Source organism: Schistocerca nitens, chromosome 10 (assembly GCF_023898315.1).
Source record: "Schistocerca nitens isolate TAMUIC-IGC-003100 chromosome 10, iqSchNite1.1, whole genome shotgun sequence".
In the NCBI taxonomy this organism is placed as follows: domain Eukaryota; kingdom Metazoa; phylum Arthropoda; class Insecta; order Orthoptera; family Acrididae; genus Schistocerca; species Schistocerca nitens.
The window spans coordinates 131259784-131331872 of record NC_064623.1 but is presented as its reverse complement, the minus strand read 5'-3'; the positions used below and the strand labels follow the sequence as shown (position 1 = coordinate 131331872).

Here is a 72089-nt window from a genome sequence, read left to right as displayed (position 1 = left end):
CTTCAATAAAAATAGTTAATGCTGTTATGAAGTCTTGTCTCATTCCGAATCAGACAATACAATCTTACTTCGAGCAACGCATTGAAGCAATCCTGCATACGAGGGAGTGAAACAAAAAATAGTCCATGCTTTCTGTCATAATCGCTGTTTCATTTTTTTGTTCTTTAATAAATTCTAACTTTACCACATCCCAGAGGTCTTTCACGATGTACCTACACATTGTTATCCTGACAAACTTTTGAAGGCATGAGCTCAACTCATTAAAGCTTATGAGCTACACTGCAATCAGTTGAATGGTGTAGGAACAAACAGAAGAAAAACAAAGATGTATTCATCTTTATAGTAGTTGTATTTATGTATGAATGAATAAAGTCAAAACTAGAAAATTATTCACAACACAGTACTATAAGACAACCAATCATGCAAACTGATCCTTTCCACAATCTGCTCTCTTCACGTAGCAGTTCGCTGCACTGATACTGAAAGTGTTTCAGTTCTGTAGCAGTGCTACTGGAATAGGCATATTAAGAAGGACTGTCACTTTTTAAAGTTTCCAACTTTCTCTTCTTGCTAGCATTTGATTGAATGCATGGTGTGTATTTTTTACTACACCAGTAACAAATTTGTTGGAACACAGTATAATGTTCAGAATGTGTTCAGTCATTTGACTGTCACACAAATTAGGCTGCTCAAAATTTGATGACAAATTACACAATATCAATCCTTCAGTGCTTGTGTCTGGTTATACTCCTGCAATATGGGCTTTTCAGATTAAAAATGAAAAAGTTTGAAAAAGTGATATAGCTGTAGCCTACATTACAACCTTAATGACAAATGGCCTTATGTAAAGTAGTCTACTTCTGAGTACCTTATATGCGTGACACACTCCTCGTAATTAATGACTTTGTGAAAAACTAGACTATTCTAGCACACATAGCATTTCAGTTTTCTTGCAGCCACTGAGGTACATGATCAATGGTAGGTAGCTCTTAACACCATTGATGTCATAATCTGATACACAGGGAGAGGTAGAACTGTGAGAAAATAGTGTGTGTCCCTTCTATGGTTATGAAACATAGAAATAATTTACTTTGATTAGTCTATCACAGATTTCTTAATGATCTTCAAAAATGTAGAAAGTCACTTTTTTCTCTGCTATCCAAATTGGTCTTCAAGAAGATCAGTGTGAAATTTTTCAGACTAAGTAGTCGGTTGGTTGCTTTTGGGGTTTGATGGGGACTAAGCATCGAGGTCATCAGTCCCCTTTTCGAAACAGACGTACTTGTAAATGGCCTATACAGTAAAAGCGTAACCTCTGCACCCAGAGGGAGGGAAGACCAAGGGGTACAGAGCTAAAATGAACACCGCAATAATACAAAACAGAGAACACTTAAAAGCAACAGGGCAAATAGTTGAATAGAGTAAAACAGACTATAGTGGTTGTTAGATCAGGTAAAAGGTCAACCACTCGACGACAAATGAAGAACCTCCAGATGGAAAGTGTGGATAGAGGTACCAAAACAACTTGTTACCATGAAAGACACTATTTTGGTATCCATGTCACAATTAAGTCGCTGGAGTGGGTGTAGCCTGAAAAATCATGCGAGAGCGCCCACACTAGAGTGAGTGATAAAACCCAGCTGCACGGATAAAATGTAAAACTGAGTCTACTATAGAGGCATCGTCACCTAGAATTAAAGGAAGTGCAGCTGGTAAATTAAAGGACTGCCACAAGGGGGCTAAAAGGGGGCAGTCCATCAGAAGAGGGACCACTGTCAGCCCTGCATCACAGCGACACTTGGGCAGGTTCTCGCGGTGAAGGAGATAGCTGTGGTTCAACCGTGTATGTCCACATACGGCAGAGACCAACTGAGTCTCTACGCGTGCCCCTCAAGGATGAGTTCCATGCAGCCGTGGACAACTTGACCATGTGGAGCTCATTTGGCATGTTCAAGACACACCATTCAGAGCTACAGACATCGCAGACCTTGAGATGTAGGGCTGACCGGAGATACCTTTCCACGAGACCAAGCTCCAGGGGTGGCGAAGTGGTGGCCTGCTTGGCCAATTGATCGACACATTTGTTTCCTGGCCTGGGGTCCACAAAAAACGTCGCTGAACGACCACACTCGGCGAGAGCAAAAACACCATCTTGAATACTGGGCACCAAAGGGTTCTGGGAAAAACACTGGTCGAGTGCTTCCAATCCACTCAGGGAGTCACTGCATATGACAAATGATTCCTCACAGCAGGAGAAAAGGTGAGTGAGTGAACGATAAGAAGCCACCAGCTCCGCAGTGAAAACACTGCTACCACAAGGCAGGGAATGCTGCTCAACGTAGTCGCCGTGGATGAAAGCAAACCCAGTGCATCCATCAGCCACAGAACCATCGGTGTAGACTACATCTGCATCGCAAAATGAGGCAAGAAGAGCCATGACTTGTTGACAAAGACTGGCAGGTGGAACGGAGGACTTGGAGTCGCAGGACAAATCCAAGCAAAGCCGCAAGCGAGGGAGGGACCAAGGAGGGGTAGAAGAAGAGGGCCGGAAGGGTGGAGGAATGAAAAGGGACTCAAGTGACTAGAGAAGGGAACGAACAAGGACCGCGATCGTGACACCCGACCTAGGCCACTGTCGTGGGGCGGGGAATCGAGGTTTCGGTGGTTAGGCGAGGCATGGACGCGGGCGATGTATGACGCAAGCAACAATCGTAGGGGAGGGATTCCAGCTTCTACAAGAAGGCTAATCACCAGACTAGTGTGTAAGGCACCTGTCACCAATCTGATGCCACAATGGAGAATCAGGTCGAGGATCTGCAACATTGAATGTGCTGCTGAGTCGTACACCATGCTCCTGTAGTCGAGACAGGACTGTACTAAGGCCTTATAGAGGTGTAGGAGGGTTGTTTGTGTAGCCCCCCAAACGGTGTGGCTGAGGCAGCAAAGGATGTTGAGGTGCTGCCAGCACCATTGTTTAAGCTCGCGAAGATGAGGTGTCCAAGTGAGCTGAGCATCAAACAGCATGTCAAGAAAGCGATGCGTCTCCTCAATATGAAGGAGTGCATTGGCAAGGTAAAACTATGGATGGAGGTGAACCGTTCGCCGCCGACAAATGCATCACTCGGGTCTTAGAGGCTGAGAACTGAAAACCATGTTTGGATGCCCAAAAATGTGCCTTATGGATAGCTCCCTCAGCCGCCATTCAGCGACACAGATGCTTGGGGAACTGTAATATAGACAAAAGTCATCGGCATATAGAGAGGAACAGACCGATGAGCCCACAACAGCTGCAAGACCATTAATTGCCACCAAAAAGAGGGGAACACTGAGAACCGAGCCCTGCGGGCCACCGTTCTCCTGAATATGAGCAGAGCTAAAGCAAGTGACAACTAACCCGTCAGGAGCGATTGGAGAGAAAATTCCGTAGAAAAATCAGAAGTGGACCCCATAAGCCCCATTCGTGCAGCGTAGCAAGGATATGATGGTGCCAGGTGGTATCGTACGCCTTCTGAAGAGCAAAGAAAACAGCAACTAGATGTTGTCGCCGAGTAAAAGCTTTACGAATAGCCAACTCTAGCGAGACTAAATATTCGATCGCTGAGCAGCCCTGATGGAAGCCCCCCTGTTGCTGGGCCAGGAGGCCCCGAGCTTCAAGGATCCATATGAGCTGCCGACTCACCATCCGTTCCAGGAATTTTGCACATAACGTTGGTAAGGCTGATAGTGCGATAGCGTTCAACCACCAGTGGATCTGCACCAGGTTTCAGCACCGGGACGGTAATGCTATCCTGCCAACGAGATGGGAAAACGCCCTCCATCCAGAAGCAGTTAAACAGGGTGAGTAATTCACCCTGACAGTACGCCGAGAGATGGCAAAGAAACTGGTTGTGAATTCGGTCTGGTTTTTTTTTTTTAGGCCGCGCAACTACAGTGGTCATTAGCGCCGACTAAATTATGAATGCACTGTGAGGCACAATGTTAAAACAGCAACTAAAAAGGGCAACACTATAAAAGACACATTAACAGGCAAGGGATTAAAGGAAAACAGCATAATCAAAACAGCATAATCAAATGCCCATAGGCAGGTTTGTCAAGTGGATAAAACGAAGAATGCGAGCAGCTGCTCCTGGGTCATCCTTTAAAGTGGAATCCAGAGTACATGGCAGACCAAGATCACTGCACAGTGTATTAAAATCCGGACAGGACGTTAAAATGTGGCGTACCGTCAGCAATTTCCCACATGGGCAGAACGGCGCCGGTGCAGCCGTCAGGAGATGGCGATGGTTGAACCGGCAGTGTCAAATTCGTAACCGGCCAAAACGACCTCCTCCCTGAGAAGGGCGTGAAGGGGTCTTCCAAGCCGTGGGAAGAGGTTTCAAGGCGCGAAGCTTGTTGTCCGTAAGTGTAGCCCAATCGGCATGCCACAGCGATAAAATGCGCTGAAGAATGACCTTGCTACAATCGCATGAAGGGACACAACAAGAAGCTGTCCGAGGCTGGAGGACTGCAGCCTTAGACGTGGCATCTGCAGCTTCGGTCCCAGGGATACCGACGTGGCCAGCCAGGAACCCACATAAAGGTAACCGGAGAACCATGGTCCGCCAGCTGCTGAAGAGAGTGTTGGATCTGGTGCACGAAAGGGTGAACCGGATACGGATCACTGAGGCTCTGAATGGCGCTCAGGGAATCAGAGCAAATGACATAAGCAGAATGTCTGTGGCAGCAGATGTAAAGAACAGCCTGGTAGAGGGCAAACAGCTCAGCTGTTAAGACCGAACAATGGCCATGGAGCCGGTATTTGAAACTGTGTGCCCCGACAATAAAAGAACACCCGATACTGTCATTGGTCTTAGAGCTATCTGTATAAATGAAGATCGTATTAATGAACTTCGAACAAAGTTTGACAAACCGGGAGCAGCATACCGAAGCAGGGGTGTCCTTTGGGAGCGAGCTGAGGTCAAGGTGAACATTAACCTGAGCCTGTAGCCAAGGTGGCGTTTGGCTCTCGACCAATCTAAAGGTTGCAGGGAGTGGAAAATCAAGTTGCCGAAGGAGGCAACAAAAGCGAACTCCAGGGGGTAGCAGAGCAGATACATACAGCCCATATTGACGGTCGAGAGTCGTCAAAAAAGGAACGATAAGACGGGTGGTCGCGCATTGATAATAGCCAACAGGCATACTGACAAGGCTGTATATTGTGCCGGTAGGTTAGTGGCAATTCACCAGCTTCATCACGTAGACTCTGGACGGGACTAGTATAGAATGTTCCGATCACATGACGTAACCCCCAATGTTGTATAGAGTTAAGGCGGCATAAGATGGATGGCCATGCAGAGGAGTATACAAAGCTCCCATAATCCATCTTTGATCAGACAATCGACCGATATAGGCATGCTAGGACGGTTCGATCCACTCCCCGACATACCGCTGAGAACACGAAGGACATTTAGGGGTACAGACCGTCTTCTCGGCAGAAAAACGGAAGCCATTGGCGATACTCAAGGAATAAAGATGGTCATGACAACGCTGAAAACAGCACTCCAGGAAACGCATGCTGCGCGCTGTAGTAGATGGTAAAATTGTCCACGAAAAGGGAGCCTCATACATCAGCTAGAAGGCAATCCATTATTGGATTGATTGCCATGGCGATGAGAGCGACGCTCAAAACTGAGCCCTGTGGCAGCCCATTCTCCTGGCGAAAGGCATCAGACAGGGCAGAACCCACACGTACCCTGAACTTTCAATCCATTAAAAATGCACGAATAAAAAGAGGGAGGCGACCGCGAAGACCCCATGTATGCATGGTGCGGAGAATGCCCGCCCTCCAACAGGTGTCGTAAGCCTTCTCCAAATCAAAGAACACAGCCACTATCTGGCACTTCTGCAAGAAGTTATTCATAATGAAGGTCGACAAGGTAACCAGATAGTCAACAGCAGAGTGTCACCTACGAAATCCACATTGTACATTGGTAAGTAGGCGTCGTGATTTGAGCAGCCAAACCAAACAAGAGTGAACCATTCGTTCCATCACCTTACAGACACAGCTGTGAGGGAAATGGGTCGATAACTGGAAGGCAAGTGCTTGTCCTTCCCCGGCTTAGGAATTGGGACAACAATAGATTCGCATCAGCACGTGGGAACATGACCCCTCAATCCAGATGTAATTATAAGTACGAAAAAGAAAACCTTTACCCGCAGGAGAAAGATTCTTCAGCATCTGAATATGAACAGAATCTGGCCCCGGAGTGGAGGACCATGACCAGGAAAGAGAACTTTCGAGTTCCCGTACGGTCAGTCAGGCATAATAACTTTCATGATTCGAGGAGCGGAAATTATGTGGCCTTGCCTCCTCTGCCTGTTTTCAGGGGAAGGAGGCAGGGTGGTAATGAGCGGAGCTCCAAACATCAGCGAAAAATCGGCCGAAGACATTGGAGATATCCTCAGGGGCCACAAGGACATCATTCGTGACCATCAAGCCAGAAACTGGTGAGTGGACCTTGGTGCCAGATAGCCAGCGTGGGCTACCCCAGACAACACAAGGAGTAAAACTGTTGGAGCTTGTGAAAGCAGCCCAGCTGGCTTTCTTGCTTAACACGACGACACTGTGCACGTATTAGATTATAATTAATACAATTCGCCATCATAGGGTGGCGTTTATAGGTCTGTTAAGCACATCGACGAGCACGTATAGCATCTCTACATGCTGCGCTCCACCAAGGGACTGGTACGTGACGTGGAGAAGAGGTAGTATGAGGGGTGGAATACTCAGCATCAGTGAGAATGACTTCAGTGAGGTGTGGAACCTGACTTTCGCAGCTGTAAGAGAAGAGCTGCCAGTCTGCTTTGGAGATGTTCCATCTAGTTGAGCATGGAGATGGGGTATGATGCAGGAGATGGATAACATAAGGGAAGTGGTCGCTAAAATACATATCAGAAAGAGCGTACCACTCAAACCGATGTGCAAGTTGGGTAGTACATATAGAGAGGTCTAAATGGGAATAGGTGTTAGTTGTGTCCGAAAGAAAAGTAGGGGCGCCAGTACTGAGGCAGACAAGGTTGAGGTGGTTGAAAAGGTCTGCGAACAGGGAGCCTCTCGGATAGGATGCTGGAGAGCCCCAAAGGGGATGGTGGGCATTGATGTCTCCAGTCAACAGAAATGGTGCAGGTAGCTGAGCAATAATTTGCATCATGTCTGGCCTAGTAGTGGCAGACGATGATGGAGTGTAAACAATACAAATGGAAAATGTGAAAGTGGGGAGAGTAATTCGGACAGCAACTGCCTGCAGATCTGTGTGCAATGTGATGGGATCGTAGTAGGTATCATCCCAGATGAGCAACATAACCCCCCCATGAGCCGGAATACCTGCCACAGGGGGTAGGTCAAAATGCACAGAGGTGTAGTGTGCCAAGTCAATACAATCCCATGGGCATAGCTTCATTTCCTGGAGAGCTACTATCAGCTGACAGTGCAAGCATAGCAGCAACTTCAAGTCCTCTCAGTTGGAATGAATGCCTCGAATATTACAACAAAGAACTGCCATTGTGAGAAGAAAAAGAAAAAGGAGAAACAAGAAGGGGTCACTTCGAAGGCCGCTGAGGGCCTGGCTTCGAGCAAGCATTGCTGGCGCCATCAATATGCGAAGAGTCATCGGCCATTTTTTCAATAGGTTCATCAGCCACCATGTTAACGTGGTCTGGATGGGGAACTTCCTCCACCGGTGAACGGCCAGATGTTCGGCCACCAGTGGTGCGGCCAGGCGAAACGGATGACGGCCTGGGGCGACAACCGCTGGGTAGCGCAGGAGCAGAAACGCACCGTGGCGGAGAAGGAGAACTTTTCTTCTTATGAGCCTTCTTGGAAGGTCGTTTATTCGAAGTACTGGTTGATGGCTGGGAGTTCAGGGTACGTAAGAAGTTTTCACAGGACGGTTCCTTCTTGAAGGCCTGTGCATCTGACTTCTGGGTCTTAATCTTGGCAAAAGCTGACGAAGGTGCTTGTGTCTTACGGGTGACGGAAGGAAGAGGAGACTTTGACCAGGCAATCTTAGCACTGGCCAAATGGACGACTGTGGCGTTAAAGATCAGATCACATGTCTGCGTCGATAGGCAGAGGAGAGGCGAGGACGGTACTGTATATCCCTTGCTGGGAGCAGCGCGGGCTTCCTACTAGCAAAAACCTTGCGAGCAGCTGAGGTGGACACTTTCTCTTTGACCCAAATTTCCTGTATACAGTGTTCATCCTTGTGGATGGGACAGTTGCGACAGGAAGCTGCATGGTCACCCTGACAGTTCACTCAACGAGGAGACGGAGGCGGACAGTCACCCTCGTGGGTGTCCCTGCCACAAGTGACGCATTTAGTCGCATTAGAACAAGATTGGCCAGTGTGGTTAAAATGCTGACACTGGTAGCAGCGCATAGGTGTTGGGACATAGGGGCGAACAGAAATAACCTCATAGCCCGCTTTGATGCGCGACGGCAGCTGAACACTATCAAAGGTCAAGAAAAGTATCCGGGTCAGTACAAGGTCGTTGTCGAAATTTTTCATGACCCTATGGACAGCCATCACGCCCTGTTCAGCAAGGAAAGACTCAATCTCCTCGTCAGTCAATCAGTAGAGTGATCTAGTAGATACCACATCACGCGACAAATTCCAAGTGTGGTGAGCCTCCGCCCGACAGGGAACTTGTACAGGTGTGTGGCCTGAAGGAGTTTTTCTGCCTGAAAGGCGCTCTCAGTTTCCAATAACAAGGTACCGTTACGCATCCTGGTACAAGACTTGACAGGTCCAGCTATGCATCTACGCCCTTCTGAATAACGAAAGGGCTGACAGATGAAAAATCCTTTCCGTCCTCAGATGTAGAAACTATGAGGAACTTTGGGGCAGACGGTAGTACTTTTGTCACTGGTGGCTGGTCAAGTTTCCGTTTTTGGCCAGAAGGCGAGAGAGAAGAAGAGAAATCCATTGCGGATGAATCCCCCATGATTGCCAGCATCTCCAATGGCGCGCTCATTCCTTGTGGGGACACTCTCAGAGGGCGCTCCCACCTTAGGTGAATGTTTACACCTCAGGTCACACTTCCCAAGAAACGGACGGAGGGACCAATTGGCATGGTCGGAAGGTGTCAGCTCGGGCAATCACCCCTCCCCGGGCCTGTCCTTTACCAGGGGGTATGCCCAGGCCCTACTTGTCTACCCAGGGTGGGGAATTACACTTCACCCCATCACTGGCTACACGTGCGAGTGCATGGGTTGGCCTTCAGGAATGCACACAGAGGAAAGAAGAACAGGAAAAAAAGGGAGAGAGGGAGAGAAAGGACATACTGTCTCAAACGCCGAGGCAGATACCTTAGGGTGGATAAGAAGGCAAGGAGAGGAAGGCAAGGTAAAAAGTATGGAAGACAGTGAGAGAGGGAGAAGGAAAAGAAAGGAAGAAACCAGAATAAGCAAAAAACCATAATGACCACAAATGTAAGTTGTTGAACCGTCTGTCTCCAGACACAGGTGTAAACTTCCCCCTTGAGGGGAGAAACTCCTTTTAGTCGCCTCTTATGACAGGCAGGAATACCTCGGGCCTATTCGTACCCCGGATGCGCAGGGGGGAAATTCAGTCTGCAACTGGAGGGGTATCGGGGCGAGCTGTAAGGGCACTTTGGAATTCCCATTCACTGAACGGGCGTTGTATCGTTCACAACAGTGTGCCGAAATGACAACTGCATACGCTCAGCCTGCTCTTTAATGGCACGGAATTCTGCGCTGTAGCCTGCTGTCGCGGGACTATGAGCGAAGTACTCTGCCAGATGTTCGGCGATGGCGATTGGGTCAGTACAAAGTGTACCCCGACGAGAAAGGCAAGGGACAGATGCATGAGGGCAAAAGCCAAAAATGTGCCCAACCCGCGACCCCACCTGAGAGATGGGGAGGTGCAAGAACCTATGGTGGCAACATATCGTTCCCAGCTGTCCTGTTTGCACTGCTGGATTATCCACCAAGCCTGGGCCCACATCCATTTAAAGGCAACCAGATTCTCTAGGTAAGGATGATGCCGGTGTCTTTGTAGGGCTCGCCGGCGGTCCCGGATAGCTTCTGCAACCTCTGGTATCCACCAAGGGACTGACTTACGACTTAGGGTACTTTAAGAACAGAGGACAGTTGCCTCGGCAGCAGAAACAATGACCATATTGAACTCGTCCACTGCCAAATCAATGTCACCAGGAAGCGGAGCAATGGCCATAGTAGCTGAGGTGTAGGCTGCCCAATCAGCTCCACGAAGAGACCATCGTGGCAGCTGGTCAGGGGATTGTGATTGAAGAAGAGAAAACAGGATAGGAAAGTGGTCGCTACCACAGAGGTCATCGTGGACCCTCCAACTGAGATATGGATGAAGACCTGGGCTACTAAGACAGAGGTCAATGGCCAAGTATGTGCCATGAGCCAAGCTAAAATATGTGGGAGCACCAGTGTTAAGGAGGCAAATGTCCTGCTGTGCCAAGAGAGCCTCAACGTTCCTACCCTGGCCCGAGATCTGGGCCTCACCCCATAACGGGTGGTGGGCATTAAAGTCCCCCAACAGGAGGAATGGCGGGGGGAGCTGGGCGAACAAGGCAGCTACGTCAGCAAGAGGGACAACCTCATCCAGGGGAAGGTAGAGGGAACAGTTGGTAAGCTCCATTCCAGCCCAGATTCTAACAGCCACAGCCTCAAGAGCCGTGTGAAGTGGCACCGGGGCACTAGGAACAGTGGCAAGAACATAAACACAGACACCGCAAGACACCCTGTCGTATTCTACATGGTTCTTATAGTAACCCCGGTAGCCACAGAGGGAGGGGGTCCACCGAACAGGAAACCAGGTTTGCTGTAGGGCCAGACAAGTGGCAGGGAAGCGGCACAAAAACTATTTCAACTCAGCAAGGTGGTGGTAAGAATCACACAATTCCATTGAAGGATAATGGTGTCCGACTGTGAGACATGAAAGAACCTGGGGGGGGGGGGGGGGGGGGGGGGACGACAGGTCACGCCTTAGAAGTGCTCTCTGCCACCAATTGCGAAGTAGCCTGATCAACTTCCATAGGAGCTAGGAGCCGCGGGTCGAGCAACATCGAGCTCCTGAGTGGATGCTAGATGCTGCAAATCATCTTCAGGTGCAATGGTGAATTCTTTTTATGTCGCTATGTCCTTCTCCTTTTGCTCCTTTTTCTTCTTCTTCTTGGTAGGGTCCCATTTGTCCTTTGGGTCATCAGGCTGGGTGGGCTTTTCCGGCCCACCGACCGAGGAAGACCTGGAAGCCCTAGGGCCCTCAGGTGGTGGCTTTTTCAGCCACTGGCTGACATCCAGAGGGACAGTAACCGTGGAAGGGAGGGCACCAAGCGATCCCTTCCACGCGAGGGGAGCCGGAGGAGCCAGGCACTTCTCCGGCTCAGTGGTGGGGTTGAAGTCCCCAAAGAAGGAGGGGTTGTTACTCCCAATGTTGAAAACGGGAGCAACAGAAGAGGGTGTTCCCCAACTACCAGGGGGGTAGGAATAGATGGCCGGACTGGAGAGCCCACAAAAAGCACTGAGCTTGGGGGCTCATCGCCAGGGATGACGACATCGAAGCTGCTACAGCATATGTCAATGAAATGCGTACAGGGTGAAGTCTGTCGTACTTGCGTTTAGCCTCTGTGTAAGTGAGCCTGTCCAAGGTCTTATACTCCATAACCTTCCGTTCTTTTTGATAAACCTCACAGTCTGACGAGCAAGGTGAATGTCTGCAGTTGACACAAATAGGGGGCGACGAACATGGGTCGTTGTGGTGGGAGGCACGTCCACAATCCCGACAGGTAGGGTTGGCGTCACATCTCGATGACGTATGCCCAAACCTCCAGCACTTGAAGCAGCGCATGGGAGGAGACACATAAGGCTTAACATCACATCGATAGATCATATCACCTTGACATTCTCGGGCAAGGTGTCACCCTCGAAAGCCAAGATGAAGGCGACGGTGGCGACCCTACTATCTTTAGGTCCCCTGAAGACACGTCATACAAAGTGGACACCGCGGCTTTCCAGATTTGCATGGAGCTCATCATCAGACTGCAACATCACCGAGCTTGTCACAAGCAAACATTGCCAGTGACGGTGCTGGGGATGCTGTCTGTATGAGGACTGCTCCTGACCTCATTTTAGACACGCCCTCAACTTCTCCAAATTTGTCCTCTAAATTTTCCACAAAAAACTGAGGCTTTGTGGTCAGAAATGAGCCCCTATCTGTTTGGCTGCAAACCAGAAATCGAGGAGAATAGTCTCACCAGGTAATTTAGACCGCCGTTTCCCCCTGGTGCGGGCAGGGAATGGAACGATTGGGGGTCATACTTTAAAGCATTGAACTTTCCTTTCTTAGAGACTCGTGCTTGCGCACTATTTGTATTTCTTTTCATGGCTGTCCCACGAGCAGCTAGGGAAAGGGATGTCCACCCAGACAGAGCCCCACTTGCCTGGGTAAGCCTAATACAACCGGGGGGCGGCACATTCCCCAGGGGTCACCCACTAGCAGCCATGTGTCTCCTCGGTGCGCAGCACACTTTGAGATTGAGGTTTTTTTTTTATTGAGGTTTATACCATCCTCGCAACCCAGGCAGTTAAGCCAAGATCACCGGGCTCTGTACCGTACAACGTTCCACCGTCGCGCCTTACGGTGGTCATTGAAGCACGCTCAGAGCTTAAGGTATTGAGGACTGGTGGCGCTTCCCAGCCCCAGCTCAGGGACCCCAGGGCCGCCAAGCCCGTACCCAGCAACTAAATGCTGAGCCCCCTGAGGGCCAGGCTAAGTGGATTTCACACACACAATATTTGAAATCTCAAGACTGGAACATGTAGACAACATCAGAGCAGATAATGTTTCTTTTGCAAAGACTGACACGCCTCTTGCCAACCCCTATCATTTATCGAGATGAGCCAGAAAGTATTTTTAAGGTAATGAGCTGCTTATCTGTATTTAACAACGCAAAATCCAGGATGGTATATTGACAGTTTTATGGAAAGGATTTTGCTACTCACCTTATAGAAGAGATGAGTCACAGATAGACACAAGAAAAAGAAACAAGTAAGGTCTTCATTGGGACTGAACAACCAGAATGAGGTGGGGAAAAGGCAGGGCAACTAGGTGCGGTCAGGAGGTTAGATGAGGAGCAGGGCAGGGTGGGGCAGGGGCGGGGGCAGCAGGAAAGGAGAAGAAAGAAGACTGTGCACACTTGTGGAAGATTGCTGTAGTAGGAACAGGAAAGGGGATAGGAGGGTAAGGATATTCTATGATGACACGACGAGCAATAAGCTGTCTGCATGAATGCTCACCAACAAACTATGGCCAAGAAACAGCTGGACCACCCAGTTGTGAGCATGCTGCCAACACAACCTCCTTCATTTCAAGGACTGCTTCACAGTCTCTGCTGAGTGGATTCTACCCACCAATACCAGCTTTTCTGAATTGCATGGCTGGGAACTCTTCCTGTAACATCTCCTGTATCTTTGAAACCCTCCTACCCTCAACCTGGGTCAGTCACCTAAAATGTTAAAATCTGTCTTGGTGAAAATTCTTTTAGTATTCACCACAATAACATTTTTGTTTATGAAGTTCATGCTTGCTAATCATTTGATCAGCGTGTAATCATCATCAGTTTCAGTTTTGAAAGACTCGATATTTATTGGTCACAGCAATAATGAGCCATCCACATTGGCTACATTGTCTCCTATCACAAGGAGTGTGTACTTACAGCTGCACCTAGCTTCTTGATTGCAATAGAACTGGATCCTGTCAGCAAAATTATTTACTCAGACAGAGAAAGATACCAATGCTGCTTTCAGGAGAATTTCTTCTCATGGTAGACACAGTAGCTTATTTGCTTTATTTATTTTCATTAGATCCATACACAACATACATTTTATGGATCAAGTCATATTTGTATCGCAAGAATTGAAGTAGTATAATATGCTTAATAACTAGCATTTAGCAAATTATGACTGTGTACATGAATATTTGAGTACTATACCATACCTTTTAATTACAATTTGCTTACATAATCCAAAAGTTCTTTCAAACTGTTTCTTGGTACCTATCTTTGCAACCTGTTATAAATGTAATGTATTCATACCTTAGTATCACTTGCCTCCGAAATTTGACCATCTCCCTTTTCATGAAGGCATTTGTGCATTAGCCAGAAATGTACAGTTTTGGCCAAAAATACGATTTTAATACCACTAAATCGTTGAAAATCGCTCCATCACATGACGCAAAATTGAGACCTCTGCATTTAAAATTCAGAGTAGCACAGGCAATGGAGTTTTTGACACTGGATCTTTGGGGCAAGAACCAGACATTTCAATAGCTTGCACTGTCACTGCAACAAACAGTAGCCATTCTGGAACGTGAAATACATCCAAGGAGTTCTCTGTGGTTGATGTTACACAAGATGTAGTTTTACACTTCTCGTCTCCCTCAAAACTGCTGTATCAGCTTAACACTAAGAAGTTTACTTTTCCAAAATAAAAGGTCTGTAAGTACTCCATTGCAAATAAGCTTCTAGTTTGCTGTAGTGCTTCATTATGACAATCTGTCAATCACGATTTCATCATTCAGGATGGCTCAGCTGCATTGCCTGAGAAGGGCATTTAGGAAGTGCCTCTGCTAGTTAAATCAAACAGAAACAGATCATGAGGCTGAATAAGAACTTTCCTGCATCAGACATGGATTATATGACAAGGTCATCTGCGACAACAGTTACAGATGCCACTTACAGTTTGTCAGAAAGAGAAGCATAATGAACTTGTGTATCATACATACTTATGATTCCACTAGGGTACCAATTCTTTTCAAGCCACATACTGCTCACAATATTCAGTAAACTTTCAAGTGCCAATAGTTGTTTCAGTTACTTTAATTTTTGAACATTAAACAGAACTTTTTGGTGTAAAAACGATACTAGTCCAATTTCTTCAATTCAATAAATATGATAAATCTTTGGTTATATGGTAGGCTATTATAATTGTGTTGGTAGTCTAAATAAGGTTGGATGAAGACAACACCAGTTAATGAAGTTCTTCTATTTCAGAGATTAGTGCTTTACTTGGAAGTATGAAAAATGTAACTTATATGGTTATTGCACCAATGCATTCATCTGTCCGTGCATTTGTAGCAGAAACAGCAAAAGTGAAAGAAATGGACCTAGTATTACAATACCAGAGGGTATGAACAGTGTTATACTAAATTTCATGTTGTTAACAAATTGCCCTTAAATAAATTGCAATTTCTTCCTACAAGGGGTTGAAAGTGATTGCCAACCCCTCCTTGAGTTTATGCATGACCTATGTACATCCACCAAAATACTTCTCGGGAACTCTTCTTCTACTCCATACAGGTTTTCTCAATTCACCTGACAGTTTCAGTTTTCATAATGAACAGTGCATTGGATATGGCATAAATGTAGACATCAAGCTATGTTACAAACCAATTTGCAATTTGTAAACACAATCATTACTTCCATATCAGAATTGTTGGCTGTGCAACAATTTTTTCACCTTTCAACCTTCTCTATACCTGGGTCTGCACTATGGATTGGTCTGTCACCACAACCATGAAAAAGGAGAAATTAGTAAGCTTGCACAGTACTATTACACACTGAATCCCACATATAGTTTCTGATAACCAAGTTAATTTGGCTCTGGCATTTCAATGAACAGAGCTGATGAGGAACACGACATACTGATAATCTTAATGATTATTGATGCAAATGACTAATCATGAGTATCATTACTGCTAGAAGAGCAAGTTCAAAGTGAATCCAGACATTTGGTTCAATTAATAGCCCTTCTCAAGTTCAGCAGTCAGTGACTTTCAGGAGTGGCTCTAAACTGGCAGAGGCTGGTAGCACCACTTCTGAAGGTTCTACAGAATAAGATAACCATAATATACTGATCACTGATACGTAATGGTATGGGAAAACTGAACCAAAACGTAAGGTAAGCAGGCAACAGTTAATTTACTTCGTCCAAAGGAGCAGTAAAGACTAACAGACAAATTCATATACCAAAGGGTTTTTTTTTTAATGAAACAAGCTAACAAGATAAAATTAATAACCAAAACGGGGTAGTGATGTCGCCATTCAGCCTGAAGGGCCTGAATATCAGTAGTAATAAATATTTGAGAATGGTTGAAGTTAGTGAGTTAGCACTTCAAAAACCAGCCCGTGCTCCTCACCACTAGGAAACATTTACTATCAGCTGTGCTAGGACCGCCTGTTTTAGCAATATGGCACAGACCAGCATAACAATTAGAAACTTCACCAACATGGTGAATCGTCCACACAGGGCATGACAGCAACTCTCTATAACACATAAAATAAAAATTACTTAACATTGAAACACATGGTTCAAAATATAACGCCTCTCTAGGCAGGAACTGTTAATAATGCCCACTGGCCTTCGTAAATCTTTGACTTAGTAAATGTGACAGCCAGTACTAAATAATGCCACTCAAGAAATTGTAAAATACAAGATCGTTATTGCACTTGGGTCAGAATAAAATTTCAACCACAGATAATATTTTAAGTTCAGTTATTAAGGCACAGAGAGTAAACACACTTTTCTAGTGATAGTTACACTTGACTATATAACATCAGATCATTGAATCGGGATTTTGGGCATGCCTGAGCCTACTAAAATTGTGAAACACCATGGCACACGACCTTAGAGCAAAACACACACTTTGACACGGTCATAAACTGAGTGAGACATCAAGTCAAGAAATTCTCACCGTTAGTCCAGAAGGCAGACAAGCATTTGGTGACAGGTTGCCACCAGCACCAACTTGAGTTAAGTCAATCGCCCCAGTTCTGCCATAGCAACGCAGACACGCCACGTCAACAGTTGCCACGCCGGGCTTACTTATCACACAGCCCGTCCAGAACGACTGCCGCCGTCCCGAGTGCACACGCTCGTAGCAATCAAGTGCGTTCACAGGAAGTTATACCACCTTTCCTGCAACATTGCGCTGCCACACAACTGGAAACTAAACTTCACATCTCACTCCGGCAGCAGCACTATACTCTCATTGTCAGCAGGTCTCTCCACAGAACGCAGCACCCTCAGAAATTTAAAAGCAAATGGACCAATCGCAGCAAGGCTCCGGAAGACGACACACCACACCTAGTCAAACATGAAGATGATACGGTTCAGTCACTTTATACAGAAACTTTCAAAAAGATTACTTCAACTGTTTCACTTTATTATTGCAGGTGGCAGAATGAAAGCACCAACAGATGATCCATCACCTCCAGAAAGCTACTGGCAGCATCCATGCAGTACTGTAAATACATATTCCATCTTGTTATGCAAGTATTCACTTAGGCAGATGAAAAACCATTTACACAGGCTGAAATCTCATTAACTTTATCAGTGTGTAAGAAATAGCTTTTGGACCAAGTTACTGGAGAAAGGTGAAAGTTTTATGAATAAATTTAACAGCTTGTGAGGTGGTACTGAATCTAGTTACGGAAAATGGCATCATCTGACTAAAAGATGAGATCAATTTATAGAACAATGTTGCAGTACAGTGTATAGACCTGCAATAATGACGAACAATGTATTACAGTGTTCTCAATACACCTTTTTGTGGGACTTCAGTGGATACTGACACGTGTGAACAGCAGTGAAGCCACTGTCACAAGAAAATACTCAGTCCAGTTAATAATGAAAATTAGGTATGTATTTCAGTTGAGGCTTGTTAGTTACACATAATAGGATAAAGATGTGAACAATGAAAGTGAGGAGAAAGAGTTACACAAATTATTTACCTTATTAACACCACTTGGATTTCCACATCACCACAGAGGTACCAAGAAAGATACGTTACTCTATATTTTACGTGGTGAGTTCCCCAGTAGGCCTATGAACCATGATAAGCACACAATCAAGAAAATATGTGTTTTGAAGATACAAGAAAATACCATGTATCTGCAAAATGCATCATCAAATATGAATAAGAAGGGACAAAATTAAATATTTTCAGATATCTATGTAAGAAGCTCTGCAAATATTATGGCTACATTGAAAATCAAATACAAAGTAACTGGCATTAACAAGCTTGGTGTCCCTCTACAGGAAGCACTATGCCATGTGAGGCAGGGATGAAAAGGATTCAATGATCATTAATGGTGGGGAAAAAAGGTGTCTATAAAAATCCAAACAACAATGCAAACACGGTTCTAAAAGGAACTTCAGAAGGAATTCCACATGCAGCAAGTGTTTCTTCTTGTAAGCATTCCGCATGGGCATGGTCTAAATGAAGCCTGGCGTGTAAATAAGACTGAAAGTACAAACAGAAAGGTCAAGAAAATACATAGCTATGTTCTTTCCTGGAGCTACAAGCTCAGAAAAGGGGCATTTCATGCAACATATCCTGCACAGGAATGATTTGAAAAACCATTCTGTGCAAAGAAATGCCAGATAGCTGTCCAAGAAAAGAAAAACAGATCAATCCCACTGTCAACAATGAAAGAAACATTAGTCAACATCCCAATGACAACCATCACTGACTTAGGAAAATGAAGGAGAAACATCAGCCCTGCAGAAGAATGAATCACTGAACCCACCGGAAAAAGCACTGTCATCCACATAGCACATGGCAGGAAATTGGGGGAGGAGGAGAAAGAACCAAGAAACACAAAAATCTAAATGACCAGGTTTTCCGCACCAGCCTCAGGAGGGGTGGGGGTAACCAAAATGTAGATAGAAATACAAATGTTCTACTGTTGACGTTTTACACTGCAGTATACATGGAGTGAAATAGATTAAACAGAAGCAGCAGTAGCAGCAGAACTAACAAATTTCACTATTATAGTACATGAATATTATTTTCTAATGAACAGAACTATAAAAAGGTGGCTGATTTCTGTAGATATGAATAGAAGTGTGGAGGAGCTGCAGCACATGAAAGGAGGAATTGCATTCCATGATCAGTGGACAAGTGAAAAGAAATGTAATTTGAATTAGTGGCAATACTGACAATGCTGAAAAGAGGAAAGTGTTCGACATCAGGGCTAGAGTTTCTGAAGATGCTAGAACTGTTTTCACACAGGACTGTCAGTGAATTCTCTTGCATAATGGCAGCAGGTGATCCAAACATGAATTCATTGAAAGACAACTGTTATACTGAAACAGCCCTACAAGGTGCAGTGAAATTACAGAGACACAGATCATGTAATTATCAATTTATCACTTTACAGTCTAGTTACAGGTTTTAAATAGAGCTGTTGTAACTGCAACCAGGACGGTCGCAGGGGTAGTAATGACGGAAGGTGCGGCAGGACCCGCAGAGAGGCCGACGAACAACACAATGGAAGAGGACGGACATGACCAACGAAGGACAGAATGAATACAACAAGAGTGGACAACAGAGTCGCAAGGAAACCAACACGTCCATTTGTACACGAACCAGGAAGTAAGCAGTCTAGTGCAAAGCCAGGTGTAAACAGACGCAATCGAGATTAGACTGACTAAACAATATGTCTAATCAACTATTTAAATGCTGTGGCTAGCAAAGCCTACAGCTCTTCTTAACTTAGCTGTGGAAGAAGGAATATTCACATTACATTTAAGAGGACAATGTTAAGTGATATTAGTACACAAAGACGGCAGTCAGGAAGGGACAGGAAATTACAGACCAGTAACTATTACACCAACATTATCTAAAACAGCAGAATGTAACTAAAGCCAATAGTTAATTTTATAGGAGAAATACACCCAGTGTGAGTTTACGAATTTTAGATCTACCAGAACAACAACAGCTTGTAGTGCCCCCAGAATCTTACGAAAGTCTGGAGTCACTTGTGTTCCAGCTGCTTTGAACACACATTATTTTGTAGTGGGTTGCAGCATAAATAGGTACACACTGCCGCAGAATGTTATTTGTGCAGGCTAACCAAGAAAGAAGAGCAAAATCGGGCCAACAAGTGACGCGCTCGGTTGCAGCGAAGAGAAAAGAAAAACTTCCCGCCCAGAATTCCCTGGACAAATAACATTGGTGTTTGTTATGTGTTGTGGAGAGACACCGGAAGAAAAAATAAATTATTATTAATAGTGACTTGGTCTCGAGCAGACGGACATGTATATTAGTACTGTATCGTTGAGAAAAAATGTTATTTAATTTGGTTGAATTCAGTCATGTGCAAATGCCCTAAGAAAGTGTGGGCTTACTGTTTAATGGGGCAATGAAATAGTGTATTGAATTTTGAATATAGAATATGTTAACAACAACTGAGTTTTGAAAGAGTCTTTATTAGGACTAGATAATAGGATTTCGGAATAGTAGATGAATGTTCACCTTCTTCAAAATATAGGATCTTCGGAGAAGAGTTTAATGCAAGCAGAAGACACCAGAGCTGAGCCTGTATCCAGCATTCAAGTAGTTCACACTGATAGTCCAAAGAGTGCGGCTCTGTTTTAGAGAAGATGCAACGGGGCACCACAACTGTCTGTTTAGTTTTTGTAAATAAGGCACTAGGTTATCAGAAGTTTGTGGCATATTTCTTGACTGTTCAGAGGCCTTTGTGTGCATCACAACATATACTACTAGATATTCTCCTTGACTTTGTACTGGGGAAAGGGGCTGGTATAAATTATCCATGGAAAATGAACATGTGTGGAAAGAAAAGTGAACAGCACTAATACAAGTATCTATTCAAATTTTTAATTTATTTTAACAGTGGATATTCTAGGTCAGAATATAAACATAATTATGGTAAGGATACATTGGTACTGACTGTGAAGACGAACCATTGAGATCCAGATAGACATGATGGAAAGAATGACGTATCAGCTTTCAGCCACAACCTTCTTCAGGAAAGACACACTCTCAAGTCCCTATTCCACAATGTGCCTAAACCATAAATCTGTGCATCAGCATCCCAAGTGTGCATATCTGTAACTACAGGCAGCTTCATGTAGACCTATTACACCATCCACGTGGGATATACCTGCCGTGCATGGGCAATAAATAGTGGTAATGAGCAAAATGCGAACAGAACTGTCTGATCTCTTGTAGTCATTCGTTCTACTGCATGAAACAAAGGTTGACTGTGTGACATATTGGAATGTCATCTGTTTGAATTATTCATAAGACAATGAATATCATTATTTATCAAGTAACTTTTATTCTCTTATGTAGGTTACTACTGTTCTGAATTAAAGACTAAACAGTTAGTTTTATATTACGACATTCGGTTGCACAGGTATATGTATTTTTACAACAGTTTGCACATTGAGTACCGATCTGTGTTTGAAGCTATTGCCCTGGTAGTGACAGTAAATCTTCAGATTAGTGCAGAACGATGATGAAACTAAAATGCCAGACATTATAAATTTGGAACCTGGCTGAATAGAAGGGACAAAGGCAGGGGATTATATTCACTGCTTATGAAAGAACTGAGGGTCTAAGATCTGCACGAATTTTGGGGCATCGTGAGGATGGACATGGCCTGTTTCAAGAAGCTGCTGTCTATAATAGAAGAATTAGCAAGTGTGACAGTCACAAGGAAGGCTGTCTCACATTCTCGAAAATAAGAAATAAATCCTATGTTTATAAATTTTGTGATTATACCAGCCTATCATGAATAAAATACTGGTAAATGCCCTTTTATGTTGCAGGCTGGATTTAACATTATGTTTACTGGCAACTGGGGAATCTTAAGAGTCTGGCTTTTGGCCACAGAATAGCACAGCACACTATTTCAAAATTTGTTGTGGATATATGCACTACAGATTGCAACACTTTAAAGAACCAGTACTTAAAAGTGTACTTGTGCTACTCTTCCACGTTTGAACTATGTATGTGTGTGTGCTACTCAGTTTCTCAGTCATCTGTCACACTAGGTGAAACTGCAAGGACTTTCCCCCTTTCACTGCCAGTTTCTCTGTTCTGGCATGCTGAAATACGGGATGAGATGCAATCAAATCAAATATGAGCTTTCATAAGACAAGGTATTACAATACAAATAGAAAATCACCATGTAACGTTACACACATATTACTCAGAAGGAAATGATTTTCTACTACCTTATTAGGATACAGTGGGTCATGCATACACCTTTCCTCAATGTATGCCTGATTTCGGACACTTAAAGCCTCTTTGCTCCATTTCATTTCTAGAATACGAAGCTATTAGTAGAAATAATCCTTTCGCAAACAGCTAGTATAAAAGAGTCTACTGCAAAGAAAAGTTCAGACGTAGCAATCATGTGTACACACGTCTGCTTTGGTGAACAAGTGCACATTTCTCTTTTCTGATGAATGCTTTGACTGAAAGCTTATATATAATAGTCTTCTCATCATGCCTGCCTGGAAATCAGTTTGTCATCTTTATAGTGAATAGCAACCTATCCTTTCCATAATAATTTTAAATTTCTTTCATTCCTCGTCTTACACATCTGGTTCTGTAGGATGAAAAGGAAGAGCGAATCTCCAAGTTGCGGAGTGAGTCAGTACATCAAACTGACATCTGGAACTTAATGATGGACAATTAAAATGTACACCAATTATATCCAAGCAACATTCTGCTTGTGTATATTAGCACAATCATTGTGACAAAAGAATCAGTTTAATCATTTTTCAGTAATTTCCCAAGAATGTGTGTGAGTACTTGACCTACTACTTTCCTTTTTTACATGCAAATGATGTGCCTCAAAGTAGGTGGAAATGCTTCACTTCTTGTAATTACAGATTAACAGTCAACAAAACATTCTCAAAATATGGAACTGGGAACAGTCACTTCAATAATATTTAACTTCTATAAAATATTAACAAATCCACACGTAAGCAAATAAATTTTAGCAAAACGATTCAAGGGTGTGGTTATGGATATGTACTCAGATGGAACAACAATAAAGAACATCTGCCACAAATTGAGTTCAACAACATTTCTGATGAAAAAATGTCACTACAGCATACACATGGACGCTACTAACAGCTAACTTTACTGACAAACTATTAAATATAGGTATGAGCATTCAGGTTGGCTACTGACAACTGACTCCTGACTCAACAGATTCAGTTCTCATTGTTTGTCATGAGAGTTGTTACTAACATCAGTACACAATGCTAAAGCCACCAACAACCTAAGTGCAATTTTACTGAACACTAAACAGTATGTTCCTTGCACTTTAAGGAAACCAATGTTTATGTAAAAACCAAGTGTGCTGCAATATTAAACACATACTTATGATTTTAACACAAAGGAAAATTGTAATCACACTGAAGCAAATATGCTAAAATTGACCAACAGAATCCATAAACACAACATGCATCCTACACCATAATCTGCCATGGTACATAGAGTTGTTGTTGTGGTCTTCAGTCCTGAGACTGGTTTGATGCAGCTCTCCATGCTACTCTATCCTGTGCAAGCTTCTTCATCTCCCAGTACCTACTGCAATCTACATCCTTCTGAATCTGCTTAGTGTATTCATCTCTTGGTCTCCCTCTACGATTTTTACCCTCCACGCTGCCCTCCAATGCTAAATTTGTGATCCCTTGATGCCTCAAAACATGTCCTACCAACCGATCCCTTCTTCTAGACAAGTTGTGCCACAAACTTCTCTTCTCCCCAATCCTATTCAATACCTCCTCATTAGTTATGTGATCTACCCACCTTATCTTCAGCATTCTTCTGTAGCACCACATTTCGAAAGCTTCTATTCTCTTCTTGTCCAAACTGGTTATTGTCCATGTTTCACTTCCATACATGGCTACACTCCATACAAATACTTTCAGAAACGACTTCCTGACACTTAAATCTATACTCGATGTTAACAAATTTCTCTTCTTCAGAAACGCTTTCCTTGCCATTGCCAGTCTACATTTTATATCCCCTCTACTTCGACCATCATCAGTTATTTTACTCCCTAAATAGCAAAACTCCTTTAATACTTTAAGTGCCTCATTTCCTAATCTAATCCCCTCAGCATCACCCGATTTAATTTTACTACATTCCATTATCCTCGTTTTGCTTTTGTTGATGTTCATCTTATATCCTCCTTTCAAGACACTGTCCATTCCGTTCAACTGCTCTTCCAAGTCCTTTGCTGTCTCTGACAGAATTACAATGTCATCGGCGAACCTCAAAGTTTTTACTTCTTCTCCATGAATTTTAATACCTACTCCGAATTTTTCTTTTGTTTCCTTTACTGCTTGCTCAATATACAGATTGAATAACAGTGGGGAGAGACTACAACCCTGTCTCACTCCTTTCCCAACCACTGCTTCCCTTTCATGCCCCTCGACTCTTATAACTGCCATCTGGTTTCTGTAGAAATTATAAATAGCCTTTCGCTCCCTGTGTTTTACCCCTGCCACATTCAGAATTTTAAATAGAGTATTCCAGTTAACATTGTCAAAAGCTTTCTCGGAGTCTGAAAATGCTAGAAATGTAGGTTTGCCTTTTCTTAATCTTTCTTCTAAGATAATTCGTAATGTTAGTATTGCCTCACGTGTTCCAACATTTCTACGGAATCCAAACTGATCTTCCCCGAGGTCGGCTTCTACCAGTTTTTCCATTCGTCTGTAAAGAATTCACGTTAGTATTTTGCAGCTGTGACTTATTAAACTGATAGTTCGGTAATTTTCACATCTGTCAACACCTGCTTTCTTTGGGATTGGAATTATTATATTCTTCTTGAAGTCTCAGGGTATTTCGCCTGTTTCATACATATTGCTCACCAGATGGTAGAGTTTTGTCAGTACTGGCTCTCCCAAGGCCGTCAGTAGTTCCAATGGAATATTGTCTACTCCGGGGGCCTTGTTTCGACTCAGGTCTTTCAGTGCTCTGTCAAACTCTTCACGCAGTATCTTATCTCCCATTTCATCTTCATCTACATCCTCTTCCATTTCCATAATATTGTCCTCAAGTACATCGCCCTTGTATAAACCCTCTATATTCTCCTTCCACCTTTCTGCCTTCCCTTCTTTGCTTAGCACTGGGTTGCCATCTGAGCTCTTGATATTCATACAAGTGGTTCTCTTCTCTCCAAAGGTCTCTTTAATTTTCCTGTAGGCAGTATCTATCTTACCCCTAGTGAGACAAGCCTCTACATCCTTACATCTGTCCTCTAGCCATCCCTGCTTAGCCATTTTGCACTTCCTGTCAATCTCATTTTTGAGACGTTTGTATTCCTTTTTGCCTGCTTCATTTACTGCATTTTTATATTTTCTCCTTTCATCAATTAAATTCAATATTTCTTCTGTTCCCCAAGGATTTCTGTTAGCCCTCGTCTTTTTACTTACTTGATCCTCTGCTGCCTTCACTACTTCATCCCTCAGAGCTACCCATTCTTCTTCTACTGTATTTCTTTCCCTCATTCCTGTCAATTGTTCCCTTATGCTCTCCCTGAAACTCTGTACAACCTCTGGCTCTTTCAGTTTATCCAGGTCCCATCTCCTTAAATTCCCACCTTTTTGCAGTTTCTTCAGTTTCAATCTGCAGTTCATAACCAATAGATTGTGGTCAGAATCCACATCTGCCCCTGAAAATGTCTTACAATTTAAAACCTGGTTCCTAAATCTCTGTCTTACCATTATGTAATCTATCTGATACCTCTTATTATCTCCAGGATTCTTCCAGGTATACAACCTTCTTTTCTGATTCTTGAACCAAGTGTTAGCTATGATTAAGTCATGCTCTGTGCAAAATTCTACAAGGCATCTTCCTCTTTCATTTCTTCCCCCAATCCATATTCACCTACTACATTTCCTTCTCTCCCTTTTCCTATTGACGAATTCCAGTCACCCATGACTATTAAATTTTCATCTCCCTTCACTACCTGAATAATTTCTTTTATCTCGTAATACATTTCATCTATTTCTTCATCATCTGCAGAGCTAGCTGGCATATAAACTTGTACTACTGTAGTAGGCATGGGCTTTGTGTCTATCTTGGCCACAATAATGCATTCACTATGCTGTTTGTAGTAGCTTACACGCACTCCTATTTTTTTATTCATTATTAAACCTACTCCTGCATTAGCCCTATTTGATTTTGTATTTATAACCCTGTAATCACCTGACCAAAAGTCTTGTTCCTCCTGCCACCGAACTTCACTAATTCCCACTATATCTAACTTCAACCTATCCATTTCCCTTTTTAAATTTTCTAACCTACCAGCCCGATTAAGGGATCTGACATTCCACGCTCCAATCAGTAGAACACCAGTTTTCTTTCTCCTGATAACAACGTCCTCCTGAGTAGTCCCCGCCCGGAGATCCGAATGGGGGACTATTTTACCTCCGGAATATTTTACCCAAGAGGACGCCATCATTTAATCATACAATAGAGCTGCATGTCCTCGGGAAAAATTACGGCTGTAGTTTCCCCTTGCTTTCAACCGTTCGCAGTACCAGCACAGCAAAGCCATTTTGGGTAATGTTACAAGGCCAGATCAGTCAATCATCCAGACTGTTGCCCCTGCAACTACTGAAAAGGCTGCTGCCCCTCTTCAGGAACCACATGTTTGTCTGACCTCTCAACAGATACCCCTCTGTTGTGGTTGCACCTACGGTACGGCCATCTGTATCGCTGAGGCACGCAAGCCTCCCCACCAACGGCAAGGTCCATGGTTCATGGGGGGTGTACATAGAGATGAAACAAAATATGGCTGTTTTCCAAGTAAATCTTTAATTCAGTGTGTAACAGTACCTGGAAGCTAACCATTATGTAACATACAGATAATCACTTCTTTTATTTATATATTCATGTAACTGTAATTCTGAACTTCATTTAGTCATGATGTGTCAAGTATCATTATTTGAAAAACTAAAATAATAATACTAATCACACACAAATATCAAGGTCATATTGATATAATTCTTACCGTATGTGTTCAGGATTAACATCCTTTGTCAGTACTTCCCTTTCACATGCGCACTAGAGAAGATGGCAAAATCCCTCATGACGAAGAGATTCAGCCACATCCGCTCTGCTTCAGTGTGGGTGGAGAATCCAAAATCCTTTTTACACCGACAGATGCCACATTTTACCTGCAATATTACACTTGTTAGTTCAACTGCCATCAAGTCAGTAACTACCAATAACTATACCTTACCTTTCAATTTTTATATAATTCCATCATCCTGGGTGACAGGATATGGCTGAAGCAAATTAAAGACTACTTTTTGGTATGTCTAACATGTGGAAAAGATAGCACTAATATGTTTGGGTGAGTATTCTGTGCCATTTGAATTTGGAGGATATACACTAAGCTAATTCTATTTACTGTGGCACACTTACTGGCAACAGTCTTGTGCAGTACACAGTCTGCCATAGCAGCACACTATTTAGAGCAGAATATGACAGCGGGTGATCGCAAGACTATTACTAAGCTACAGGCTGTCTAAAATAAAACCATCCAGACTAAAGTTTTGTGATACTAGTTTGGTAGCTTATTTAAAACAGTGCCAATTTCTGGCATGTTCTATGTAACATTCATTGACTAGGTCAATGTATTTCATTTCAACATGATTTAGTTTCCAGTCCACATTTGTTTTGGCCACCCTGTGTATCCTCACATACTGCACAAGCATCAGTACTAAAACATTTTATTAGCCATCCATCATGCTATCTGTAATGACGCAGGACCCATTTCAAAAATTGTCAGACCTCTTTTAGTACATGTTTTATCTCACTTACAATTTTTTGATAAAACTAGCAACTGCTCATCAGTTGTAGTCTTAAAAAACTATTATTTGAAGACAGAGCAATTTACTGAATGCTAATGTCTCCCATCCATTAACTCATTCATGTTAATGATGATTATACACTTCTCATCCGACATGAGAAACATTGTACATGATACATTAATGTACCATCACCATGCAGTGTAGGTAAGAAATTATTAATGAAGTGCAAGGAGGTAACGTGCACTAAATTTATGAGTCCCACTGGTATCTCAGAGAGATCAGTCTCAAACACTGTCTCACTGTGGTGGAGCAGAAGTGGAGGTATGAAACTACAAAGGGGAAGCAACAAATACTTGTCCAGTGAAACAGCTACATAACAAGCAAGGCTAATATAGGTATTGTCAGTGACCAGCGATGTGTTGACAGTCCTGCCACCCTCAGTACAGGTTTACAACAGTGCGGAAGAATCATAAAACTGCCCCTCTGTTTCTCAGGTTCAAAGCTCTCAGTTGTACATGCACACACACCAACAATAATGGTCATGTATCAAATGGGCCCAGCAAGCTGCAACGTCAGCACTATAATCACATCTGCCAGTCACTGACTAGCCTGTCACAACTGTCTCCTTTTGTATCTCGCGTCCCACTTCTGAAATATGGATTGCTTGTTAAAATGGTCTTTCACATTTACACCTCATCCTTAGTCTCAATGTCTGAATGATCAGCACTTAACTTGACATGTCACTTTCTGGTTCAGTTATTTTACTGAAAGAATAGGAGTAATGTTTGACGAGCAACTATCAATGATGCATTGAACACAATTATACTCTACCTGTGGAAAACTGGTGCCCATGGATTCAAGCTGGACGTGGGATAAAGGTCCACAGGATGTGCATCTGTCTCGCTGAGTGCACTGTAAAGACATAAAAGTTGCTGATATTAATTTGAGACATTTTATCAACAGAAAATTCTATTTGGCAGTTGACACAGTACAACTACATTTGAAGACTAGGACAGCATCAAGTAAGAGTAGTAGGTGGACAAGAAGAGATTTAATTATTTCAAACATGAGTATACCATACCTCACGGAAATTGGCACCTCTAGATTCAGGACGTGGTTTTTTTGTCTCTCTTGCACTGAAATTGAATTGTTTGTGTTACATTAGAAATCATCATTACAGCCAAAATGGTGAAATGAACATATTTTAACATACAATCAAGCAACTACTTAAATCTGTAATAGGGAAATAAAGATCGCAAAGCCAACATAAATACACTCCTGGAAATGGAAAAAAGAACACATTGACACCGGTGTGTCAGACCCACCATACTTGCTCTGGACACTGCGAGAGGGCTGTACAAGCAATGATCACACGCACGGCACAGCGGACACACCAGTAACCGCGGTGTTGGCCCTCGAATGGCGCTAGCTGTGCAGCATTTGTGCACCGTCGCCGTCAGTGTCAGCCAGTTTGCCGTGGCATACGGAGCTCCATCGCAGTCTTCAACACTGGTAGCATGCCACGACAGCGTGGACGTGAACCGTATGTGCAGTTGACGGACTTTGAGCAAGGGCGTATAGTGGGCATGCGGGAGGCCGGGTGGACGTACCGCCGAATTGCTCAACACGTGGGGCGTGAGGTCTCCACAGTACATCGATGTTGTCGCCAGTGGTCGGCGGAAGGTGCACGTGCCCGTCGACCTGGGACCGGACCGCAGCGACGCACGGATGCACGCCAAGACCGTAGGATCCTACGCAGTGCCGTAGGGGACCGCACCGCCACTTCCCAGCAAATTAGGGACACTGTTGCTCCTGGGGTATCGGCGAGGACCATTCGCAACCGTCTCCATAAAGCTGGGCTACGGTCCCGCACACCGTTAGGCCATCTTCCGCTCATGCCCCAACATCGTGCAGCCCGCCTCCAGTGGTGTCGCGACAGGCGTGAATGGAGGGACGAATGGAAACGTGTCGTCTTCAGCGATGAGAGTCGCTTCTGCCTTGGTGCCAATGATGGTCGTATGCGTGTTTGGCGCCGTGCAGGTGAGCGCCACAATCAGGACTGCATACGACCGAGGCACACAGGGCCAACACCCGGCATCATGGTGTGGGGAGCGATCTCCTACACTGGCCATACACCACTGGTGATCGTCGAGGGGACACTGAATAGTGCGCGGTACATCCAAACCGTCATCGAACCCATCGTTCTACCATTCCTAGACCGGCAAGGGAACTTGCTGTTCCAACAGGACAATGCACGTCCGAATGTATCCCGTGCCACCCAACGTGCTCTAGAAGGTGTAAGTCAACTATCCTGGCCAGCAAGATCTCCGGATCTGTCCCCCATTGAGCATGTTTGGGACTGGATGAAGCGTCGTCTCACGCGGTCTGCACGTCCAGCACGAACGCTGGTCCAACTGAGGCGCCAGGTGGAAATGGCATGGCAAGCCGTTCCACAGGACTACATCCAGCATCTCTACGATCGTCTCCATGGGAGAATAGCAGCCTGCATTGCTGCGAAAGGTGGATATACACTGTACTAGTGCCGACATTGTGCATGCTCTGTTGCCTGTATCTATGTGCCTGTGGTTCTGTCAGTGTGATCATGTGATGTATCTGACCCCAGGAATGTGTCAATAAAGTTTCCCCTTCCTGGGACAATGAATTCACGGTGTTCTTATTTCAATTTCCAGGAGTGTATAATAGCAATTCACACCATTGTCTCACATGCCATAGGATTTCAATAGTTGGATAGATACAGGTAGTTATAAAAAAAGATACATGGTTGATGCATGGATATAGACAAATACAACTTCAGATTGTATCAGACATTTCCTGCACCATACATCATGCTGATAAGATAGCTGTAATCATTTCTGAGCATGCAGCTGTGTCATTAGTTCTTGGATTTGAATAAGCAATACTTGAACAGAGAAGCATAAATTCAATTATTATCTTTGATATGGGACCTTGACGGACAGCTGCAATCAAACGCCTTTTTGCCGTACCCATATATTGTCCTATCCATCATGTGTAAAATCATTCACTCAAGCTAACCAGCATCCAACAATTCCTTTTATCCAAAATCAGCTGATATTTTGTTTACACGAGCAATTCCATGATTTGGAAAAATATCTGTGCTGAGGGCCACACAAAATTGGATACAAATAACCTATTACATATGTGGGATCATTCCTTGTTAATACCCTCAATTGTGCAGACCACAATAGGAATGAAACTAAATTAAGAGTGGGCAGACAGCATCACTCTAGGCTCAGTACGTGGCACATTGACTAATACAAATATAAAATTACACAAACCCACAGTGTCTATTCCTTCAGATCTGTTTAAAAGAACACACACAACACACTCCATAACTGATTCGCCTCAATGGGCAATAGATCCACCAGACTCAGTGTCCGATCTCCTTCAGGAATCAAAAAGTAGTGAGCATGGAGGAAATGAACAGGGACTGTAGACAGGTGGCACAAGGTAGGAAGAGGCATGCCAAGATAGCTGCGATAAACATTTTGTCTGGGTGGCGCGGATAAAGGTTAAGTGCGGAGGGGGGGAATCATAAACGGATGTATTTCATGCAGCATTAGATTTTCTCCCTTATGTTTTTGGGAGGCACACTACAAACAATACATTTTATCACTACTAATCTGTTACATTATAAAGTAAATCAGCTTTGATTATGTGAATGTTTAGCATTCTTTAGATTTTCACATCAATATTAACCTTGGTACAAAACCAAAACAAACGTGACAGAAACACAGGCTGTGTATGTACAATCGTCTGTCAGCCAGATATTTACATATTTTTTGGGAAGAGAGGAAAGAAACGACAACAGGAAAGGCTTTCAGGAGAGGAATGAACAATGTTTAACCCTTCTGTGGGCATTGCCCTCAATTACAGTGTGAGGTTTCCTTTGACAGTGAGTGCTTATGTTATATCTCTTGTACAGTTATTCAATTCAAGACTGTTAAGAAGAGTGGATTTTCTCAGAACCTGCTGCTTATTTCCATTTTTATTAGTGTGGCAGCAACTATGATAAGATCACTGTCACTTTCTGGTTGCTGCATAAGCAATACTGTAGTAGTGTGTGTAGGCCAAAATACTTTATTGTATTTTGTGTTCCAGTGCATTAAAGCCTGCTGTCCTCATCTGCCAACACTGGGCACTTCCTTGGTAAATGTTCTGTATTTTGCTCTTCCCAGACTTCTTTCACATGGCACCAGATTTTGGGAATGGTTGAAGAGGCAGCATAATCTGATTTTATGAAGAAATAGAAGCAGATCTGGATGTAACTGAGCAGTACCATACAGCTGTTTGGACAACAGTAAGCATCACTGGAGAGGAAACTCAAGATATGTTGGGAAATGTAAAAAGAAAATACATTCTTCAGTTGTACCTAATGATATTCCTGTGTTTGTTGTGTTGTCTATCTTTACTGGCTATCAAATTATGCAGTGAAAGAAATTATTGGTCTGAGGATGATGACCTTGGTCTTACATCTTCTTACTATATACTGGGAAGGACCAGAATGGTGACAATGAGGATCCACCACTGAGTTCCAAAGTACTTTTGGATATGTTGTCCATTGTCACTAAGCCAATCCGTTACGAAGTTTTTTTTGACAATTACTTTATTAATCATGACCTCATTCAACAGTAGGGACTAGGCTTCTGTGCATGTGCCACCTTAAGAGAAAGCAGAACAACGATGCACCCTTATCACCAGATAAGGTAATGAAAAAGAAAGGTGAGGAGGGGAGGTTTTGAGTTCAGATTTGATAGAGAGAAGGAAATCTTTGTCACAAAATGGAATGATAGGAAGTATGTTGTACTAGCAACTGATTTTGACCCTGTACCCCCACGGTCAAAGTTTAACATTGTAATTCATCCCGGAAATAAAAGCTCAGTATTCCACAACAACATGCACTGAACACACAACAATTTCATGGAGGTGCCAATCTTCATGGATGTCTAAAAGAGAAATATACAATTGCAATTCATGGTTAATAGCAATACTGGTTCCTGTTTGTTTTTACAACAACTGTAGATATGATGGTTACAAATGCACAACTGGCTTCCAAGAGGTGCAATGAAGGAACTTCTCACAGTGAAAGGGTTCAGAAAACAAATTGCCAGAACATATCAAATGTCAACTAATGGAGCACCTATGAATCCTGTGTCATGTCCCAGCACGATACGACCAGAAACTGTGTGTCAGAGAAATGAGAAAAGCAAAGATTATGTCAGTCTGAGAATTGTAAAGGAAAGCCTAGAACATATTGCGGTGAGTGGAATGTTACGCTCCCTACCAAATGCTTTCCAAACATAGTATCAAATTTTCTTTTTGGAAAGATGATGGGTTAAATCTTTTATAAACCTGAGTTATTGTAAAATGAACAATAATAGTGAAATGTTATCCGTTCATTATTATCAATTTCCTTATACTATCCCTTTTCCTACAAAGCAGTGTAAGGTGAAAACTGCCAAGCACTCAGCATTCTCAAATGAAAATGGCCCAAAATTTTTTCTTTTATGCCCTAAGTAAATTAAATTTCCTCATATTTCCATAAATCGAGTCACCAGGATACTGTTTTCCAGAAATTAACACTACACGTCAATTAATAATAAACTGAATGCTAATGGGTTAATACAACTTATTGTTGTTTAATTGTCCTTTAGGAAGTTTCTACTGTTTTTGTGGATGATAACTGGTGTTATCCATGATAACACAATTCTCTTATGAACCACATAAACTTCGAAACCCATGTTCCTATACATCACTATTCCCTTCATGATAACTGGATTTCCAGGATGCAAGTATTAGCCTAAAGTGATATTCAGATTACCCCACTGAAGTTTTCTTTGCCAGACAGTGCTTTCATCCAGCCATTGCCTTCTGAATTCTGTGAAATGTGTCTTCTGGCATAATCTTTTTGACTGAGCCAGGTCTTGTTGGGATAAGTAAAGTGAAGGTCTTCCTTCATGTTTTGTCTTTCCTGAAAACTAGCCCTAGCTACTCTAACATCAGAATCTCTCCATCAAAATCAACCTTTCTAGCCTTGCACTTTCTGTACCAGTGTTACCGTACTGAAACATGTGCCACCTTTTGCCTCGGAAAACAAGCAATAGTCATAAAATTCCAACCATCACAATCAACGATGTACTGCTGGATATCGTCCAAATAAGTGACAGTTCTTCATTAGTATCTTTCCGAAGACAGAAACAACTTATTGACCACAGCATTCCATTGCCTGTACTTCTGCAAAGCTTTTCAGTATGATTTGTAGTGGAACACCACATGCTTTGGGTGACTCAGTCTGTTGTTCCAATACTATTTCACCCCTTCTGTCATTATCTTTAAGCCTGTGATAAAATTCGTATCCCTCATATATGACTAACTCTCAAACGAAATAGCAATACTAATCAATGCAAATCACTGCTCTCTTTGCAGACACTTCCACGCAATAATGACACAACCAAATGCTGGTTACTGTGTAGCACTAAAATTGCGAAACCATGCCAGAAACAGCACAAATTAGGCACAGTATTGCCACATGAATACTCTAAAGGACAGGTGTGGATTTGAATGTCGTTACTTCATCCAATGTTACCCAAACAGCACTTGTAGCAGAAATAATACTGTGCCAATGCTGTGAGATTAGAATCACAGCCAAGTCAGGCTACCCCAAAGTCTTCCCTCTGCTTTTTAGAACCTGAGGGAAGATGAGGGGGTGAGAGAACTGACCTACACCACACCACCCAAGTGCCATCCTGGCTGATACCTAGTACATCAACAAATGCCAACAAAAAGTGAATAAAAACCATTTTAAATTCATTTAAACAGGGGTGCACCGTACATCATAAATATCAGGTCCTCTGAGTGCCCAACTGTATGCTCAGTTTTGAAAACTAACACATTGAGAAACATCATAAAGGATTATTGCACCTAAACAACAAATCAATACCCACATTAACTGAGGATGTAAAACAAACAGATAAGTAGCTTTGTACAGCCAAATTCAATACTTTTCAGTGCCCTTCACACATGACAAATGCACTAATTACAAATCCTCTTCTGAAAGACAGTCCCATCTTCTGGAATATCCAACATCAAACCTACCTCAAGATTATAGAAATGTAAACCCTTATGCACACTGGTACTACACAAAGCTAGAATTTTCTCAATATACCCCAACAGACCGATCACAAAGATAGTTCTGTTACATTCATTGTACCAATCTTCACTTTTGCATACCACTGATGAAAGTAAATTAACAGGAGCTAGAGCTAAAATCTGTGTCTTTGACAAGAGATGCTAGTGTTTAATGTTTCCTTCCTTTTTATCAAAACACCCTAACCAGCACTTGACGACATTTATCTTAATGTAATATTGTTGTTACATAGCTACCCCAAGTAGACCACTAGGAGATGCCAACTTCCCAGAATCCAGTGCAAGTAGAATACAGTGAACAATGCCTTCCTCACAGTACAGCATTTTTCAGAAGTACCAGAATACCTGGAGGTCGTAACTGGCAATTTAACAGTGGGACAATGAAGCACTTGTTTTGGAACTGAAGAGTTCTGACAATATACTCTGCAGCTGAGAGCTCAGTTTCATGAGTGATTGAACAATGCACTAACACTAAGAAATTACCTTCCTTAGTAGAAACAGGTTTTCTTATCTAAGTATACATAGCATTCACTGTACCCATAGCAATAAACTTACCCATAACAACAAAGCTTTTCTTATTTCTCAATTTCAGTGTTTCATTAATAGTTATCTCATGATGAAAATAACTTGATATTGCCACATAATATAATTAGCACTGCCAATAAGGCAAACATGAAACAAAGCATCAGAAATAAGGTTAATAAACCAGTCTATTATACAACCCATACCTGACTTCCACCAAGCCCTCAGCAGTACATTCTGGTTGTATGGCTTCCAGCCTGCTCTGCAGAATAGATGGTCTTGTCTGCACACTGCAAAAGCAATGTTAACTGTCAAAGCAGGTTTTTTCAGTGCAGCAATGGAAAGAGGAATTTTGTAGTACAAAACCAACACTCTGTTTAAGGATATCCCAGTTTAAGAAGTGGTACGAAGCAGCTGCAGTTATTAAGATTTAGTGAGCAATTTATAAAAAGAAGAACAAGACTTCAGAAATTACAGTGAACTTTGCCTCTTCAAACTTATTGTATGTTAATACAAAGAGTAGTTGTGACTGCAATTATCACTAAATTTAACTATGAACCATGAAGCTTGCCATTGGTGGGGAGGCTTGAGTGCCTCAATGATACAGATAGCCGTACCGTAGGTGCAACCATAACGGAGGGGTATCTGTTGAGAGGCCAGACAAATGTGTGGTTCCTGAAGCGGGGCAGCAGCCTTTTCAGTAGTTGCAGGGGCAACAGTCTGGATGATTGACTGATCTGGCCTTGTAACACTAACCAAAATGGCTTTGCTGTTCTGGTACTGCGAACGGCTGATAACAAGGGGAATCTACAGCCGTGATTTTTCCCGAGGGCATGCAGCTTTGCTGTATGATTAAATGATGATGGCATCCTCTTGGGTAAAATATTCCGGAGGTGAAATAGTCCCCCATTCGTATCTCCGGGCGGGGACTACTCTAGAGGATGTTGTTATCAGGAGAAAGAAAACTGGTGTTCTACTGATTGGAGCGTGGAATGTCAGACCCCTTAATCGGGCAAGTAGGTTAGAAAATTTAAAAAGGGAAATGGATAGGTTGAAGTTAGATATAGTGGTAATTAGTGAAGTTCGGTGGCAGGAGGAACAAGACTTCTGGTCACGTGAATACAGGGCTATAAATACAAAATCAAGTAGGGGTAATGCAGGAGTAGGTTTAATAATGAATAAAAAAATTAGGTGTATGGTAAGCTACTACAAACAGCATAGTGAACGCATTATTGTGGCCAAGATAGACACGAAGCCCATGCCTACTACAGTAGTACAAGTTTCTATGCCAACTAGCTCTGCAGATGATGAAGAAATTGATGAAATGTATGATGAAATAAAAGAAATTATTCAGGTAGTGAAGGGAGACGAAAATCTAATAGTCATGGGTGACTGGGATTCGTCAGTAGGAAAAGGGAGAGAAGGAAACATAGTAGGTGAATATGGATTGGGGGTAAGAAATGAAAGAGGAAGCCGCCTGATAGAATTTTGCGCAGGGCACAACTTAATCATAGCTAATACTTGGTTTAAGAATCATCAAAGAAGGTTGTATACATGGAAGAACCCTGGAGATACTAAAAGATATCAGATAGATTATATAATGGTAAGACAGAGATTTAGGAACCAGGTTTTAAATTGTAAGACATTTCCAGGGCCAGAGGTGGACTCTGACCACAATCTATTGGTTATGAACTGTAGATTAAAACTGAAGAAACTGCAAAAAGGTGGGAATTTAAGGAGATGGGACCTGGGTAAACTGAAAAAACCAGAGATTGTACAGAGTTTCAGGGAGAGCATAAGGGAACAATTGACAGAAATGGGGGAAAGAAATACAGTAGAAGAAGAATGGGTAGCTTTGAGGGATGAAATAGTGAAGGCAGCAGACGATCAAATAGGTAAAAAGACGAGGGCTAGTAGAAACCCTTGGGTAACAGAAGAAATATTGAATTTAATTGATGAAAGGAGAATATATAAAAAGGCAGTAAATGAAGCAGGCAAAAAGGAATACAAATCTCTCAAAAATGATATCAACAGGAAGTGCAAAATGGCTAAGCAGGGATGGCTAGAGGACAAATGTAAGGATGTAGAGGCTTATCTCACTAGGGGTAAGAAAGATATTGCCTACAGGAAAATTAAAAATAACTTTGTAGAAAAGAGAACCACTTGTATGAATATCAAGAGCTTTGATGGAAACCCAGTTCTAAGCAAAGAAGGGAAAGCAGAGAGGTGGAAGGAGTATATAGAGGGACTATACCAGGGCGATGTCCTTGAGGACAGTATTATGGAAATGGAAGAGGATGTAGATGAAGATGAAATGGGAGATATGATATTGCGTGAAGAGTTTGACAGAGCACTGAAAGACCTGAGTCGAAACAAGGCCCCTGGAGTAGACAATATTCCATTAGAACTACTGACAACCTTGGGAGAGCCAGTCCTGACAAAACTCTACCATCTGGTGAGCAAGATGTATGAGACAGGCGAAATTCCCTCAGACTTGAAGAATAATATAATAATCCCAGTCCCAAAGCAAGCAGGTGTTGACAGATGTGAAAATTACCGAACAATCAGTTTAATAAGCCACAGCTGCAAAATACTAACGCGAATTCTTTACAGACATATGGAAAAACTGATAGAAGCCGACCTCGGGGAAGATCAGTTTGGATTCCGTAGAAATTTTGGAACACGTGAGGCAATACTGACCCTATGACTTATCTTAGAAGAAAGATTAAGGAAAGGCAAACCTACGTTCCTAGCATTTGTAGACTTAGAGAAAGCTTTTGACAATGTTGATTGGAATACTCTCTTTCAAATTCTGAAGGTGGCAGGGATAAAATACAGGCAGCGAAAGGCTATTTACAATTTGTACAGAAAGCAGATGGCAGTTATAAGAGTCGAGGGGTATGAAAGGGAAGCAGTGGTTGGGAAGGTAGTCAGCCTATCCCCGATGTTACTCAATCTGTATATTGAGCAAGCAATAAAGGAAACAAAAGAAAAGTTCGGAGTAGGTATTAAAATCCATGGAGAAGAAATAAAAACTTTGAGATTCACCAATGACATTGTAATTCTGTCAGAGACAGCAAAGGACTTGGAAGAGCTGTTGAACGGAATGGACAGTGTCTTGAAAGGAGGGTATAAGATGAACATCAACAAAAGCAAAACGAGAATAATGGAATGTAGTCGAATTAAGTCGGGTGATGCTGAGGGAATTAGATTAGGAAATGACACACTTAAAGTAGTAAAGGAGTTTTGCTATTTGGGGAGCAAAATAACTGATGATGGTCGAAGTAGAGAGGATATAAAATGTAGACTGGCAATGGCAAGGAAAGCGTTTCTGAAGAAGAGAAATTTGTTAACATCGAGTATTGATTTACGTGTCAGGAAGTCGTTTCTGAAAGTATTTGTATGGAGTGTAGCCATGTATGGAAGTGAAACGTGGATGATAAATAGCTTAGACAAGAAGGGAATAGGAGCTTTCGAAATGTGGTGCTACAGAAGAATGCTGAAGATTAGATGGGTTGATCATTAACTAATGAGGAGGTATTGAATAGAATTGGGGAGAAGAGGAGTTTGTGGAACAACTTGACTAGAAGAAGGGATCGGTCGGTAGGACCTGTTCTGAGACATCGAGAGATCACCAATTTAGTATTGGAGGGCAGCGTGGTGGGTAAAAATCATAGATGGAGACCAAGAGATGAATACACTAAACAGATTCAGAAGGATGTAGGTTGCAGTAGGTACGGGGAGATGAAGAAGCTTGCACAGGATAGAGTAGCATGGAGAGCTGCATCAAACCAGTCTCAGGGCTGAAGACCACAACAACAGCAGGATTATCATGAAAAGAAAGTTTTATCTTGACAAGTTACATGCATTAAACTAAAGTGTCACAAACATACATGAAAGTTCTGCTGTCAAGTCAGAAATATCTCATTACACATGAAAGCTTTATTCACTTATCTACAGCACTACATTAGCTATGGGAAGGTAGCGCTAATGAAGTGTAAAAATACAAGGAAAATTTTCTAAAGTTTGGGTGGACCCTGCAGATTTGAGGCATGGCACTGCAGGCATAAGCAGCATAAAATCTCCACCCCCCCCCCCTCCCAAATCATGTTGCCTCCCCAGCACTAAAAAAAATGCTCAAATCGATAGATCGATAGTATGGTATGTACCTTACATGACAAATCACTTAATACCCACAATACAATTGAAATCATCACAAATCCAAGACAACACATGCATGCTTCATTGATGTTTCCTGTCAGTGGATTCCCTTTACTCTTGTAACTGCATTTATTGTCATCCTTGTTGCAAGTGCAGCTTATGTCCTTGTATCACTGACATTTATGTCATTACCAGCCTGTCATGCATATGAAATTATAGCTCAACATACATAGTGTCACTGTTTATGAAATATTCAACAGCTCCAACATGTTTTATTCATACATGAACATTAAACAAGACAGCAGACAATCTGAATATTTCACATACAGAAAGTGTGTTGGTAGTTTCATGGCATCATGGAAATGTGGACACCAAAAAACTACAGACCAACTGCACTTCATGTGTATACATGAACAATACGTGGTATTATGGAAAAGGAAACTCCTGATGGTTAAATTTTGCTAGACCACATTCGGATGAAAAAGAAAAATATTGTCTTCCCTCAAGGAACAATCCTTCCCCAAAAATCTATTTTCAAGCAAACATGGACACAGAAAGTACGATTTAAGTTCAAGCTAAATGCTTAAACCTGACATGCTCAGCATAATTCAGCTCTGGGATATAGCAAAATTAATTATTTTTATGCATATCATGGATTGGACAAAACCTTTTCAAAGCTCCTACTCCATACACAACACAAACAACTCATGGTAAAATACTGGGATAAACTGAGAAGCATGGATGCAGTTTTCCATCATGGGCAGAATCTATGAATGCACTATCCACAATATCAATGCTTTGGTTTTGCATTTTATCCACAAAGTCAATGCAGATTGTGAATTAGTGCACCAGGTCCACAATGTACATTGATTTCTATATGAAAAATACTAATATTCTGCTTTAACAATAGTCACACTCGGATTCACTACACTGAGGTTCAACAGCACAACCAATACTGCATTAATATACTACACAAACACAACACACGAAACATGGAAAACAGTAACTAACAGATGGAGAATGGAAGCAGACAAATATAAATTCACCATTTCACAGCACAACACACACTCCCAAAGCAAAATTAGGACACTGTACCTTTATCCTCTGTAGATACAACTTGCTCCATTAGAGCTGACAGACAGACACAGATTTGGGTTGGCTTGGTGGCAGAGTAATTTAGATTTTGACACAGAGTGTAAAAATCTGAAACGAAAAAATTCTATTACCTCCTAAACTAACTTAAGAGGTAACGGTTCCTATGTATGTTACACTAAAATAATATTCCACTATTAACATCCAGTAACTTAATGTTCTCCAGGCACAAATTGTCCTAACACAGTGATCCCCATTTTGGTAGCTGCAGCATCTTGATGTCAGCCTGTTTCATTGAATATGTTACAGCACAATATTCTGGGGCAAGATGCTAACATCTGACATGTCAGGTTGTACCAATGACATAAGAAATAAATATCCTTGCTAAAGGCTGATTTAAGGAAGTACTGCCCAATAGCACTTTACAGTATGAAAAGATCTATACTTTCCCAGTACAATAAAAAAATTGTGATGTTCAAATTCTACACACTATGAAATATTCCTATCAACTGTCTATGGCAAACAAAAAAATACTGCTGAATATCCCATTATTTCTATACATTACTCATCGTACTCATTATCATCTTATTATTACAGTTATATATGGACCAGTACTGACAGTAAGTTGTGACTCATTCCACATACAAGCCAATCGCTTACACAAATGACACTACAAATAAATATCATTACAGGTAATATCATTATTCATTCCATTGTCTGGATCTGGAATATCAACTCAAGCAACCTCCTGACATAGCCAAGACCTCAGACTAGACGACATTGTCTCCACAGTCTCCACTAAAAGAGGAAAAGGAGCAAAATAGGTCAACTGATAATGCATCCAACCTAATCCAGAACTCTGGTTTCAGTACACAGTGTCACAACAACATCCTCAAAAACAAAAAAAAAAGATAAAGAATGTTTTCACTGGTGGTAGCAGAACAGCATTATGACGACAAATGTAGCAAATATCTCCAATAAATCTATGTGCTTCTATCAAACGACATGAACAACAGACACTCCCCCCCCCCCACCCCTTTTCACAAGATTTGAGTGATATTGTAAACACAAGCAAAATACATCCGGCCATCAATAACAAACTACAGATACTTGCAGGTACCTACAAAAGGCACTTCGAAGACTATACCACTGAACCACGTCATGTACTAGATAAGCAAAGACAGTTAAGTGGACTGTTCTGCTTCTGCATGTAGACGTCACATGCCAATTATATCATATATCAAATGAGGGGTCCAGTACTGTTGGTTGGACTCAAGAACAGGTAACTGTTTATTTGCTACACGTTTAAAGCCAAACCTAAGGTAAGCATAAATGAGTACTGAAACAATCATTAACTAAGAACTTGTATAGAATATATAGAATAAGCATACTGTACCGCACAAAGTTCTTCAGCCATTCTGGTAAGTTGCAGCAGGGACAGTCATTGGCTGGAGAGAAAGAAGAAAAGAACATTAATTTTCAGTGAGACTTTGAACAATGCATTTTAAATAATAATTCTTACTTCATTTTGCAAAATTGCAAGAGATTAAATAACTATCAATTATGACATGTCCGTAAGTATATGGCAATTATTTTACAGCTATAGCCATATATTTTTACATTAAATTTAGTAACACTACACAGAGCAGTTTTTTTATGATGCCATTATTTGTTCCGAAATGCTTTCAAAGGAATAGTTGCGTTCACTTTACTGCGCATCATATGTATTTGGTTTCATTTTTTTTCCATGGATTATAAATGATAATATTTTCAAATTTTTCCTGGCTAACGTGAACTCTGTGAAAGTTTTCAGTATGGTTACAGCAGGAAACAGAAGCAAGCTATAATATATGGAAGAAAATGCCTTCTCTTTGTAAGATCATCTACCGATATACTGTATGAATAATTTGGGTCGACAGAAGTGTCCGATGTCACGCTTCGGCTTTGACCCTTGACGTAAGGGTGTTGTGTGTGACGTCATGACGGCGCGGAGTTTGGTTTGTGAGTGTGGCGTGTATGTAGATGTCGTCGTGTTGTGGTTTGTTGTGCTCTCTGGTGGTATGTTCAGGGTTTTTATTTGTGTGGTGTAATGGGCTCAATTTGCTTTTGCTCATTATCCAGAATTGTTCAAGTGTCGGCTGTGTTTGTAGTGGAATTCGTTTCAGTGAGTTAACGATTTTGTGTGAAGGTTAATTTAGTGTTCCCTGTACATCGTGTGGTGATTAATCGATTGTTGTTTTTGTTCAGGAATGGATATGAGGGATAAAATTAAGTGCACAGGTGAAGGGAAGTGTTTGATCGCAGTGTGTGGCTGTGTATGTTGATATTGGTATCGGGAGATGTTTTTGAGCTGTATAGGCCAAGGGAAGTGTTTGATCCTAATTTATGGGATCGGGAGCTGCTGTTGAACTATATAGGTCAAGGGAAGTGTCCGATTCCAGATGATATTGTGTTTAGTGGTATTTGGGGAGTTTTGTGATGTCGGTGTTTTTCATCGTTGTGTGTGGTTTTGTATGGGGGTGGGTGTCTAAATTTGTATATATTTAGTTTGCCCCCACCCAAAAACACACCATTTCCCGTGCATGTCCCGTTAGTGTAATTATGCGTTTTGTGAAAAGTGTGTTTGTTTTTCGATGTATTTTCGTCCTCATAATGTGTAAGTACCGACTTTATATGCGCCATATTGGAATCGTGGTTTCTGGTCGTTTCTGCCATATTTGTGACGTCATGGGTCAAAGCAGACGGGTGGGATCGGACGCTTCCGTATTTCCAATAATTTGGTAACGAAATTCTATGTGGCATGAAGAAAGGATAGAGTGGCATAGCCAAGTAAATATGTAACATGTGTAGCATATCTAAGCAGAAGCAGACGTACTAAACTTTAGCATGAAATTTAGGTTGAACAGTGTAACCTTACACCTGTTCCCAGTGGCTAGATTTGGGATGAAAACCATATTACAGATCAACCTGCCGAACACGTGGAAAGACAATATACGTAAAATGGCTCACGCTATTCATATTAAACTGCATACGAAACGGAAACCATTTTCTCGATCTTTATTTCACTGGGTAACACTTCTGTTCCGCATCGTGCTTCAACTCTTTCGGTCCTGAACATATGTAAGTAGTAGTGCTAGAATTCTACCACTATCCTAAATCGGAAATACACCACGTGTATACCTATGCCGCTTTACAGCTAACGTACTGGGCACAAAATGCAGGCATCTGTTCATGGAAATACGTGACTACAACTGACACTACATAAAATACCAGATGCATACTACTTAAATCTACTAGCAATGCGTTCTCCATCACTAAACAGACTCTGCTGTCTAAACTATTTGCAAATCCTTACCGTCAGCCATTACAAATGCGTTATTCAGTTATCAAACACTCAGACAGCAACTGCGCTCCTTTCCTCGCCTGAGGTAATTGACTCATCTTTGTTTCAGCTGTGCCAACATTATGACTTCCTTACGCCACGTTTTGTGGTATGATCGATTACATGCTGGATTATTTTGCACCAACAGTAAGTAATGAGCATAATAGACAAATTCGACAACAGAGCAAGAAATAACTGATGACAGGAAATTCACAGGACATGAAAGTCTGCTTTAAGGACATAAATCCCTATCCGCAGCAGTAACGGGATAATAGTGAAGTATTTTGTCGATTGTTCAACCTGTTTCCGAAATATAGTACAACTATCAACATTTCCTAGGAGGGGGGGGGGGGGGGGAAGAAAAAAAAAAAAGAAAAGAAAGAAAGAAAAAACATGGAATGCAACGGAAACAATACCAATAGTAAACCATTTGAACAATGAGCAGTGTACGAAAGATAATATTATGGCCCGAATAAATTTTATGTACCGCAGCCACGGCGTAGAGTGATTAGGCCTACGTTGTTAGCAACCTTTGAATGCAGGGAAATATGTGGCATTTGTGTTAATTCTTCGTATTCCTGCAAATGATTACTTATAAGATGTTTCATTGACGAGGATAATTAATTTACTGAGAAGACGATGGTTTGCCTAATGAGCTATTTGTAAACTGAAGCGAGAGTGACAAAAAAAAATTGTGCATTTTCTTTTCTCGAAAGCTCAAAAACGACCAACACGGGTGTAATCGACAGAGAAGCACCATAGTTGCCACTGACAAATTTCTTAAATACAATCCGGCGTGAGTGTCATACGATAGCGTGAGAAGGAAGTTGATCTGAAATCGGTCACGTGACGACCCTCGCGCTGTGGAGAGAGATCTTTGTCTAGACCGCCAAATTCGCGAAAATGTTGCTAAGAAATAACAATGCTATGAGAATCGCAACGTATAAGTTCTCTGACACGAAGTGCGATATAATTAACTGTGTAGTTTTTCTAGTAAAAATGAACTGACACTTGTAGAAGACCTCTTAACAATTTTGGTCTTCTGCGTTTTATTTCAGATGGTTGGTTGGTTGTTTGGGGAAGGAGACCAGACAGCGAGGTCATCGGTCTCATCGGATTAGGGAAGGACGGGGAAGGAAGTCGGCCGTGCCCTTTGAAGGGAACCATCCCGGCATTTGCCTGGAGCGATTTAGGGAAATCACGGAAAACCTAAATCAGGATGGCCGGACGCGGGATTGAACCGTCGTCCTCCCGAATGCGAGTCCAGTGTCTAACCACTGCGCCACCTCGCTCGGTGATTTCAGATCATAGTCGAAATACGGATTTGTGGAAGGCACTGTGCGGAATATATTGTTTCAGTTTTAGAATCAGGGTGGATGTGTACAGACATTTGAAAGCTTTACATGATATTGACGTAAATTAAAAAGCGAATAATGAAATATGTAACATGCCAATATCTTACGATACGTTTAGGAACAGAGTTTCCCTCGATCGCCACTAGAAAATGCGTACGCCTGCTCCTCAAAAACTACTAAATAAAATGTGAGATAGTATTATGGTGTAATGTTGGTTTTTTCAGATCTATATATTATAAATTTTATCAGAACGTGTTACCCACTCAATAAATAACTTACTTTTAGTTTTACATTTCTTACCGCACTTTTAAAGAATCGCACACAGAGTGGTGTTTTTTTACATGCAGTACCAGAGAAGAGTTAAAACTGTAATGGATTGTGAATCTGAAAACACAAGAAATGTAGTTTGATTCGTTGGGACAAAAACGGAGAAATGTGCTCTGATCTTAGGCCTTCGAAGATGATATGCATAGGGCAAACTGACTGAACTGTTTCAGATATGAATATGCTGGGTTGGCTTGGCTTGTTTAGGGAAGGAGACCAGACAGTGAGGTCATCGGTCTCATCGGATTAGGGAAGGACAGGGAAGGAAGTCGGCCGTGCCCTTTCAAAGGAACCATCCCGGCATTTGCCTGGAGCGATTTAGGGAAATCATGGAAAACCTAAATCAGGATGGCCGGACGCGGGATTGAACCGTCGTCCTCCTGAATGCGAGTCCAGTGTGCTAACCACTGCGCCACCTCGCTCGGTGAATATGCTGGGTATCCAGTACTTTTAGTGTACTGTCACAAAGCAGATCTAGGTCTTTTGCAATCAGATGCAGTAGGGGAGAGTGGGGCACATTGAACCACAAAAAAAAATTCTCCGTGTTACTCACCCAATAATTTTACTACAGAATTGTGATTTACAGATATTACAGTTTAATCATTCCAGTATCAAATGGCCTTATTTGATTGCATTGTCATTAATTGTTTTTTAGCTGCATGCCTTTGAAGAAAATTTGGTAAATGGTTCATTGTGCCCCACATGTGGGGTACAATGAACCACTTTAAACAGGTCCCTTGAGAGAACCTATTTAGCATACAGAGTAAGTGTAAATGTACTTTAAACATAATGTTTACATATATTCCACGCGTGAATCATGTTGTCTCTTTGTCACACCATCAGTAGCAGGTTGTGGGAACACGTAAAGTATGTTGCTAGCTGGAACAAAAACTTCATCGTTTACCTGAGGAAAATAAAACTTCCCTCTCATTTTTTCACTTTTTCTCAAAAATGTCTCCTGCGTCATCCTTCGGTTTCTAAATCTTCCCCTCATAGTAAACCGGTGTTTTGTTTTTCAGTTCAAATTTGGTCAAAACGAAATCATCTGTTTCTGGTAATTTGTCCAAGTCTTCAAAGTTGTACTCAGATTCATCCGACACATCCACGTTGGCATTGCTCTCTTCATAATGCGCCTTACTAATGTCATCATCTGATTCCTGCTCATAAAGCTTCCGGTTGACCTTTTTATTGGGATGTTTTGTGGCTTGCAACAAATCTTTCTCCGGTGTATCAGTTGCAATTAATCTTTGTCCTCTCTTACGTTTATTGTTCTCTGCTTTTGGAAATCCTCGAATTATTTCAGGTGAAACTCCATTAGGGAATAGCTGTTTGTGTGTTAATCACTGCAGATGGTCCTGCTTGCTGCAGATCTTGTGACTGGCTGACATCGACTGAGGCTTGTCCTGCAGATTGTGCATCCTCGATATGATGGAGAGAATTAACATCTGAAGTTGTTCTGTTTGCCTCCACGACCCTGTCTGTTACTTTTCTGTCCATAAAGTCTTCGTCAGTGAAGATGTTTTCATCAGATGGAAATATTCCACATTTCTTGAAAGCCGAACTTATGTTAGTGGGTGTCATTGATCTGGAATGAGCAATTTTGATACATTCAGCTACATCATAAATAGTGAGAGGAGTGCCTTTCGTGTGTAGGAGTTTTGAATTTAATGCTGAGTAATAAGTTCCCTTGAATGAAGAGAACACTCCTACACCCAGAGGCTGCAGTTTGTTTAAGGTCTGTGGAGGTATAGTTAGCATAACCACCCCATTGGCTTTTGCTACATCTATTACTCAATTGACAGATGGCTTTCATGATTGTCTAAAATTATAAGTGCAGGATTGTCTTTGCTACTACTGCATTTGTGGATGAAATGTTTCATGACATCCACAAAAAGGTCGCTGTTCATCCAGCCAGTCTTTGTTGCTAATCCCAGGGTGCCTGTTGGTGCATTACTTACCATATGTTGTTTAAAATGTGCTCAAGGAAATATCATTGCTGGGGGCAGGAAAGCACCACGTGAACTGATTATGCAACAGGTGGTCACTAAGACACCACATTCTCAACTAGTAGCTTGAGAAATCTGTTTACTTTCCTTTCGTGCCACTACCTTTGGAAGCAGTACAGTTGAGGTAATGGTTTCATCCAGATTGAAAACCCTTGTACCATCAGCGAAAATAGGGTATCTCTGATAAAGGTCTTTCAAGTTTTTGAAGAAATGCAAAACAGTATACCGATTAAAGGATGTTGCTCTGGATAAGCTGCAGCCCTCTGGGGTTTGGATACTTAAACTGGGGTTTCGTTTTGTGAACCCACAGAACCAGTCTACACCAGCTATTCCCTCCGACCAGTTGTCAGGACATTTCAGACCATTTTTCAAAGCCAGCTCACTTGCTAAGCGCCTGCATGTTTTAGTGTCACCTAAGCATATCTTACAAGAAAGCAACAAATACTCCACTAATTCTTTCTCCTGCTCCACAGAAAATACCTTAATATTGTCATAGTTTGGTGTTAATCTTTCACTGGAACAACATTTAATGTTTTGAACATATCGTCAAAGAGTAGGGTAAGGTATTGAATGAGATTTAGCTGCTTGGCGAACTGCTGCCATGCCCTTATTAAGAACATCCTGTACAGCTTCTTGCATAACATCGTGGTCAGTTTTACCTCTGTCTGTCTTCCTGTGGTATGAATGAACCATCTTCAAACCTGATAATATAAAACGGGACTGCTGAATGTCTGTAATTTAAAAGCCTTAAATACCTACACATATGTTTTTACCCATGCTAAGGAAACCAAGTACAGAGTGCTTGTACTGGATAATTAAAAGATTCCTGGGGCACAACGAACCATGGCTCATTGTGCCCCGGGAGAGCTTGGTTCAATGTGCCCCAACAGTACATATTTCAAACAAAGCTCATGTGAGGTTATGTATGAACATTGTTAATATTTGAAGGTCTATATAATTAAAATACAGTACTGATATTGTTATAATGACTTACTTTCTCTAAAATTTGGTAACAAAGGACTAAACAAAAATCAATCTATCTACGTATCCAAAAATTACTTCACTGTCGCGAAACTAACATATTACCAGTACAACACTAATGGTGGAAACTATATCCTGCAGAAAACAAATGGCATTCGATAGAGCAGTACTGACAGCATATGCACAGAGGAAAAAATAATTTACCACCGTATACTGAAATTATGCTACCTGATTCTTTGTGCCCTGTGGTTCAGAGTGCCCTACTCTCTCCTAAATCAAGCTCACTAATGACTGTGTCTGTACCAAATTTTTTAAAAGAATATTCACATTGTAAAGCTAATGTCCTCCCTCAATGTTAATTATTGGTGTTACAAGAATTATAAGATTTGAGTAAGTCCTAGCAAGGCTATAAACTTCTAAAAATTTTTATCACCTACTGGCTGTGTCAGAACATCAGCTTGTTGCTCATTTGTGCTAACATACATTAACACAACTTCTTAACAAAAGCTTTTCCCCTCACAAGCAAAATTTTGACATATATATGCTTAAGTTTGATGGAGCTGTGGGTTCTTGCAAAATCTTGTTATAGGCATATTATCTTCATGCAGTACAACAGCTCTTTGACTGCCAGAAACACTATGTTACATAGTACTGTGCTGACTGCCATCACTAGTTGCCATATTTAAGGCTAAAAATTCTGATTCTGTTGATGACAGGGACATTGTAGGTTGTTTCTTAGATGCCCAAGAAACTCTGCAACACAAAACTATGAAAAGATAACCACTTGTGGACTTCTATGTCCTCTGTGACCAGCCAAGTCAGAGTGCACATAACCAATTATGGTATAAGTATATTTGTTATCCCTGGCACACAACAAGCTCATTTTATGGTTCACGTAATTTAATGCAACACAAATTTTAAAACATTACATATACACAGACTAGCTTATGTTTGGGACCTGATCACAACACTTATTGCTACACGAATATCTGGTGTGGAACCTAATGTGACATACATCAGTGATCCCATTAACTTCTTACATCAGTTCTCAATGTCTTCATTTTCTTATTACTCTCTTTCTCAACACACTTTGCTAAATGGTAATTGAAACAGAATTACATTAATATATATCAAACACTTTTAATACTTCATCAAGACAGGAAACTTCACGATAGTAACAGTGCCCTTCATTAAATTTTGAAAAATTTTCATTCCCAGATAGTTCCTAACCAGACCTTAATCCTTAATTCTGAAGTTATCACTTAGTAACATCTGTAAATCATCTATTCCACTTTTGGAAGTTAAAGCTACCAGCAGATCATCAATTCAAACAAGTACGTTTTATTGCTGTTTTCAGACTTAAATACAAGCAATCCTCATAATCACTGCTCACAGATCCTAAGTCAGCTATTACTTTGTCAAATTTAACATTCATAATTTCAGGGAGTGCTTTAAACCATACAGAGTCTTTCTAAGCTTACAAACATTACCATCCATTTTATTGCAACATACAGTAGGTAATTTGAGGCAAGTCTTCAACTATCTCCACATATTGAAGAGAAATACAAACATCCAGGAGATACCTGGTAGAGTTATTCTCATTTGTAGTGTCTCTACAAAAGGGTTCACAGAAGTCCCACAAAACTACCAAAAAAAAAATTTGCTGTCCTTTGATTTACAGAACGTACAAAAGATCCATCAACTAGTCTTACCTTTAAATAATGTTAGTCACATACATATAATTAACTCTGAAATAAATTTGTAAGCTCTACAGTTACTATATCCTACATATACCACATCAAAACTACCACAGGAATGAAACAGTAAAGGTGAATATCAGTCTTGGAATATATTCTGAATATAAACATGAGGTACAATGACCTTCTCTGTGCCAACTAGCACCATTTTCGAAACCATCAGTTGCACAAAATCTGATGTGTGCTTTACTCACATTGCATCTTGAAAGCCATGAATCAAAGCAGCTAAGCCTAAATCACAACAGGTTTTTCACCCAGGAAAAACTAAACTGAAATAGGCATATGTGTTGCCACATCTGAACAAATTTATGTACAATCTTGAATGAAAGTAGCAGGAACTTTTTTTCATGTATTCAGAGTTGATTTACATGTATTCCTGAGGTAACTGGAGTAGTTGAGATACATTTATCCTGTAAAATCTGGATTCTTCTTAACTGTCAGCCAGCCAAATTTTCCTGAGTTATATAACCTTGTACAGGTTTTTCTCTCTAAATTTTACAACAGAGATCATGTCACAGGTATTGTTATTTCAATGATAACGTATGTGAAAATGGGAGAGGGAAGAATAAGATGTCATGTAGAAATCCATCATTCAACCATCACTTGAATATTGTTTCTTGTTGTGGGAACTTTTCCTAAATTAACTGTAGAGGCAGAAAAATTCAGAGAAGAGTTGCTGTGCTTGTCTCATGTTTGCTTGGGCAGCATTTGAGTGTCACAGGAATGCTCAAGAAACTGCAGAGGGAGACTTCACAAGAAAGACATCTAAGCAAAAGAAGCCTTACTCTTAAAATTCCATTACTTCATGTTCCAAAATGAAAACAGAGGTGTGCTATTCCAACATAAATACAACATAATCAGACTGACCTCAAAATTAAAATAACTGAGGCTCATACAGTGTTGTAATGACACTCTTTGTATATTACAGTAATATTACTCTTCCAGTCATTCAGATAAAAGGATTGATTTGAGAATATTGCTTACCACACAGAACATGACTTATAATGTTAACTTTCCACCAGAATTACGCGGAAAAGCAATATAATAATATACAACATTTTTGTAAGTAAACATTTCATCAGTGACATAAATGTTATCCAATAGTGAATGATCTCTCTGACCACGATGCACAACTAGTCATACTAAATTGTATCATACAGAACATTCGAATAAATGACCAAACAACAGAAACTTTCTATGCAGTCTTACAAAAGATTCTTTATAAAGATGTATATAATGTGAAAGACATCAATTACAGTGAGTTGAATGTATTTATATACTGGATTCGATCAAGCTCTAGCAGCTGCTTACCCAATGAAATGACATAGAATGGTTCAAATAAGCCCTGGATTATAAAAGGAATCAAAATATGAGCAAGAGAAAGTGTTTGAAATGATAAAGTAGAGTGACTTTGTATTGCGAGAAACACTATACTGTACTCAAGAAAGTGAACAAAAATCTCTGTATACTGACTGAAATCAACACCTGAGATAATAAAATTAAATCTATATGACCAATAGCTAAAGGAGAAATCAGTTAAGCAGTGTGGCGACTTTAATAACAAAGAAAGTAGTCCATTAATACAAGATAGTCAGAGAGGGAATGTTCTTAACAATCACTCCCTTGAAGTAATGAGGGTTGATCGAGAGGTAAGGTTCCCTTCATTTTTACAAACAGACAACATTGATTATTTTCGTAGAAATTTACACGGTTCAAAAGAATAAACTTTTTAGCTCTATTTTTCCACACAAATTCCACTCTTTCTATTCTTGTAGATGGTGCTTCAATTTCTGATTCCCCATGCCATAGAGCACTGCCACCAACCCGCTGAGGCATTTCACCTCTTCTTTCACTTCATTGTCACTCCAGAAGTGGTGGCCATCCACATGATCCTTTAACTTGGGGAATAAGTGTTAATCACAAAGCACATGGTCTGCACTCTAAGATGGGTGGGGCATGAAAGTCCAACCAAAGTTTGTCTTATGTTCCTGGGTTTGGTGGGAGACATGAGGTCGGGCATTATCGTGAAGCAGCATTGCACCCTCTGCCAGTTGTCCTCTCTGGTGGTTCTGCATAGCTTGCCTGAGTTTCCCTACTGTTGCAATATAACTGTATGAGTGATTGTTGTCCCAGGTTCCTTGAAATCCATCACCAGTATTCCCTTACAATCCCAAAAGACAGTCGTCATGAATTTGCTGGCAGAAGGAGTTTGTTTAAACTTCTTTGCGACTGTTGACCCTGAGAGACGCCACTGTTTGGATTTTTCTTTCACTTTGGGAGTGAAATAAGCACCCACATTTCGTATTCCATGCCTATGGAGTCCAACAATCCGTCCTTATCTTCTTGACACTGTTGAAGAAATGGGCCAGCACAGAAAAGTGATATATCCTTGAGTTCTGCTGTCAGAATACATGGTACACATCGAGGGCAACAATTGTGATACCCCAATTTTTACATCAAAGCTCTTTCAACTGTCCGTAAGAACTCCCAGGAGTCTCAGCAAAAGGTTCACGGATGGTGAACCTCCTGTTTTGAAGCATTTTGCGTTGGACCTTCTTGATAACTGCCTTAGAAGCTGAAGCTCTTCCACTTTGTTCTTCATTGTGGACCTCCTTCTGACTGGCACTAAACTCCATGCACTATTTTCAAATGCATTGAGAGGACATACACTTGTCACCATACACTTGCGTCAACTGATAATGAATATCCATGCATGGAGTCCCTTACATGTGCATAAGCGAATTATGCATTTGCAGGAATCAATGGTGGGCACCACCTTTGCTGACGGCTCCTGAGCCAATGCAGCTGCACACAGCAGTATTGACAGTGTTTCCTAGCACCTTACAGTGCAGCTGGAGATCTTTGGGAATGTTACTTCAGGATCAACCCTCATAGTTCATAAGATCTGCATGGAAAGTTCAATACTGCAATTCCATCTCCAAATTTCTTGTTGCTTCCCTATACCCCTTGCTCTATGTACAAACTGAACAACATACAGGATGGGATACAATGCTGTCTCACCCCCCTCTCAACCACTGCTGCTCTTTCATGTCCTATGACTCATAGCTACGGTCAGGTTTCTGTACAAGTTATAAATAACTTTTCACTTTCTGTATGTTATCTCTGTTACATTCAAAATACCGAAGAGTGTATTCAAGTCAACATTGTCAAAAGCTTTCTGAAACTCCACAAATGCTATAAATGTATGTTTTCCTTTCTCTAACCTGTCTTTTTAGACAATTTGTAGAGCTGGTATGGTCTCCCATGGTTCCTACACTTCTCCAAAACCCAAATTGATCTTGCTGAAGGTCGGCTTCCATCAGTTTTTCTATTCTTCTGTAAATAACCCGCATCAATATTTTCCAAAAATTACTTATTACACTCTTAGTTCAGTAATATTAACACTTGTCAGTATCTGAATTCTTTAGAATTGAAATTATTGTAGTTCTTGAAGTCTGTCTCGTATATCTTGCACACCAGGGAAATGAATATTCAAAGCCTTTATCATCACAGTATAATTTCATATTGTAACAGTACATTACACCTACATCTCTGCAAAGCACAATGGGGTCCACAATGGAGGATATGTCCAATTTACCAGTTATTACCATTTCTTCCTGTTGCGTTAACATGTGGAGTGTGGGAAGAATGACTGTTTGAATGCCTCTGCGTGTGCAGTAATTATTCTAATCCTGTCTTCACAATCCCTATGTGAGCAATATGTAGGAGTTTGTAATATGTCCCTAGAGTAATAATTTAAAGCCAGTTTTTTAAACTTTAGGCCAACTCCAGCAGTCCTCCAGCAGGATGACTCTCCACCCAAATCAGCACCCTGCCTCCTCCCTACCAAAAAGTCCTCAATCCAGACACAAAATTCACTTGATACCCCACATGATCCTACTTTCAGCAATAAGTATAGATATGGTACTGAGTGATATGCTTTTCAGATGTTAACAAATACTGCATCTACCTGACTGCCTTGATAGAAAGCTTTTAGTATGTCATGGGAGAAAATGTGAGTAGGGTCGCACACGATCAATGTTTCAGGAATACATGCTGGTTACATTAAGGGGATCATCCTGTTCAAGACATCTCATTACGTTTGAGCTTCAAATATATTCAAAGATTCTACAATAAATCGATGTCAAGGATACTGGATGGTAGTATTGTAGATCACTTTTACCGCACATTTGTACATGGGTGTGCCCAGTGCATTTTTCCAGAAACGGGCGGCACTGCTCCTTGTTTGAGTGATCTACAATAGATTATAGTTGGAAGAGAGGTGTGTGGCAGCATGGGGGGGAGGGGGGGGGGAGGAGGAAATAATCTCAAAATTCAGTATAGAATCCAACAGGGATTCCATTGAGCCCAGGATCCTTGTTCATTCTTAATGATTTCAGCTTTTTCTCGAAATCACTGATACTAATACTTATTTCACTCCTCTTTTCATTGGTACTAGGATTATAATGCGGTAATTCTTCTGGGATTTCCTTTGTAAAGGGACATTTGCAAACAGAGTTAAATGTTTCAGCTATTGCTTTTCTTCCCTCAGTTTCAGTTCCTGTCTCATTCACTAGCGACTCGACACTAACTTTGGTGCCACTAACAGCCTTTACATATGACCAGAATTTCTTTGGGTTCTGTGAAAGATCACACGTCAGTATTCGGCTATGGCACTGAAGGCTTCACACATTCCCCTCTACACAGCCAAATACGTTTCATTCCGTATCTCACTATCTATAGCCCTAGGCTTTGTTTTACACCTATTATGCATTAATCTCTGTTTCCTTCTGATTTTTTATGTAGTTTACAGGACATACATAAATCTCTCTACTTGTTTTAGTTGTTCTTTGTTCTTTGGTAATCATTGTTGCCACAAGTGCATCATGGTCACTGATACAATTTTTGATGTGAATATCCTCAAAGGGGTCAGATCTACTTGTTGCCATTAGATCCAATATATTGGTATGATGAGTGGGGTTCCAAACAATCTTTTCTCAGTAGGTTTCAAAGAAGGCATTTAGTAAAATTTCACAGGACATCTTATCATGCACACCACTAATTAAACTGTAATTTTCTCAATTAATTGTTGGGAGATTAAAGTATCTGCCAATGATTACAGTATTATTGGTGAACTCATACATATATAAACATACAACATATCTAACACAATATTAGTACTCAATATTATTTTGTGGACCAATATTAAATTCTTGCATTGAATAAAATGCCTGCTGTCTAAGCCAGTTCTTTGTGGTGTTTTGAGTACATTGTCAGACCTCACACATGTGTTAGCAGCCTGTTAAGCATTAGTAACTGTAAACCTAAGTGTATTTAACCAAGTGTGGCAGCTGGGATGTCTGTCTGCTGCTTTTAATTCCTTGGATGTTGATGAACTGTCATTGTTCATGATGCTGTTCCCTCCCTATGTGTGTATTGAACAATTTAGAATAAAGAGGGACATTACTATTTTGTACTCTTTTTTTTTTCTTTTTTTTTTTTAGTATGGTAACAATTCAGCAATTTTCAGTCTAGAATTATACCTGATTGCCTTCTTTTGCCAACTAAGAATTTTTTTCTTGTTCGTCGGGAATCTTTTATTACAGTATTACACAATTTAGATTAAAGAGGACAGCAGAAAAGAGCACCTTGGGCATTGAGCAATACACTGCATGCGGCAATAGTGTGTGCGCTTGCGCACGCATGCGAACAATCACAAGTTCATTAGAAACACGATTATTGTCATCTTTACTACACAAGAAAAGAGAATACTAACAGTGTCTTCGTAACTAACTGTGTACTGACTGCTCCAAGCTGATTTTCACTTTGATACTTGAGTGTCGCTAAGTCTTTTCCAGCTATAATATATATTGTGGCATATGCGTATAGAGTGGACACATACAAAATACCACTTGACAAACAAGAAGCTTTGCACTACACCCCTTGTGACATTCAGAACATTTGGCCTCCTATTGTTGAACCATATTTTTTTTCTATCTCTCTTGTATAATCATGGATGGTGTGAATATCCAAAGAAACCATCATTTCAAGTAGAAGTAACTTTATTTCTCAAGACAATGATGATACCCCTCTTCTCACTAACATGAAGTTTGTGATGGTTGTTCATTTATGTACTATGATCTATGATGGCAAGGGACTTTCTGATCGGTCCAGTAATTTTACTCAGGATTAGTACTGAGAACACCACAGAAAATCTTGTATCCTCTCACTGTGTTACTGTATTTTTGGAAATCTGTTGTGGTCAATCAAGGGAAAGTGAAAATGAAATAATGTTAAGTGGAAGTGGATTGTTTAAGATAGTGAACTGTGTAGTAAGTGGCATTTTAGTGTGTTGTGCAAGATTAACAGTGGAGAAGATACTGCCTGTGGTGAACTGACAGGAAAGAAACAGAGCAGTGAAGAAATGAAACAAATCAGGAGTGAGAAGTGTGTTTAGCTTCACAACCTAAGAGAATGAACAGGCTGAGAGAAAAATGATGAACAAAATGAAATTAGGAAAGAGGATCAAGTGAGACACTCAGCAAGCTGACACAGAGAAACTGCTGAAGATACAACATTATGAAACAGAATATGTATAGTTACAATGAGTTAAGTTCATGAACGGCATCAATCCCAAGCACAGGAGCAGAATATTAGTGTATGAGAAATCAAAAGGAGATGTGGAGATTATGGTTTGGCAGATGGATCATTCCATTATGATACCACTGAATCCCAAGTCAGAGCATTTTCTACAAAATATAAGAGCATGCAATACTTCCTTTGAAATGGCATTATTTTGTGTTACTTACATGATCAGTGAAGAACATCCCTCTGTTTTCAGTTATTGGGAAAGTGTCATGGAGTGAGATCATGCCACTGCCAAACAAATATTACACATTTTTGCAAGTATATATCATTGGCAATGACCAAATGGAAATTCCACAGCTCTATTTCACATTTTTACATTTCCTGAATGTTTTAGGATGATCTCAAATATTTTGCAATATTCTTGTCGTTCTGTAAAGAAATGTGTAATAACCAAGTAATACACAAAAACAATTCAAGAAACACAAATATGGTTTTGTTCATAACCTCACCATCCAACATACTCAGATCCCAACAACCTCCTAGACTTCACATCCATTTATCCCCACTTTATTTCACTATGCCTCCTTTCCACTCACCATCCATTTTTCTTGTCCTTCATCATATCTCTCTGTTTCTTTTAGATTAGAGATTATATTATATTAGTACTTGTTCCACTGATCATGAATACGACACTTCGTAATGATGTGGATCGTGTCAGGTTAATAAAAGGTGTCTATACAAGATATTACATTAGACAAAATATTACATGACACTCAATATTCTTTTTTTTTTTTTTTTTTTTTTTTTTTTTTTTTTTTTTTTTTTTTTTTGTGGGTTGGGAAATTACCCACTTACTATATCCAAAAATTCATCTAATGAGTAGAAGGCGTTGCCATTAAGAAATTCTTTTAATTTCCTTTTAAATGCTATATGGCTATCTGTCAGGCTTTTGATGCTATTAGGTAAGTGACCAAAGACTTTTGTGGCAGCATAATTTATCCCCTTCTGAGCTAAAGTTAGATTTAACCTTGAGTAGTGAAGATCATCCTTTCTCCTATGGTTGTAGCCATGTACACTGCTATTACTTTTGAATTTGTTCGGATTGTTAATAACAAATTTCATAAGTGAATATATATATATTGTGAGGCTACAGTGAAGATTTCTAGCTCCTTAAATAAGTGTCCGCACGACGATCTTGGATGAGCTCCAGCAATTATTCTGATTTCACGCTTTTGTGCAATGAACACTCTTTTACTCAATGATGAGTTACCCCAGAATATGATGCCATACGGACGCAGAGAATGAAAATAGGTGTGGTAAGCTAATTTACTCGGATGTATATCACCAAAATTTGCAATGATCCTAATAGCATAAGTAGCTGAACTCAAACATTTCAGCAGATCCGCAGTGTGTTTTTTCCAGTTCAACCTCTCATCAATGCATACACCTAGAAATTTTGAATATTCTACCTTAGCTACTGATTTCTGATCGAAGTCTATATTTATTAATGGGGTAATTCCATTTACTGTGTGGAACTGTATATACTGTGTTTTGTCAAAGTTTAATGAGAGCCCATTTGCAGAGAACCACTTAATGATTTTCTGAAAAACATCGTTTACAATTTCACCAGTTAGTTCTTGTCTGTCGGGTGTGATAGCTATACTTGTATCATCGGCAAAAAGTACCAGCTTTGCATCTTCATGAATATAGAATGGCAAGTCATTAATATATGTTAAGAACAGCAGAGGACCAAAGACCGAACCTTGCGGCAAAGAGTTTGGGCAGAGATCTTTGCCTTTACAAGTGTGTGTGTGTGTGTGTGTGTGTGTGTGTGTGTGTGTGTGTGTGTGTGTGTGTGTGTGTGTGTGTGTGTGTGTGTGTGTGTGCGCGTGTGTGTGTGTGTGTGTGTGTGTGTGTGCGCGCGCGAGTGTATACCTGTCCTTTTTTCACCCTAAGGTAAGTCTTTCCGCTCCCGGGATTGGAATGACTCCTTACCCTCTCCCTTAAAACCCACATCCTTTCCTCTTTCCCTCTCCTTCCCTCTTTCTTGATGAAGCAACCATTGGTTGTGAAAGCTTGAATTTTGTGTGTATGTTTGTGTTTGTTTGTGTGTCTATCAACCTGCCAGCGCTTTTGTTTGGTAAGTTACATCATCTTTGTTTTTAGACATATTTTTCCCACGTGGAATGTTTCCCTCTATTATATTCACATCATAAAATATTTAACAGTTACATTGCAGAACCGTACACATTCCCTGATACACTTACACATGGAATAACTTATCTGAAACCTAAAGATTAAGCAGACACAGCAAACCCAGCTAAATATCACCCCATAACATGCCTACCAACAATATACAAAATACTAACTTCAGACATTACACAGAAATTAATGACACATACAACACAGAACAAAATTATAAATGAAGAACAAAAAGCATGTTTCAAAGGAGCACGTGGATGTAAAGAGCAACTGATAATAGATGCAGAGGTGACATATCAAGCTTAAACTAAACAAAGGTCGCTATACTACGCATAAATTGATTACCAAAAAGCTTTTGATAGTGTATCCCACTTATGGTTACTACAAATATTGGAAATATTCAAAGTAGATCCTAAGTTGATACAGTTCCTAAACATAGTAATGAAAAATTGGAAAACCACACTTAATATCCAAACAAATTCAAATAATATCACATCACAGCCGATACAGATTAAGTGTGGAATATACCAAGGAGACTCATTAAGTCATGGCTTTTGGAACAGACAAATGTAAGAAAAATAGCATAGTCAAGGGAAAACACACTAAACAAGAAGATTACATATTGGATAACCACAGCGACTGCATAGAAGCGATGGAAAAAACAGATGCCTATAAATATCTAGGATACAGACAAAAAATAGGAATAGATAATACAAATGTTAAAGAAGAACTAAAAGAAAAATATAGACAAAGACTAACAAAAATACTGAAAACAGAATTGACAGCAAGAAACAAGACAAAAGCTATTAATACTTATGCTATACCAATATTGACCTACTCATTTGGAGTAGTGAAATGGAGTGACACAGACCTAGAAGCACTCAATACACCTAAATGATCACAATGCCACAAATATAGAATACATCACATACATTCAGCAACAGAAAGATTCACATTAAGCGGAAAGGAAGGAGGACGGGGATTTATCGACATAAAAAACCTACATTATGGAGAGGTAGACAATTTAAGAAAATTCTTTATAGAATGAGCAGAAACTAACAAAATACACAAAGCAATCACTCCTATAAATACATCCGCTACATTTTTAATATGTCTACCTGTGATATTGGGTTCATCCAGTAGTGTGTCTTGCTCAGGTATTCGTGTAGACTACCTTATTTGGCAATGAATGATGTGGGGTTGAAAACCTCGTGTGTCTGAGTCTGTCCTGTACTGCCTCAGACCAGTATTTGTCAAGGAAAGCTCATTCAAATTGTATGCAAGTGCTGGAACGTTTGACTATTTCAGTTTCCCATGAAAGTAAATAACCTTGTGTATACCACACAACAAATCTGATTTTCTGTGCTTCTGTACAGTTGCAAGGGAATACAGAAAAAAAAGCACTGATAAATACTACCTGATTCTTTCTTTTACCTTTGGTAGTGAATGTAGGAAACTGTCGATGTATCAGCAAACCTTCATCTGCAAAAATTGTTGATAGACATGTGGCATTTTCGGTCATGTTTATGTTGTTATTGTAGTTACATGTAATTCTGGTTGGTAATTGCTCAGGTGTTGGAGTTGTGGTTAAGTTTACATTTTGCACTATACAAGTGTCACAGGTACCTGCTATAGGACTTAATTTGTGGATAAGTACCGACAGGTTGTGGTGTGCTCCCTAGCCTGTGCCTTATTTACATGCAATTGCAAGATCTGGTAATATTTTCTTCTAAAAGATTGCCGATTCTATTTTCCACAGCTCATAGGTTAATGGTTAATGTTTACCTTGCTCACTATTTCATTTTATTTTATTTTTTCTGAATATAACTTACAGTCAGTTACTAAAAAATGTGCAGAAGTCCGTTACTTGGTAGGAACATTTTGTATGATATGATTCTTCTGTAGTTAGTAAACATAGCAAGTGTATTGTTAACATTTGATACCTAAGTGTTCATACACAATACAATTAATATATGGACTAGAATTCACTCATGTGTTTAATATAGAAGAATCTAGGTAATCACTGAAATGTGTCATTTGTTTTAGGATGACAGTTTTATTTGTTAATTAATCAATTAATCATTTTAAACAATGCTGAGGATTGTTTGGGTTTGTTAAGAAAGTATAAATAGTTAAGACATGTTGGCAATGTAGGTCAGTCTGGTTTTGGTTTTTGAGTAATGAGCATGTAGCTGTTCCTTTTGTATTTTAAGTATTGTAGGCTAATGCAGTAATACTTTGTTGCTTTGAAAGTATAATAAAAATGATGAAACTTAACACAGGATTGAACTAAATTAACTTTCCAGTAGTTAATTTTCAGTGACTGTTAATGTACTCAGGACGTCGACTGCGGCAGATGATGAGTAACTATGAGTAACTATGAACAACCGCATTATTATGAGTAGTTAAGAATGTTATAACTGGTGGAGGAGCTGGGACACAGTGTAATTCTGTAAGCTAATCTTGCATTTTGTTTCAGAGTTGGCCCGCTTGTTGAAATAATAGTCCATTTTTTGAGACCAGTACAAAGAAGAAAGTGAGTAACACTATGAAGGACGTAATGATACTTATGTGAAATGATGTAATGATACTTATGTGAAATCACAAGTTGGAGGAACAAAAATTATTTGAATTTTCGCTTTTTGAATTTGCTTTTCATCTGCATTGTCATTATGGAGGACAATTGGGAGGTTAACAACAATAGGAAAGTTGACAATAATGGGGAGGGTAATGGAAAATTGCAAAACAGTGTAGATATTTTGCTGATAATAATGAAGTTGATCGAGACAATGAAATCGAAGAGGAGAGTGATCACAGTAGTGGATGTTCACCCTTTCGTGGATTTGGACCTAATGTATTAGCCTTGGATAGGGTAGTTCAACTTACAGAAGAAAAAAAGATCAATCGAAGAACAGAAAAAGACAATTGAAAAATCTTTTGATGAATAAAAATGGTCAATTGATGAGCATAGAATCACTCTTGATCAAAAGGCTGATTCGATCAATAAAAAATTAGACTAGTATGGAACCCAGATTTGCGAGACAAAAGAGTTTAAAGAGATGTTGACAAAAAGTAGACGAGAATACCAAAAATGTGTCGACTATAGCAGGGAAAATTGTTTTACCTTAAAACAGAAATACCATAAATTCCATTCGGAAGGACGACGGTTCAATCCCGCGTCCGGCCATCCTGATTTAGGTTTTCCGTGATTTCCCTAAATCGCTCCAGGCAAATGCCAGGATGGTTCCTTTGAAAGGGCACGGCTGACTTCCTTCCCCATCCTTCCCTAACCCTATGAGACCGATAACCTCGCTGTTAGGTCTCTTCCCCCAAAAAACAACCAACCAACAACAACCAAAAATTCAAAGAGAGGCTAGATTCCATGGAAAATTTCGAAAACGTTTCTACTGTAGAAGTGTTAAAATAGGAAAAGCTCAACAAAGATTTCTTAAAGAAGTTCACAGAAACTGACCAAAATTTCACTAAAATACCAAATGAGAATTTGACAGAGTTAGAAAATGTAGGCACTTGTTTAGCCAAAATTTCGAACTTCAAATCTAAATTTCGAGAAACAGAAGATTCTGTTGCTGTGAAATCTTTCTGTAGTTACAGTCCAATGTGGAACAATGTTAACATAAAAACATTTTGAGGGGAGGGCAATATACATCCAGTTGATTTCATGTACCAGATACAAGACAATTTCAATGATAAAATGAGCAATAATTTGAAAATTAAATATTTTAAAAAGTTTTTACATGGGCGAACCAAACAATGACACCCGAAATGTCATTTAATGAAGTAGAACCAGATTTCATGAACAAATTCTGCTCAGAAACTAAACAAGCCAGAATTATTTCAGAATTTTTGAATGGGCCAAATTTCAAACCGGATAGTGGACACATGAAGACCTTTTGTGAACAACAGTTAAGAACTTTAGTACATCTTGACAAACCACTCGATGAAATAATCCAAATAGACGCATTACTAACATAGATTGCCGAGCAGGGTACAGTGGAGTCTTTTCTACGGACCTTATGATACAATTGAACAATTTCTTAGATATATAGATAAATTGGATTTAGCATGGGAGAGAAATGACAGATTTAATGACAGACCTAATGATAGCAGACGTAACAATAACAGAGCTTTCAGTGATAATTTCAATGGCAGATTCAGAAATGGTGACAGAAGAAATGGGGAAAGGAATGATATGCAGAGACCTGAGAACAGGAATTTTGAACCAAGAAATAGGCAGCAGGGGCAAAATCAGGGAAACAATAGCAACAATTTTGAAAATAGAAGAAAAGATTTGGTAAACTAAGACCTGCCCCTTTCGGAGCCTGGCGAAATGGGGCAAATAGACATGGAATTACAATCAGGCACACTGCAGTTATTTCAGACAGGGAAGGGCAGAACAAATAGGACATACCAAAATTTTGTACCCAGAATACAACCTGAAGTGAATAGAATTAAATTTGATAGGGAATTTTGGGAAATTTTTTTATCTGAAAACAAAGATGAACAAAAACGTAAAAAATTTGAATTGGAAGAAAACACTTTGACAAATTTCCTTAACAGTAGTAATGCAGTAGTAGTTGCTGATAGTGATGAGAACAGATCCAATGAGTTTGGTTTAGTGAGAATGTTGAGTGATTGTGAAATGTGCTGTATGTGTGGAAGCTGATGTTCATGTGCTTGGTAATGGAAATGAGAATGACAGAGTAATTCCAGATGAAATTGCAGTAGATAATAGACAGGAAAATTGGGATTTTTTTTGTTGTTGTGGTTTTAGGGCGCACAACTACAGTGGTCATTAGCGCCCAGACTAAGTTAGGAATGCACCTCGAGGCACAAGGTTAAAACAGCAAATAAAAGGGACAACACTATAAAAGTCATTAACAGGTATAGGACTTAAAAAAAGCATAATCAAATGTCCTTAGACAGGTTTGTCAAGTGGATAAAATGAAGAACATGAACAGCTGCTCCTAGGTCATCCGCTAAAACAGCATCCAGACTACATGGCAGGCCAAGATTAACGGGCAGTCTATTAAAATTCGGACAGGACGTTAAAATGTGGCGTACTGTCAGCAATTGCCCACATGGGCAGAACGGCGCTGGCGCAGCCATCAGTAGATGGCAATGGCTGAACCGGCAGTGTCCAATTCATAACCGGGCCAAAAGAGAAGGGCGTGAAGAGATCGTCCAAGCCGTGGGAAGAGGTTTCAAGGCCCGAAGCTTGTTTTCCCTAAGTGTAGCCCAATCGGCATGTCACAGCAATAAAATGCGTTGACAAATGACCCTGCTACAATCTGACGAAGGGACACAACAAGAAGCTGTCCGAGGCTGGAGGACCGCAGCCTTGGCCGCGGTGTCTGCAGCTTCATTCCCAGGGATGCTGACATGGCCAGGAACCCACATAAAGGTAATCGGAGAACAGTCATCCGCCAGCTGCTGAAGAGAGCGTTGGATCCGGTGCACGAAAGGGTGAACCGGATACGGATCACTGAGGCTCTGGATGGCGCTCAGGGAATCAGAGCATATGACATAAGCAGAATGTTGGTGGCGGCAGATGTAAAGCCCAGCCTGGTAGATGGCAAATAGCTCAGCTGTGAAGACCGAACAATGGCCATGGAGCCGGTATTTGAAACTGTGTGCCCCAACAATAAAAGAACACCCCAACACCGTCATTGGTCTTAGAGCCATCTGTGTAAATGAAGATCATATTAAAGAACTTTGTATGAAGTTCGACAAACCAGGAGCGGTATACCAAAGCTGGGGTAACCTCCTTTGGGAGCGAGCTAAGGTCAAGGTGAACGCAAACCTGAGCCTGGAGCCAAGGTGGCGTTTGGCTCTCGCCCACTCAAAAGGTTGCAGGGAGTGAAAAATCAAGGTGCTGAAGGAGGCGACGAAATCGAACTCCAGGGGGTATCAGGGCAGAGACATACAACCCGTATTGACGGTCGAGAGAGTCGTGAAAAAAGGAATGAAAAGGACGGGTGGTCGGGCATTGACAATAGCCGACAGGCATACCGACAAAGCAGTATATCGCGCCGGTAGGTTAGTGGCAATTCACTGGCTTCAGCATGAAGACTCTTGATGGGACTAGTATAGAACACTCCGATAGCAAGACGTAGACCCTGATGTTGTATACAGTTGAGGTGGCGTAAGATGGATGGCCATGCAGAGGAGTATACGAAGCTCCCATAATCCAGCTTTGAGTGGACGATCGACCGATATAGGTGAAGTAGGATGGTTCGATCCGCTCCCCACGACATACCACTGAGAACATGGAGGACATTTAGAGAATGGGTACAACGGGTAGCCAAATATGACACATGTGGAGACCAGCTAAGTTTCCTGTCAAATGTAAGACCTAAAAATATTGTTGTCTCCATGAATGGGAGAGCAATGGGACCGAGTCTTAAGGATGGTGAGAGAAACTCTTTGTAGCACCTGAACTTAATACAGACTGTCTTCTCGGCTGAAAAACGGAAGCCATTGGCGACACTCCAGGAGTAAAGACGGTCAAGACAATGCTGAAGACAGCACTACAGGAAACATGTACGCTGTGCGCTGCAATAGATGGTAAAATTGTCCACGAAAACGGAGCCTGATACATCAGCTGGGAGGCAATCCATTATTGGATTGATCGCTATGGTGAAGAGCGCGACGCTCAAAACTGAGCCCCGTGGCACCCTATTCTCCTGGCGAAAGGCATCAGATGGCAGAACCCACACGCACCCTGAACTGTCGATCCATGAAAAAGGCACGAATAAAAAGAGGGAGGCGACCGTGAAGGCCCCATGTATGAAGTGTGCGGAGAATGCCCGCCCTCCACGAGGTGTCGTATGCCTTCTCCAAATCAAAGAACACAGCCACGGTCAGGCGCTTCCGCAAGAAGTTATTCATAATGAAGGTCCGCAAGGTAACCAGATGGTCAATAGCAGAGCGGCGCCTACGAAATCCACATTTTACGTTGGTAAGTAGGCTTCATGATTCGAGCAGCCAAACCTAACGAGAGTTAACCATTCGCTCCATCACCTTACAGATACAGCTGGTAAGCGAGATGGGTCAATAACTGGAAGGCAAGTGCTTGTCCTTTCCTGGCTTAGGAATCGGGACAACAATAGACTCGCGCCAGCATGTGGGAAAATGACCCTCAATCCAGATGCGATTGTAAGTACGAAGTAGAAAACCTTTACCTGCAGGAGAAAGGTTCTTCAGCATCTGAATATGTATAGAATCAGGCCCTGGAGCGGAGGACCCTGACCGGGCAAGTGCATTTTCGAGTTCCTGCATGGTGAATGGGGCATTATAACTTTCATGATTAGAGGAGCTGAAGTTAGGTGGCCTTGCCTCCTCTGCCTGTTTTCAGGGGAAGAAGGCAGGGTGGTAATGAGCGGAGCTCAAAACCTCTGCGAAAAATCGGCCGAAGGCATTGGAGACATCCTCAGGGGCCACAAGGACATCATTCGCGACCATCAAGCCAGAAACTGGTGAGTGGACCTTAGTGCCAGATAGTCAGCGCAGGCTACCCCAGACAACAGAAGAAGGAGTAAAACTGTTGAAGGAGCTTGTGAAAGCAGCCGAGCTGGGTTTCTTGCTTTCTTTAATAACACGACAACACTGCACACGTAATCGTTTATAATTAATACAATTTGCCATCGTAGGGTTGCGTTTAAAGGTGCGTAAAGCACGTCGACGAGCACGTTAAGTGTCTCTACATGCTGCGGTCCACCAGGGGACTGGTATGCGATGTGGAGAAGAAGTAGTGTGAGGGATGGAATATTCAGCAGCAGTGAGAATGACTCCCGTGAGGTGTTCGACCTGACTATCGCAGCGTGCAAAGGTTTGATCCTGCGAGGTCGCCCTGGAAGAGAAGAGCCCCCAGTCTGTTTTGGAGATGTTCCAACTAGTTGAGCACGGAGAGGGGGTATGATGCAGGAGATGGATAACACAAGGGCAGTGGTCGCTTGAATACGTATCAGAAAGGGCGTACAACTCAAACCGGTGTACAAGTTGGGTAGTACATATAGAGAGGTCTAAATGGGAGTAGGTGTGAGTTGTGTCCGAAAGAAAGGCAGGGGCGCCAGTATTGAGGCAGACAAGATTTAGGTGGTTGAAAAGGTCTGCTAACAGGGAGCCTCTCGGGCAGGATGCTGGAGAGCCCCAAAGGGGATGGTGGGCACTGAAGTCTCCAGTTAACAGAAATGGTGCAGGTAGCTGAGCAATAATTTGCATCATGTCTGCCCTGGTAACGGCAGATGACGATGGAGTGTAAACGGTACAAATGTAAAATGTAAAAGTGGGGAGATGATGGGATCATAGTAAATATCATCCTGGACCAGCAGCATAACCCCTCCATGAGCCAGAATACCTGCCACAGGGGGTAGGTCGAACCGCACAGAGGCATAGTGTGCCAAGTCAATTTGATCGCATGAGCGTAGCTTTGTTTCCTGGAGAGCTACGACAAGCGGACAGTGCAAGCGTAGCAGCAACTTTAAGTCCTCTCGGTTGGAGCGAATGCCGGGAATATTCCAATGAAGAAGTGCCACCATGAGAAGAAAAAGAAAAAGGAGAAGCAAGAAGGGGTCACCTCGAAGGCTGCTGAGGGCCTGGCTTCGAGCGAGCACTACCGCCGCTATCAATAGGCGGAGAGTCATCGTCCATTGGTTCAATAGGTTCGTTGGCCATCTTGTTAAGATGGCCGGGAGGGGGAGCTTCCTCCACCACTGAACGGCCAGATGTTCGGCTACCAGCGGTGCGGCCAAGCGAAATGGATGACGGCCTGGGGTGGCAATGGCTGGGTGGTGCAAGAGAAGAAACACGCCGCGGCGGAGAAGGAGAACTTTGCTTCCTATGAGCCTTCTTGGAAGGTCGTTTAGTGGAAGTACTGGTCGATGGCTGGGAGTTCGAGGTATGTAGGAAGTCTGCACGGGACGGTTCCTTCTTGAAGGCCCGTGCATCTGACTTCTGGGTCTTAGTCTTGGCAGAAGCTGATGAACGTGCTTGTGTCTTAGGGGTGATGGGAGGAAGAGGAGATGTTGACCGGGCGATCTTAGCACTGGCCAAATGGACGACTGTGGTGCTGAAGGTCAGATCACATGTCTGTGTCGCCACCTCCCTGTTAGTCCGAGGAGAGGCGAGGACAGTACTGTATTTCCCCACTGGGAGCAGCGTGGGCTACCTACTAGCAAATAGCTTGCGAGCAGCCGAGGTGGACACTTTCTCTTTGACCCGAATTTCCTGTAGCATTCATCCTTGTAGATGGGACAGTTGCGGGAGGACACTGCATGGTCACCCTGACAGTTCACGCAACGAGGAGACGGAGGTGGACAGTCACCCTCATGGGCGTCCCTGCCCCAAGTGACCCATTGAGCCGCATTAGAACAAGACTGGCGAGTGTGATTAAAACATTGACACTGGTAGCAGTGCGTAAGTGTCGGGACATAGGGGCGAACAGAAATAACCTCATAGCCCGCTTTGATGCGCGACAGCAGCTGAACACTATCAAAGGTCAAGAAAAACGTCCAGGACGGTACAAGGTCATTGTTGACCTTTTTCATGACCCTATGGACAGCCGTCACGCCCTGCTCAGTGAGGAAAGACTGTATCTCCTCGTCAGTCAATCCGTTGAGTGATCTAGTATATACCACACCACGTGACGAATTCAAAGTGTGGTGAGCCTCCACCTGGACAGGGAACGTGTACAGGAGTGGGGCCCGAAGCAGTTTTTGTGCCTGAAAGGTGCTCTCAGTTTGTAACAACAAGGTACCGTTACGCATCCTGGTACAAGACTTGACAGATCCGGCTATGGCATCTACGTCCTTCTGGATAACGAAAGGGTTGACAGATGAAAAATCCTTTCCGTCCTCAGATCGAGAAACTACGAGGAACTTTGGGGCAGGCGGTAGTACTTTTGTCACTGGTGGCTGATCAAGTTTCCGTTTTTGAGCAGAAGTCGAGAGAGAAGAAGAAGAGAAATCCATTGTGGAGGAATCCCCCGTGATTGCCAGCGTCTCCAATGGCGCGCTCCTTCCTTATGGGTACCCTCTCAGAGGGCACTCCCGCCTTACGTAAATGTTTACACCTCAAGTCACACCTCCCGAGAAACAGACGGAGGGACCAATCGGCATGGTCGGAAGGTGTCCGCTCAGGCAGTCACCCCTCCCTGGGCCTGGCCTTTACCAGGGGGTACGTGCATGCCTTACTTGTCTACCCAGGGCGGGGAATTACGCGTTACCCCGTCACCGGCTACGCGTGTGAATGCGTGGGTCGGCCCAGGGAGAAGGACAAAGAAAGGAACCAAACAAAGGAAGGAAGAAACCAGAATAAGTGAAAAACCAAAATGACCACAATTATAAGTCGTGGAACCGTCCGTCTCCGGACGCAGGTGCAAACTACCCCCTTGAGAGGGAGAGACTCCTTTTAGTAGCCTCTTACAACAAGCAGGAATACCTCGGGCCTATTGTAACCCCCGGACCCACCGGAGGAGGGAAAATTGGGATGTGGTAGAGCAGAGTAGTCACAGTGTCGAGGTTGTTGAAGAAGTGTGTGAAGAGTGAAATGTGTTTGATGTTGAAAATAATATTAAGTGTGATGATAATGTTTCTGATGATGACGATAATGGTGATGATATGTTACTTATAGAATTAGTTGGGATGGTATATGTAGAAGTTAAAGTTGATGATTTGATGCTGAATGATTCTGCAAATTCAGATGTGTGTTCGAGTAATGAGTTAGAAACCAGTAGAGTGGTGCCCGATTGATTAATGTTACCAGTTGATGTTAGTGATTATGTGTCTGAATGTGTTTGTGAAAATGGAAAAGTAGATCTAATTAGTGATATAGTACTAAGTGTAGTCAATGACTATAGTAACCAATGTCAGTAAGGTGATCGAAAGTGTAAGGTCTTAAGTGAAATTTGTCAAAGTGTGTACTCAGATGATAAAATTGCCATGAAAAATATGGAACAGTCTCCAGGTGGTAATAGGATTAGTAAATGTGTAGAATCTGTAATAAAAGCTAGTGACAGAAATAAAGGGACGAGTTTTCAGGACATAGAATAGGATTTGTTATTTGAAAATGGGGTCAATGAAATGAGTAGAGAATTTGGAAGTCCATATATTCTAGTACAGATTAATTATTGGATAGGAATCTGTCTTCTGGATACAGGCAGCCCAATTACAGGAATATCGAGAAAGCTAAGAGGCAGAATCAAAAATAATAAAAATTTCACAGAATTTCCAGTAATAGGAGTAAGAATGAAAGGGGGCAACAGGAAAAAGCAGTAAGTTGATTACTAGACAAGTCTTAATTGAATTTAATATTAATGATGTACAAATTATACAAGGATGCTTAGTAATTGATGATTTGAAAGAAAACTTGATACCATGTATGAACTGGATTGTTGAGGCTAAAGTAAATTTTATCTGGGGTAACATGAAAATAACATTTGTAGAACCAAAAAGTGGAATTCACAGTGAAATGAGTATTGTATTGGAAGATCATGGTCTAAGCAGTCTGATTAGAGGGATGCAAGAGACTAACGGTGATAGTTATTGTGAGGAAGGGGAAGAATTTGGGATTGATGAGGGTAGTGTTAATTATTACCGTAAACTAGTAGCTAAAAAGGTATCTGAAACAAAGCCGTAATGCAGCGAACAAAAGAGAGCTTGGAATTTTTTTGTGGGATTATAATGACATATTTGATATAAAACCAGGGAGAGTAAAAGGGTATCAATGTAGACTAAAATTGAAAGCTCATGACCCGTTATTCATAGCATGTAGCTGCCCCTTTTGTATTGTAGGCTAATGCAGTAATACTTTGATTTTGTTTTGAAAGTATAATAAAAATGATGAAACTTAACACAAGATTGAACTTAATTAACTCTCCAGTAGTTAATTTACAGTGACTGTCAATGTACTCAGGACGCTGACTGTGACATATCATCAGTAACTATGAACAACCCCATTATTACGAGTAGTTAAGAATGTTATAAGCTAGAGGTACACCTTCATAGTTGTTTATTTTGTTTAACAACATAGCAAACTTTTTTACTATCGAACACAACTCATTTTGTGTTGCTTCGATATCTGTCTTCACATCTGCGATTTTCTTTATCTGTTGCTCTACTAGTCATGATGGTCATTAAAAGAATCCATCTTCTGTTGTAACTCCGTAATGTTATCCTTAACTTTATAAAGTACTTTAAGCTTTGCTTGTCTTTTGTATCATTCAATATTTCGTCAATTTCAGTGTGAAAATTCTTGGCTAAGTCGTTTAACTTCTGTGAGACTGTGACTCGCCAATATTTGTTTTTGTTCTTGTTTCATTGTATTACATTACACTTAATTGTAATTTACAAAATGTCAAAGCCTGTTTTACATCTATTATGATATGCAAACTGTTGTGTCACAATTCTTTATGTTTACTGACAATGTGTATCACACTGGAAAATTCCGGTACATTTTGCACAGTAAAATTCAATGAAGGGAATAATAAGGAACAGCTATGTATCTGCATCAAAAGAGATGCTACCAAGCCTAAGAATAGATGCAACATGCAAACATCCTATCTTTGCTGTATCGAACAAAACAGCTTACTATGGAAAATTTTACATAACCTGGGTCCAATTCTTATTTCTCTCCAAAATTTTCTACCTTCTTGCTTTACTTGCTCTCCATTGTGATTGATGTAAACAGAAAATACAGATGATTAGTCTTTATGACTAATAACAATGTCATACATGGAAGAAGCCTGAAGATACTGACAGGTTTCAGATAGATTATATAATGGTAAGACAGAGATTTAGGAACCAGGTTTCAAATTGCAAGACATTTCCA

At 41.3% G+C, this 72089-nt stretch overlaps 2 long non-coding RNA genes across 2 annotated transcripts; both read right to left on the bottom strand.

The window, feature by feature from the left end:
* Positions 1 to 13997: 13997 nt before the first annotated feature.
* On the bottom strand, positions 13998 to 28602 carry LOC126210287 (uncharacterized). The gene is made up of 3 exons (XR_007540641.1): positions 28520 to 28602; positions 26884 to 27049; positions 13998 to 17173 (listed from the first exon to the last, which is right to left on the bottom strand). It is a non-coding gene; the product is annotated as an uncharacterized LOC126210287 (long non-coding RNA).
* Positions 28603 to 35601: 6999 nt separating this feature from the next.
* LOC126210286 (uncharacterized) lies at positions 35602 to 42095 on the bottom strand. Its single transcript, XR_007540640.1, has 2 exons — positions 42045 to 42095; positions 35602 to 35685 (listed from the first exon to the last, which is right to left on the bottom strand). It is a non-coding gene; the product is annotated as an uncharacterized LOC126210286 (long non-coding RNA).
* Positions 42096 to 72089: the final 29994 nt, after the last annotated feature.